At 38.2% G+C, this 72,089-nt stretch overlaps 1 protein-coding gene, 4 pseudogenes and 4 gene segments (V, D, J or C); 3 read left to right on the forward strand and 6 right to left on the reverse strand.

The window, feature by feature from the left end:
• Positions 1 to 7,849: 7,849 nt before the first annotated feature.
• Positions 7,850 to 8,599, forward strand: LOC120593513 (nucleophosmin-like; annotated as a pseudogene).
• A 66-nt stretch (positions 8,600 to 8,665) lies between these two features.
• On the forward strand, positions 8,666 to 9,072 carry LOC120593515 (cytochrome c oxidase subunit 6A1, mitochondrial-like; annotated as a pseudogene).
• A 3,736-nt stretch (positions 9,073 to 12,808) lies between these two features.
• On the reverse strand, positions 12,809 to 13,820 carry LOC120593514 (T cell receptor alpha variable 9-1-like). The segment is given in 2 exon segments: positions 12,809 to 13,409; positions 13,546 to 13,820. Coding segments are annotated over 2 exon segments (381 nt in total).
• A 4,966-nt stretch (positions 13,821 to 18,786) lies between these two features.
• On the reverse strand, positions 18,787 to 20,485 carry LOC120593517 (40S ribosomal protein SA-like; annotated as a pseudogene).
• An 816-nt stretch (positions 20,486 to 21,301) lies between these two features.
• LOC120593519 (T cell receptor alpha variable 8-3-like) lies at positions 21,302 to 21,691 on the reverse strand. The segment is given in 1 exon segment: positions 21,302 to 21,691. A coding segment is annotated over 1 exon segment (390 nt).
• A 2,696-nt stretch (positions 21,692 to 24,387) lies between these two features.
• On the reverse strand, positions 24,388 to 25,095 carry LOC120593509 (T cell receptor alpha variable 6-like). The segment is given in 2 exon segments: positions 24,388 to 24,788; positions 24,973 to 25,095. Coding segments are annotated over 2 exon segments (453 nt in total).
• A 15,098-nt stretch (positions 25,096 to 40,193) lies between these two features.
• LOC120593511 (T cell receptor alpha variable 3-like) lies at positions 40,194 to 42,864 on the reverse strand. The segment is given in 3 exon segments: positions 40,194 to 41,066; positions 41,158 to 41,412; positions 42,696 to 42,864. Coding segments are annotated over 2 exon segments (465 nt in total).
• Positions 42,865 to 46,692: 3,828 nt separating this feature from the next.
• Positions 46,693 to 46,811, reverse strand: LOC120593521 (uncharacterized; annotated as a pseudogene).
• Positions 46,812 to 67,195: 20,384 nt separating this feature from the next.
• On the forward strand, positions 67,196 to 68,143 carry OR4E1 (olfactory receptor family 4 subfamily E member 1). Its single transcript, XM_039851360.1, has one exon. It carries the CDS (start codon positions 67,196 to 67,198, stop codon positions 68,141 to 68,143), a length of 948 nt encoding a protein of 315 aa, XP_039707294.1.
• The last annotated feature ends 3,946 nt before the right edge of the window (positions 68,144 to 72,089 follow it).

Raw genomic sequence — 72,089 nt, forward strand, 5'->3', positions numbered from 1 at the left:
TGGTGTATTAGTTCTACAGTCCATTAGAAATGAATACCATATAAAAGTAGACTAACGAGTTACCTTGCTGAAAAATAATTTTTTAAAAGTGTATCAGACGAGAAATTCAAGTCTGTGAGAGTCTTCAGAATCATACCACTTGCCTCAGACTGAGTTTTGGATGGCCCAGTGCTGACATGTGATGATGGAAGAGGAAAGAGGTATTTCCCTTGGCTGATGCTCATGCACCCACATGAGTCTTGAGAAACCTTTTAGAGGAGTTTCAGGACCCATAAAATGAGAGTAGTGCTCTGTGGAAGGGAGAAAGTGGATTGCCCAAGGGCTGAAGGACATAACAACCACACTAATAAAGCAATCTCTGAACACCTCAGAATAGACAAATTCTCTGCTTTCTCTGTGGACAATAAGCTCTTTGACAAAAATCTGAATATTTCTTCTCTGTGATTCCAGGAGTCTGAGCCCAGGCTTCTCCTTGGGTTCTTCAGTCATTTGTTCATTTCAATCGAGATTTCTTTCTACAAAGATTTACTAATGCTATTCATTTGTGAATTGTTAGTCTATTGAGTGTGGACCTCTGATTCCTGGGGCTTTTTACTTACTCTCATCTCTTCTGAAAGTCCTTCTAACTAAAAGCATAGAAATATGAAAGAGAATAAACCAAACCCCACAGAAGTACAAACAATAATGATCATGTAGAGATAAGAGAGTTATAGTTTTTTCCACAATACAGAAAGTAAGTGGGATCATATTGAGCATTAAAGTCAACACAGAAAAAATGGTAAAAAAAATGCTATGAGGAGCAATTTCTGCTAGCTTTCAGGCTGATGGCCATGTTAACTCCTTTTGAAGTAGCCCAGTGTCAGCAAACCCCAGCATCTACAAAATCAAAGGCCACCAGATTGACATAAGCCTTGAAACAGTGCTCTTTTCCTTTGTACTGGAAGGACGCGCAGGAATTCTCCAGTTGTCTCTGGTAGTGAAAGCAACATCTCATAGTTGAAGAAGTTCAGAAATAGAATATTCTCCTTTAAGAAAGTCGAGAGGATTCTAAGAAATATACTGATTGCCAGAAAGGTTAAATAATCTCCCCAGAGAGCATAGAATACAATAAAAAATGATCCTGAAAGACAAGCAAAAATTAAGAAATTTAAAAATTAAAGAGTGGAAGAGAAAATTGAAAACACAACAGCTCATTTAGGTACAAAAAAGACATAGTCTTTGATACATTATACCATGCCTTAACATGCTTTTGGAAATTGATGCAGAATTCAAAAATGCTTGAATTTTAGAAAAAAAATTTGTAGTACTTAAAGGATGGATAAAAACAAGTAATCATTCTCATTTTCCCCAAAACTCTTGAAAATTATATAAAAGCAGGCAAATTCTGCAGGGTAGTCAAAACTTGGAAAAGCAACCAGTACAAGGATCTATGTTATATTTTATTTTTTCTTTTAGCTTTGCTCTGGTGGCAAGCCTCTGACGGCAGGGTGGCAAGAACACAGGAAGCTAAAACTGAAAGAAACATGATCTTTCTGGCCCTATGAGCTGGCTGCTATGGAGAGACTCTAAAATAAAGACATGGAGAACAGCATAAGTTCCAGGCTAAACCGAAAACTGGACATGCATGGGACAGACCCAAACCAGAATAACCAATATGAGACGTGAACCACTGCCTCAGTCTCAGACTAACCCCTGAGTGAACACATGCAGTACAGACTCAAACCAATGTAATACCAATTTCAGGTACTAACCAGAGATCTGACCCACCCAAACAAGTTTCAAATTAATCCCTGAGATACACATGACAAAGAAAAACCCATAGCAACATAACATATGATTAAAGTACTAAACTGAGACTTCAGCCACAAAAAGAGACAAAACTTACAGTCTAAAACAAAGTTGATTTCCTTCTAAAACAAAAACATCAACATTCACCAGAGGATTATTATAAAAATATAAAAGAGTTTATCCAACAGAATATTTAAAATGTTTAAGATGCATTCCAAAATTATTTAACAGACAAATGTTAAAAAACAAAATTCAGTTGAGTAAAAGTGAAGATTTAATTGACCTTACTGAATGATTCATGAATCGGGCAACATCCCGCCTATCGAACAGAGAAGCACTGCAAGAAATTATACAATGTGGAAAGTTTTTACAGTCAGAAATTGGGCAGGACAAAGAAGTTATTAGCAAAAGGAAATGAACGGTCCTTTCAGGCAGGGTCACCTTTCTTTGTGGAGAAGGATGACAGGAGTTTTATCAGTCAAGGTACACACTAGTGTTAATCAGAAAATTCCAGACTGATTGGTTTAAGGTCACACTCTTGGGAGGGACTGAAACTGCAATTTAGCCTTGGGTTTTTGTCCTGGGGTCAAAAGGTTTCACCTTGGGCCTGTCGTTTCTTTTAACACAAGGAATCAGAGAAATCGACTAATATGTATCTTAGTAAAAGATAATCAACAAGTACCAACGTCAAAATGACTAAGATATTGCCGTTAATAAAAATAAAAATGTAGTTAAAAGGAAGCACACTTGAAATTGTCAAAGTAATATAAATGGAGACACTTTAAAATAGAGCTGAAGCTGCCATTCCAGAGGTACTGCCTTGCACATCTTATGCCACAAATCAAAAAGTCCAAAATATATGTAATTAGAGTCCCAAAAAGAATAAAGGAAAGAGATTGGAACATAAAACATATTTGAAGAAAGAACGGCCGAACACTTGACAAATTTGATGAAAGACAGAAATTAACAAATTCAGAATCTTAGCAAACCCTAAACAGAAAAAAAAAAAAAATCAGAGAAAATTACACCTAAAAACATCATAATTAAACTTCTGACAGCCAAAGATTAGACAACAATGTAATATAAGGCTTATATGTATAAATTTATTTAATGTGAAAAATTTGTATATCTATGTGTGCAGTATATATATACACACACACACACACACACACACACACTATATATATATATATACATATATATATATATACATATATAGAGAGAGAGAGAGAGAGAGAGAGAGAGAGAGAGAAAGAGATTAGAAAGAGAGAAAGAGAGGCTAATAAAACAATATATTACACTGGGGGGCAATATTTTAATGTCAATTGATTTCTCATCACAAAACATGGAGACAGTGAAACAACATCTTTAAGTGCAAAAATGTTGGCGGAATTGTAAATTGGTGCAGCCACTGGAAAACAGTATGGAGATTCCTCAAAAATTAAGACTAGAACTACCATACGATCCAGCTATTCAACTTCTTAGTATTTATCCAAAGAATGCGAAAGCACTAATTTGAAAAACCATATGCATTTATATGTTTATTGCAACATTATTTACAATAGCCAAGATATGGAAACAACCTAATTGTCCATTGAACAATGACAGGGTAAAATATGTGATATATATATATGTGTGTGTATATATTTGTACACACACACACACATACACACACACACACACACACACATATACAAACACATATACACACACACACACACAGTGCAATATTAGTCCTCCATAGAAAAGATCAAATATTGCCATTAGCGACAACATAGATGGGCCTTCAAGGTATTATGTTGAATGAAGTAAGTTAATCAAAAAGAAAATAAATTGTATGATTTCGCTCACTTATAGAGTATAAGAAAAGAAACAAATGAAAAAATAAAACAAAAACAAACTCGTAGATATGGAAACAGATGAGTGGTTACCAGAGAGAAAGGGGAGTGTCAGCAGGGCAAAATGTGTAAAGCGGGTAAAATGTATACTGACTCATGGAAACTAGACTTTTGGTGGTGAGCACATTATGGGGTATATAGATGTCAAATTATAATATCGTACACCTAAAATTTATATAATGGTATTAACTGTTAGTTTCTCCAAAGGAAGAACACCCAAGGCCAAAGTGGTTAAGCAAGGTTTATTGTAGTAGAGTGACAGCTGGGCTGAGCCGAAGATGGCGTCAGCCTCAAATACAAAGGGACCTGAAACTTATATGGAGCTTTAGGTGGGCTTTGTCGGTGGGAATATTTCGGGTGGGTAAATTGTCAGGGAAGGGAGGAGAGCCCAGTGAAACCGGAGATGAGCATGTAGCATTGCCCACCAGCTGCCATGTCCCATTCCCACACAAAGGTAAGGGAGGAGACTGGTTCCCACACTAAGGGGATAGGGCCCTCCTGGACCTAACATTAACTAAAGTAACCTCAATTACAAATATAATTAATTAAAATAAAACAAAGTGTGCCTTGGTGCAATTTCATCCTGTGCGCTGTTCTGCTAAATGGTAGTCATTTATATCCTTCTGCTTTCTCTCCCACCCAAGTGCATGTGTTGTAGCCACAACCCCTGATAGACACACGGACCACCAGAAATCAGTGAGTTATAGGAAACACACTCTTTATTCAGCCAGCTGGGTCTGCCAGAACTATGCAGACCCCAAATTAAGCAGCCCCGAAATGGAAAGGTACAGGGTTTTTAAGCCCTAAACCCCTATTCTTCATCCTGTTTGAACATACAAGTCTAATTTTCTTCTTTTTACTAACTGTCAACTCACAGGTCAGTTGTGCAAGCGGAGGGTACAGAAGCAGAAAGTTTATTGTTAGAGCGTTATGTTCCCATGGGCGATAGTCAAACAGTAATTTTCCAGCCAGTACATTCCCCACTGGCCTTAGCGGAAAATCAAATCCTTGATTTTTCACGCGGACTTTGCGCATAGCCTCTATTTTGTATTGCTAAAAGTTTAATAGATTTAATTCTCTTCCTTATATATGCACACAAGAAATTGAGGAAACATGGGCCAAAAGTTAACAAGAGGAGGAGGAGGATTAAAGGTCCAGCTACAGCAGATAGGAGAGTTGTTAGCCATGGCGACCAATTGAACATCCTATGAAACCAGTTATCTGATTTTAGTCTTCGTTTTTCCCTGGCATCTAAATTTCTCTGTACTAGTGGTAAGCTTTCTCTAATTATTCCAGAGTTATTGGCATAGAAGCAACAGGATTCACCTAGAGCCATACATAATCTGTCTAAGAATAATAAAACTAAACCTCTTCTATTTTGGAGGACTACTTCTGCTAGTGAATCGACTTGAAGTTCTAGCCTGCTGATGTGTCTTCTAAAGTCTTGATATCCTATCTATCTGTATTCCAATTTCACGTAATTCATTTTCTCCCTTGATGAGAGCAGTAGTACCTACAGCTGCAGAGCCTGCTATTCCGAGTCCTTCAAGAAGGGGTATTAAGACTGGTACGGCCCGTTTCTGTGACCTGTCCTGGTGGAAGAAGTGGACACTTGGGGGAGTACAAAGACTAGGATACAAATATGAGTCTCACCTGAGTTGAAAAGATCGGATGCAGCACAGTGAGTGAGCCCACGATCACATGCTAGCCAAGTATTATTTGGAGCCTTTTAGTATTTACCCCCTGAGGTAGATAATTTGATAGTACGATTACAGTTATCGAAGTAAGGTGACTGCGCCAACAGCTTGGAATAGTTCTTTGAAATTAGGTAGGTTCTTTTTTCTTGTATGTCTCCTAAGGTGACTCGAGGAGTTTCCCACTCACAGCCTCGTGCGCTGCTGAGCTCAGTTAAGTTTAGGGGAGTTTCTACACTGACATAATAAGAGAGTTGTGGGTTTAGGCACAACCAGCAATCTAGTCCTAAGTCTGGGGTGGTCTTATTTAAGACCTTGTGTATTATCGTTAGCATAGTTATTAATGCTCCTTCTGGTTCTGGTTGTGACCGGTCAGAAGACACCATCTCCAGAGGGGAGTCTTTGAGGTCTGGCTGCGAGGAACACACAGCGTCAGTGAAATCTATGCAGTCATGAACGGGGGTCTCGGGGTCTGGGTCTGGCAACAGATTGGCTGGGTTGATGACAGTAGCTTTGGATTTTAGCCATATGTTTGGGGTCATCCAGTGCCTCCCTGTTGTTGAACACCTTCTGGGCTATCTCGACAAGTTGGGACAGGTTCATCCCTGCAAAACCTTCTAATTTTTGCCATTTACGCTGGATATTACGGGCTGCCTGAGTAGCAAAGGCTATATTAATTGCCCTCTGGTTCTCAGGGGTCTCAGGACCAATGGGGGTGTATACCCGGTATGCCTTGTTCAAGTAACGCTGCAGGGGATTCCTGAGGTCCCTGTATAACTTCAGTTACCTTAGAAAGGTTAGTTGGCTGATGAGCAGCCATCCTAATTCCCCCAATTAGAATCTGGTGGTACCAATCCAATGCTGTTCTCTCTGCCTGAGAATTGTGTCCCCAGTCTGGGCAGGTGGAGGGAAATTCCTCCTCAATCTGTTCCTGTGCTTCCTCAACTTTCCTCCCTCCTGCAGCTAACTTTTGTGCTTCCGCCTGAATGCGTCCACATTCTTCTGAGGTGAAGAGGGTAACTAAAAGCCGTTGACAATCATCGCAAGTGGGGCGGTGAGTCTGAAAGTCACTCTCTAAGAGTCCCATTCATGCCTGGGGTTTCTCAGAGAAAGGCGGATTTTGTGCCTTCTAGTTGTACAGGTCACTAGTCGAGAAAGGCACGTAAACTATAAAGGGCCTGTCTGTGCGATGCCCCTGGGGTGGTGCTTCTCGCAAGGGGAGGGTGTCCGGGATGGTGGTATGGCTGGTGCCCCGCCCGGAGTGGGAGCAGGAGGCCCATAGGGGTTACCTGCCCACGTCCGAGGAGTAAGGCGGTGCTATTTGGCCTCTGTTGTCCTGGATTATAGGGTGGGGGAAGGTCACTGTCCCCCGCTGGAGATTGGAGGACTGAGTGATTGGGCTGTCTTGGAGAGCAGTTGCTGTATGTTTCGGGGTACCCACAACTAAGACTCACGCCCCTAGAGAAAGGGCACACCGGTGGAGCCAAGGAGGGTGGTTCTGAACAAGGTTTAACCATTGATCGATGTAGGGAAATAGATCGGGATGTGTCGGGGCTCCCGTGACAATCTTCCAAACATTCCTCACTAAACTCCTGTCAAAAGAACCCTCCAGAGGCCAGTTTCCACCAAAAGACGGCCACTCAACTTCATACGATGTCCTTAGTCTACCTGGAGAAAACTTTATGCCATAGTCAGCTTCCTCTACAAACCCTTCTTTGAAATGTCACAGGAGACACCCCAAGGCTGTCTTCTGTGAACTCAGGCCTCCCCCCATCGCTTGCGCAGAAAACACAAGACAGACACTGAGACGAGAACAATTACTGGGTTGTAGGTGGACCTGGAGAGGTCCGCCAACCTACAACCTAGACAAGACCAAAGACAATAGACCGAACCCGATTACAGGGCACAGGAGGCGGCATCCCATGGCCTGCCCAGGGTCTGGGAGATATGACTGCGTCCAGTCTCTCCACGGAACCCCAGTGACCAGTCAACAGGAACAGAAAGGTACCTTTTTCATCCAGACGTTGAGGCCTCGGAGATTCCCGTCGAGATCAGGAACGAAGAGTGCATCCTAAAGGTTGCATCCTTGATGATTGCATTGATCCCGTCACGGCATTCAAGGGCCCTGGAACGTCTCAGGGTGGCCACCCCTTTGAGTCTGTAACAGGGACGGCAACCGCTTCGGAGGCCTGTCTGGTCTTAGATCTCAGGGCCACTCCCTGAGATCTCACTGGGGCCTCCAAATGATGTAGCCGCCAGCCCCTGATAGACACACGGACCACCAGAAATCAGTGAGTTATAGGAAATGCACTCTTTATTCAGCCAGCTGGGTCTGCCAGGAGTACGCAGACCCCAAATTAAGCAGCCCTGAAATGTAGAGGTACAGGGATTTTAAGCCCTAAACCCCTATTCTTCATCCTATTTGAACACACAAGTCTATTTTTCTTCTTTTTACTAACTGTCAACCCACAGGTCGGTTGTGCAAGTGGGGGGTACAGAAGCAGAAAGCTTATTGTTAGAGCATTATGTTCCCATGGGCAATAGCCAAACAGTAATTTTCCAGCCAGCACACACACGACCACCCCATGGTAGATTTGATGGACTTGGACATGAGCCCCTTGAGGCTCCAGAACTATCTTTTCAGTTGTGAACCAAAGGCTGACAAAGATTATCACTTTAAGGTGGCTAATGATGAAAATAAGCACCGATTATCTTTAAGAACGGTCAATTTAGGGACTGGTGCAAAGGATGAATTGCACATTGTTGAAGCTGGGGCAATGAATTATGAAGGTAGTCCAATTAAATTAACACTGGCAACTTTGAAAATGTCTGTACAGCCAACGGTTTCCCTTAGGGGCTTTAAAGTAACACCCCGGTGGTCTTACTTGTGGTTCAGGACCTGTGCATATTAGCCAGCAGCATTTAGTAGCTGTGGAGGAAGATGCAGAGTCAGATGATGAAGAGGAGGAGGATGCCAAACTCCTTATATCTGGAAATTCTGCCCCTGGAAGTGGTAGCAAGTGTCCACAGAAGAAAAGTGAAACTTGCTGCTGATGAAGATGCCAATGACAGTGATGATGAAGATGATGATGATGATTTTAATGATGAAGAAGCTGAAAAAAAGCTCCAGTAAAGAAATCGGTACAAAATATTCTAGCCAAAAACGCACAAAAATCAAACCAGAATTAAAGAAGAAAGAAAAATAAAACCCTCAAAATCAACAACACCAAGATTAAAAGATCAAGAACCCTTTTAAAAAGGGGAGATGTGGGGTCCTGGTAAAAAATGGCAGCGGCGATGGCGGGGACCCGGGTTTCTGGGCTGCTAGATCGGTTCCGGCCACGGCTGGCACAGCCCATATCGAGTGGCGCCCATGGCGAGAAGGGCCCAGCTCACGTGTGGAAGACCCTCACCTACTTCGTCACGTTCCCCGGGGTGGGAATGAGCATGCTGAAGTCTTCCTGAAGTCGCATCATGGGGAGCACAAGAGACCCGAGTTCATCACCTACCCCCATCTCCACATCAGGTTCCAAGCACTTTCCCTGGGGAGATGGTGACCATACTCTATTCCATAACTCTCAAGTGAATCCACTTCCGACTGGCTATGAAGATGAATGAAGAGAATCTGGACCACTACCCAGTGGAGACCATAGCACTGGTTTAGACCATTACTCTGCACACGGACCAGAAAAGTATATGGGACCTTAAGCTGACCTTTCCCTGTAGCAAATAATGACCAGTATACTTATCTTCCATCCTTTTGCTTCTGGCAAGAGATGGCTTAAATAAATAACTTAGATTAGTCATGGGAAAAAAAACCTCTTAAAATACTGAAAGGACATAGTTCTGTAAAGCAAAAATGCAAGCAAGTATAGGAAAAGCTGCTTTTCTTCCCTTAATGGAAACCAAGTTCATCAATTCTGTGAAGAATAGCTTCTGGATGACTGAACAGGCGGCTTCAAGGTCTCTGGCAGAGGATGAAGTCTCTTTAAGAAAATAGTTTAAACAGTTTGTTAAAATTTTCCGTCTTTTTAAATTTAGATAACAGTTGATATCTGGCTGTCCTTTTTATAATGCAAAGTGAGAACTTTCCCTACCATAATTGATAAGTGGTGTCCAGGTTCCATTGCCAAGAATATGTTGTTTAATTTTTAAAAGTGGAACTCCACCCTTTGCTTGGTTTTAAGTATGTACGGAATGTTACAATAGGACATAAGAAAAGCAATGGTCAGACAAGTGGAAATGGGGGGGAGACAAAAATATGCATATGAAATAAACTCAGTATTTAATAAAGTAAAAAGTAATTTTTAAATTAAAAATAAAACAAAGTGCAAAAATAATACCGTCAACACAAAATTGCAGATCCAGTGGAAATCTTTCCTAAATAATGGTGAAATAAAGACATTTTCAGTTCAAAGACAACTAAAAACATAGTTGCCAACAGACCTGTGCCGGAGGAAATGCTAAAAGAAATTTTTCAAGGCAGAAGAGAAATACATCATTTCAGACACATCCCCTGGTATCAGAGGAAAACTTGAATCTTCAGGAATGAAGGAAGAATGGCAGAAATGATAAAGACCTGATAAATAGAAAAGACTTCTTATTCTTCTTTTAAGTTTCAAAATGCATACAACTATGTTTTCAATGTATGTAGATGTAATATGTATAAACAACTATAACAAAGCTTCAGTACTGATGGATAAAGAGACATACTGTACAAAATTTCAACATTTTACGTATACTAGAACAGTATTAACTCTCAGTAGCCTCTGAATAGTAGGCATGTATGTTACAATCTCTAGAAAAACCACTCAAAAAAGTTCAAAAAGATATAACAAAAAGTCAACAGATAAAATGGAATATTAAAAAGTATTTAAGTAATCCAAAATAGTCAGGTAAAAAAGAGAGGACAAAAAAATAAAGACAGGTCAAATAGAAAAAATAATAAAATCCTATACCTACACTCATGCAATGTAATCTACAGCAACATATAGAAGACGATTTTCTGAGGTCCAAAGTGGAAAGACAGATGAACTCTGAAGGCCAAAAGGATGCTTTGGTGGTGGTAGAAATGTTTATTACCTTGACTGTGACATATACATATGTTAAAACTAACCATATTGTACACTTAAATATGTGCAGTTTGTAGCACTTTAATTACAAATTAATAAAAGGCAAATGCCACACCTAAGAGATTAGTCACCCAGTGTTTACGATCACCAATTGTGTCTCGTCTACATTTCTCAGTATGAATCCTCGATGGACTGAATAATAACTTTCTTTGCTCCGTGCTTCCTATTCCAATGTCCCACATCCTAAGGAAAATGTATCTTAGCTATTGTTGTATTAACCTCACTAAAACTCTCTTCTATCTCACAACAAAAATGAAGCCAGAAAACACCTAGGCGGCTTTCAGACACATCTCCATACTTTACCAAGTACACTGCCCAGGGCGGCATCCAAGTCCAGCTTCTCTCTCCTATATTCTTTTCTGCCACATGAAAGGGAGACTCAAGTTTACTACCAGCTCACCAGCCAGCGGGGATGGCTCTGCTGCATACATTTATATCTATTCAGAGTCGTGTGGTATGTGTGAGGAGAAAAGCCAGCAAGACCATCTTACAGTCAGAACTACAGTTGCCCAAAACTTCTGATTTACTTCTTGTCCAGTCTTCTCCTTACCACCGGCAATGTGATCTATATATACATTTATATAAGTACTCTAGATTAATACTTAAGTCACGTGCATTGAGAACCTTCCTTTGAGTCCTGCCTCTGCTACTACCCACCTACATGATCATGAATAAGTGACTTACACTCTTTGTGCCTCAGTATCCTCAGATACACAATGGACATAATAATAGATAATTTTTTGAGAGAATTACATAATCTGATGCACATTGAACACTTAGAATAGCAGTAACATGGAGTGAGCCCTCTATTAGGATATAAGATCTATTAGGGCAGCAAATTTTGTTTGTTCTGTGTACTGTCTCTTTGGTTATGATCTGGCACAGAGTAGGTGCAAATAATTCTTTGTTGAATAAATTTGTTCAATGAATATTGGTAGCTTTCATGTGGTAGCAGCAATAAGCTTTCCTACTCATTTATTAATTTAACAATTACTTGAGGGCATTTTACTTTGATGCAGGCACTATTCTAATGCAGAGATTATAACAGTTTTGCTTTAATGTGCATGGGAACACCAGTCTAGGCCTGACATGTAATTTCCCCAATGGGAAAATGTAAGAAATATTCCATCATTTCTTTCCATATATGTGGTCATAGGTAAGAATCTCTCCTCCTCCTCCTTCCTTTCTTGTATTTCTTCCTTTAAGAATCTATTGTTTCTTCAAACGATCCAGTCAAAAAACGATCAGAGTACTTGAACAGACTTCTCTCTAGAGGACTTACAAAATGTCAACAAATATATGAAAAGATGCTCGACATTGCTAGCTATTAGGGAAATGCAAATCAAAACTACAATGAGATACCATCTCACACCTGTTAGAATAGCCATAATCAACAGGACAAATAACAAATGTTAGAGAGGACGCGGAGAAAAAGGAACCCTCATACACTGCTGGTGGGACTGCAAATTGGTACAGCCACTATGGAAAACAGTATGAAGTTTCCTCAAAAAACTGAGAATTGATCTACCATATGATCCAGCAGTCCCTCTACTGGGCATTTACCGCAAAGACTTGAAAACCGTATCCGGAAAGATATTTGCACACCGACGTTCATAACAGCATTATACACGGTGGTCAGGACATGGAAGCAACCGAAGTGTCCTACGATAGATGATTGGCTAAAGAAGCAGTGGTACGTATATACAATGGAATATTACTCAGATATAAGAAGAAATGAAATATTGCCATTTGTGACAACATGGATGGACCTAGAGACAATCATGATAAGCGAAATAAGCCAGACAGAAAAAGTTGAAATTCACATGATATTGCTTATATGTGGGATATAAACCTAAAAGCAACAAAGGAACAGGATAAATAAACAGAGACTCATGGACATAGACAATAGACTAGTGATTACCGGAGGGTGGGGGGAGAAGTGAGGGGGGAGTCTAATACATGGTGACAGAAAGAAATCTAACTATGGGAGGTGAACACACAATGTAAATATATACATGCCTTACTGTTAAAAGGTACATCTGAAACTTACCACATTTCATTAACCAATGTTACCACACACAAAAAAAAATTAATTCATGATGAAAAAAGAATCTATTGTTTCATGAGCAAACGTTTCCCTAGAAATCTTCCCTTTTTATCCTAGTTTGTCAGGGAGACATGAAGCATTTGCAACCTCACGTGTCACAGGTGTGTCTCCTCATACAATATGTCCCCGGAAGACCTGGACATAAGGTCAGGGGGCTAGAATTTTAAGCGAAGATGAACACATAGACCATTTCATTCATCCTGAGGCTTTATACTTTGAAAATCATGCATTTCAGCTGTAATTAAGGACTCTGTTTTCACGTTCGCCATTATCGTGCTTTGCATGAGGCATGTTTACTTCTTGCTCCTCTGCTGCGTTCTTGGAGTTGATTTAAATGACTTTCATACCAATCAGTGTGTCTAGAGAGTGATTGATGGGTGACAACAATAGTAGACTAGCTCTTGGTTTCTAAATCATTGCATCAGACACTCAGCATCCAGGCTCCTTGTTGTTGCTCAGAGTTTGTGCTCAGCTCCCCCTGCAGTTTCTGTCATTGTGTCACTCAGAGCACAGTAGTACATAGCTGAATCTGACTCTCGGACTGAGGCTTTCTCCAAGTGGAAAGAATTTGGTTCTTTGCGGTATGCGGCTTTAAAATCTTTGTTGCTTGCCTTGTCACTGGACGTCGTGGCTTTCAGGAGGAGCTGTGGACCTTCCCCAGGATACTGAACATACCAGAAAAGAGTGGGATACCCTGAGGTTGAGTAAGTACAGCTCACATTCAGGGAAACCCCTTCTGTAAGGGTCAGCTGGCCTTGTGTCTGGGTCACTGAGTCTCCACTGCTTCTTCCTGAGAAAAAAAATAACAATAATGGTTCTGGTTACACTGGGCCTGATCTGGAGCTTTACCACTTGAAGAAAATCATGGGCAAACATTTCCAATATAATGAAACGAAAGACAATAAGCTTCTGTGCATTTGGCTTACCAAACATTAAGAAGAGCACAATCACTGATCCTGGACAAGAGTTCATTCTTAGGGCCTCTGGTGTCCTTGGCTCTTGACTTCTTAGTGTGAGCAAAGTTTAAGGTCACAGGGAAAGAATGAACATGAGCTGAGAATTTAAGCAGGAAATGTGCATGTGTTAGAAAAATGCACCCCCTTGTGGACAAGATACTAAACTCATAGGAATGTTAACATGTTCTCCCTTCAACTGTCAGTCAATATATATGTAATACAGAATTTCCATTTTTTCTTTGGAAGACTTTGATTAAATTGTATTTCTTTCAATTGTATTTGCAATGTGGTATTTTAAGTAGCTGGCCTCTTTTTTTTTTTTTTAACGACACCTGTTAACTGTCAATATGATCCATTTTAAATCAAAAGACTATTTCATATTTTCATAAGCCTATTTTTTCCCCCAGCACACTGCATGACTTGGAAGATCCATACCATGACATTTCTGAGAAGAATTAAATTCTACTTTTTCTAGCTTAGTCATTTTTAGTCTCCTTGTGATTCATGGAAATATTATGTAAGAAATTTGTAAGATAAAATCAGAGGAATCTCAACAATACATGTTTAATCATTAGCAGATGATGTGAGATGACACAAACTTTTTTTACCACTCTATTCCCACACTCACAACAATGTTGGACACTTATCAGCAGGTGGTGAAAAACTATTTATGTGCATAAATAAATGCACAAATGAATGGTCTTTGAGAAATCTCTGCTACTTGAAATACCACATTGCAAATACAATTGAAAGAAACACAAATTAATCAAAGTTTTCCAAAGAAAAAATGGAAATTCTATCTTACATATATATTGATAAAAATGATTAAATGTAACACTTAGCATTGAACAAATATAGAATCAAAGTTATTAAATCCCTACAACATTTTCTGGCATCACTCTCTTCTCCCTTAGGATTTTAATGATTCTCAGATTACTCGATTGACCCATGTGCATCAGACAAAATATTCTAATGCTAAACTTTTAATGAAATTTTGCCTCAAGTATGTGCTCTACATATATCCAACTGCCCAACTGACAAATACAGTTCAAAAAAATTATTTTCATGACAGGATAGGATATTCAGATATTGTGGATTTGCCTCAAAAACAAGAATGAGTTCAATATCAGCTTCTAGTATTGGTGGAGACATGTCTGCTGATGTACAGAAGCATTTTATAGCAAGGATGAAATTTATTTTTTATATAATTGTTAGTCAGTGATCACCTTTAAAGTACAATCTGGAGATCTCTCCATTTTACAAAATCATAATCTCCAGAATTAAGACCTGGGAAAATAAAAATCTAAGGTGGTTTATGATATAGCCAGTGTTTTATCGATTGATAAAATAACCTTCAGGAACCCTGAACTAAGAGGACAGTTGAGATCTCACTGAACTACTTCTGGGTCAGCATGGGAAAATGCCTCCAATCCTCACAGATTTTTAAAGTCATTCTTTTTTCATTGTACTACTGAAGTCAGTAGCAAAAACAAATACTGCTTACTCTCAGTATTTTTCCCATTCACCTTATAACAAAAAAATTCTGACTGTTCATGGGACAAATATGGAAAAGTATGCCTTTTCTCTATTGAGCTCTACTATTATGTATATTTGAACATGGAAGAATTTTTCAGTGTGCATTGTGGAAATCCTACTCTCCACGACATCGGAAAAGGCAGCAGCTACATGGTCCTGCATCAAGGTATAAATAGTAACGAGCTTCAGATTTGGATACAAAAATTTCGATCTAGATATTATTTCGATTCACAATCTCTTCTCTCTCTTCCTTTTCCCTTCTACTTGTGTCGACTCTCTGTGAGCAAGGAGTGTCTTCCTCCTTTTTTCCTGGTTCTTTTGGCCCATGCCTCTAACCTACTCTAGCTGAAGTCAAAGCAGAAATAAACAGAGTGAGCACTCATTCTCCATGATTTTCTTTATTTTTTCAAGTCAATTTTATTTCTTGCGTACAGCACTCTCCATTCCTCTGAGGGAATCTACTAACCACATTATGAGCTCATAAGTATATGAATGTCATTTGAGTAATTGTAGCAGTAGGTTTAAGTAGAATATATTAGAACTATGTGACCAATAGCAAAAAATTGCTTAAGCTAATTACTAGCCAATAATAAATTTTATTCAGATGTCGTGACTTCAGGAGCTCAAGAAGCTGTGCTTAAAGGATTTAGATTTACCCAGGTGTATTAGTCGAAAGTCAGAAAAAGTAGAAACAAGTTCAAATATTTTAAGTAGAAGGAAATTTAATACAAGAAATTAGACATACAGATATTGTAAGAGATGACAAAGAAAAAATGAGAAAGATTAATTACAAGAAATTCTGAAGTATAATGAATCCAGCTGCTGGCAATAGCAAAATGTGTGATTCTCAGGAAGAAACCCAGGACACCAACAAAGCCACTGCTGGTAACCTCAGCTGTCTGCCCACAGCCAATACAGAAGAATAATGGCTTCCCTTTCTCTTCCACTTTTCTACTATCACAGAATTTAAGTTAGATAATGAAAGAAAGGATTGTGCAAAACGTAGTTTTGGTTATCCTCAGGAAAACAAAGTAGTATATTAAAGGAGATGAGGAAGATGTCCAGTTGACAATATTCAGTGCAGCATACCAGTAAACTAAGTCCTTATCTATACTTTATTAATTGCAGTTTATTTATTTATTTGTTTGTTTTAATGCCTACAGCAACTGGTATTCCTAGGTGGTCTCCCATCCAAGTACTAACCAGGCCCAACCTAATTGCAGTTTAAACTTACAGAAACTAGTAGCACTGTTGTGTAATCAGAAGACTTCTATAATCTTTAATACAGATAATAACTGAAAATAGATTATGACAACTATAGTATTTCATAAATTGTCATTCAGAACTTTTGTTGAGTTTTTTTCCAGAATAATGAGACTGAACGTGAAAAGAACCACCACAAAAAGAGCAAGGATTAAGCTAATGACAAATATATTGTTTTCTATTATTACATGAAAGTTTTAAGCCTTTATTAAAACCTCACTGTGAGCTCTTCAGATGTGTCATATGCCCTTCATAAATTGTTTAATAAATGCTTTTGAATATGTGTGCAATAAATGACACAAGATATTTGCTTTATCACTGAGAAGGGACCCTGCTAATGTGTATCTGTGGCTACTGTTTCACTATTCATACAGTTTTTTTTTTTTTAAATTCTGAATTCCATGCTTGCTGATCCTATCCCCACTTCTCTCATCTAAGGTCTCTTGTTTATAATAATGACAGTTCTCTACCACTTAGAGCTGGAGCTATAACCATTCCATCTGTTTAGATATATAATGATTTCCGAGTAATTCCCACTGAATGTAATAAAAGAAGATTTGAGGGAATCTCAGGATTAAAAGAGTGTGATATGCATGAGGTTAAGATATTCCTGTTGTTCATAGTGGTTCTTAGTTTTCTATATTGTCAACTTGGTTCCATAGAAAACTACAAATCTCTTTCTGTGTACAAAAGTGGATTTTTACGAGATTTGAGAGGCAGGCAGGAAGCAGCAGCCATTATCTTCCTCAGATCCCTGTTGGTTAATGATGGTAAAAGACAAGCATAGTGCTGTTGGCTGGTTCCATTTTGTTCTTGTTCTTCCTTGCTGGAAACTAACTACTAACCAACTCCACAGCACCTAAATTTACCATGATCACAATACCTCTCAAATGCTAAAGTTATCACATAAGCTACGGCAGCAGCTTATACCCGAATCCCATGACAATTCACCGCATGTAATTACTACCTGTCAGGACTTATCATCAACCACTTATCTCTAATTGTGCGATCTTCGTTGTCATAGGACCATGAATAACTTAATTCCAGAGACTCATTCTGTCAGTTCACTTGCTAGGACCACTCTACACCAAAAGAAATCTTAGATTGAATTTCTCCAGAAGTCAATCTCAAAAAAGGAATTTGAGTACAAAGAGTTTATTTGGGAAATGAAAGAAGCACAAGTAGGGTAGAGGGGATGTGTGATACAGGGAATATCAAGTACACAATGTGAGGAAATGAGGTTCTTTCATGCTCCTGATTAAAGTGAAAACTGGTAAGAACATTTTGAAGAGCGATTTGGCAATAGCAGTAAGTTGTTAAAAGTGTAAATCTTATAACCCAGTAATGCCCCTTCTGTGTATATGACATAGAACATTCTGTACCTATATATGAGGAATTACATATAATTATATTCCTTGTAAAATTTTATAATACTAAAAAATTTAAAACACCCCTTGAGTAAAGGATTAGCAAAACTCTCCTACATGAAAAAATTTCTACCTGTGTTCAACCTGTGTTCACCTGGAAATCTGATAAAAGTGTAATGTCAGCTGTATTACTATGGAATATTGCTGTGGTCAAAAGATCTCTTGTTGGTAAATTGCATCTAGACTGTAAATGAACTGTGAATATTTGGTAGGACACCGTAGCTTTGGGGCAGTGATTTTGTAATTGTTGCAGGAAATATAGGATAAGGGGCTTTCGAGTGGCCTATTTGGTTCTGTTCCCTCACGCCTGAGCACTTGATGTGGGTGAAGGGACAGGAGAGTTGAAAAAAGAATAGTCCCTGAGCTCCTATGTAAACAGCTGATGGGACTCCACTTAAAAACACTTCTGGCATGAGGAAAGCTAAAACTTATGTGACTTTGAGATTTGTAAATGATTATCTAGTTGACCTTAAGACCATCGCTGATGACATTGCATGATACATCAAAAAGGGATATGTGATATATTCCTAAGATGGGATACTACATAGCAGTTAAAGTAATAAAATTTATCTATATGTATAAATTTTTCTATATCTCAAAAATATTTTTTGTTTAAAAAAGCAAGTTTCAGAATTACATATACAGTAAGATAACTTTTGGATAAATTTAAAAAATACGTCACCACACATTCTTTAGAGATAAACATATGCATCAACAGTATAAAAACACGCACTTGAGAAACAAAGTTCATAAGTTTGTCTTGGGAAAGACAAAGAGAGACTGAGGAGAAAAATAAAGGAGTTGGCAATTTTATCTGTAATATTTTATTTTTTAAAAATCGAAATCTCATATTGAGGTATAACTATATTTATTTGGAAAAATATAGATAATATAATACTCTAATATATTTTATGTATTTTAAAAATATTTTTAATATTACATATAACAAACATATTTATGTTAAAATAATTGGGAATTTCTTCTTTCCCCTTAATATATTATGTATTATGTAAAATTTTTCACAATTACAAAATAATTATGCAAATAAAACAAACTATGATTGCTCAGGCAGCGTTGCTAGTGTGAGGATGAAAAATGTTTTCCCAGGTGCTTGGTGCCAGGAGTTATACCGCCTCAGTACTCAGCTTCAGTTTGGATTTGAAAGAAATTGGCATTTCTTCTTCGCATACATACAAAGAAAACACACTTTTGTGGTCATCGTGGGTCATGGATCTAAGATGGTGACCACAATTCTTATAATCAGCCTCTCAAAACAAAGCAGGTTAATTCAGCATTCTCATGAATAATTTTATGTCTTTTACTCCATTTTTAGAAATCCTTCAAATGCATATAAGTAGACATATCAATATGACTTGAAAAATAATGCTGATTCCTACGGATGTCCCCTCTGGCTAAGGTAAATCACTGAACACAATCCACTATTATTCTCTATATCTTTGAATTTCTAAAATCTTCATCTCTTATCCATCACAGCATCAGGACATACACAACTAAAAAGTCAAAACTTCCTCCACGTCCTTCCCTTTACTTTCCTTCAAAGTCATTAACTTTCAAGACTTCAGATGCTTAAGAATACCATCTTCTCATAGAGATTTTCATTCTAGCCAAGAGTGTCATGTTTTTCACATGCCCTTTGATCTTTTAATTCCCACTGGAATTCTTTTCTTTTTTTTTTTTTAACTTTTAGAAACTGTTCATTTTCCGGCAACCTTATTCCATTTTAAGAGTTTGCAGAAGAACAGCTTAAGACCAATCAGTGGTTGTTCCTACCCATTCAGTGGCCTGAGCAGTGGGAGCTGCAGACACATCTTCAGTGGCAGGCTGAGCACTCCAGTCTTCAGTAGGAAACTGCTGAATAGGGCACAGAGGGCACCTGAACACCTTCAGACCAGTCTGTGACTTTAGGTTGAGCAGCAGTGAACTCGGGAGCCGGAGCAATCTATTCACCCTGAAAATCCTCCTTGGTCACAACCTTTTCAGCAGCAGCCTGCTCTTCCTTCCTTTTCAAGGTCTTCAGGATCTCTGTAGAAGCAGAGATCAAGCATGACCTCCCACAGGAGATGGTGCCACACATGCACGGGACTTCCCGGGCCAGCATCCACCACATCAGACCTACTGAGTAAGTTCCCTTGTTGTTGCAAGGGTTAGCAGTGTCCACATAGTGCAGAACAAAGTCTGTGTTACACAGGGAGATGGTAGGCAGGTTAACATATGATGCATCTCTGAGGGGCTGGTGGTCGGCCCTGAGATTGGTAACCACCAGAATTCTCAGCTCCTGGAAGGCTGCCTGGATCTAGTTAGTGAAGTTTCCAGGAGTGAAGCAACCAGCAATAGGAGTGGCTTCAGTGGCAATGGCAAACTTCAGCACAGCTCACTGGCCAGTATTTCTGGACGACATGATAGGGACATCAGCTGGATTTTCAATGGCATGAGCTGCCAGCAGAAACTTCTCCCAGGTTCTCTTCAAATTTATGATGTAGATGCCATCACTTTTCCTTGGGAAGATGTACTGTTTCATTTCGAAGTCAAGGTTGGTGCCACCTAAGTGAGTTCCTGCTGCAAGGAATTTGAGGACCCTCTCTTCCTTCATTTGCAGGACACCAAGGGCTCTGGACATTGTGAAAGTTTCCCTTCAGTTACATGGAAACCGAGAACAACGCCGTACGGGCCTCTCTCTGGGTAGCACGGGAAGGTCCCATTGAAATTCTTAATCAGTGCACTTTCAAGGGCGAGACATTGCTAAACTTTATACATCATAATTGCAATGTGAAACAGATGGGAAACAACTTCAAAAATTCCAACAGTAATGTCATATGAAAACAGAATAAGAGTAGAAAACAATGACGGCACGTGTAATAAATTGGCAAAAATTATTGTCCCGTCAATTTTGAAGATTTCTGGTATGAATTTGCAGAATTTCAGATATTAAAAAATTGAAATCTATTGTTATAACTGGGAAAAAATAAAACAAACCTACTTTAAAACAAATGGATTTTGTTTTTAGTATTTAGTATTTAGATTTAGTATTTCCTTTCTCTTCAACAGTCTTTGAAGAAATACTGAAAATTTTGAGTTATTCACCCTTCTTTCTACAATATGTCTAATAATTTACTAAAATTTGCACGAGCATGCCATATTCTTAGCTATTCACCATGCCAATCATGTCCTCCTTCATAGATGGGTACCTAATAAGGAGGGGAAAAAACCAACACAGAATGGAGCCAGAAAGAAAAATTTCAGAAAAACTCTTAAAATTAGCAATTTGAGAAAGCAAGTAAATTTGTAAGAAGGAGATGTCATCAAAAGGAATCCATCTTTTGTTTCAGATTATTGCAAGGTAAAATGATGAATGGAAAGTAAAACATTCTGGTGCCACGTCTCAACTTTCATATCCAACCACTAAAGTAGTATATGCACCCCTCACTGGCTCAGCAAGTCCCCGAGCACCTCTACACTGTGTAATAAGAGGACCATGGCTTCTACAATGTCAGGATCCAAAATCCTTCATATGCAATTATCTTCCCTAGTGTCTCACAGAGTTTGTGTTCAGCTCCCAGTGCAGTCCCCAGCTCTGTGGCACTCACAGCACAGAAGTATTCAGCTGAGTCACTCCAATGAGCAAAGCGTTTCTGCAGGTTGAAGGAAGATTCATCTTTCCTAAATTCAGCCACAAAATCTTTGATGCCTTTAACCATGGTGTTCCCTAAAGAGTACTTGAGGAGAAGCTGGAGGCCTTCACTGGGGTACTGGACGTACCAGAAGAGATAAGGAGTTGCGTCATACTCATACTTGCACCTCAGCTCCAGCGAGGCTCCTTCGGAGACAGCGATGTGGCTGACAGATGAAACCGAGTAGACTGCGGGAGTCATTGCACGATAAGAAACAAGTAATACTTGAAGAAATTAAGGACACAGCAAAAATATATCTGCATTAACCCTAGAATCATAGGAATGCCACCAGCATATCAGAGCTAAGAAATATCTCTGAGAAAAACAAGATGTGAGAGCTGTTTGATACTGAAATCTGACAGAGATAGAGAACCAGCAGTTTTATAAGGGTGACAGTCAGATCTTGTAGAATGAGGGTACTATTGGAATGTGGCCAAATAGCAAAGTGTAAGTTTTTAAAAAGAGGCTTTTCCTCCCCCACTCACTTCAGCTTGTAGACTCCTGGAGCTAAAAGAGTAACCATCACACCAGGAGATCAATTTCAGAGAAAATGAGCATGGGGGAGGAAAAATAACTTTCTTCTTCCCTTCTAGGTTCTTGGCTGAGACCAACTCCCTCTCTCTGCAATAATAAAAGACAGATTAACAGGAAAAACAAACAAGTTTAATAGTATGTATACTTCCTTATACATGGAAGAGACCCAGGAAAACTGAGTAACTTCCCAGAAATGGCCCATGTTATTACTTTAAATACCATCTTCAGCTTAAAAAAAAAAAAAAAAGATGTAAATGTTGATTGGAGGGAAGCCAGTTGTGGGAGGTTTTGAGGCAAAGGACAGTAAATAAGATTACAGTTGTTATGCAGATTTAAGTCAAGGCCTTCTCCTTTCATAAGTTTACAGAGATTTAGAGTGATCCTCCTCTTCCAAGTACATTTACCAATGAAGATTTCCTTATAAATGTAAGTAAATGTTCCTTACAAAAGGGTAGCTTCTGCTCAGCTTTCAGAGCTGCTTCAGGTCTATTGATCATAGAAACAGTTAAAGTCAAACTAAAGATAACATCTTGACCTCAGTTGTGTTTCAGCTCCAGACCCATGAAGGCTGAATGACCCAACTAGCATCCCCTTGAATCCAGACAGCATGATGCCATGACTGACATCCAGATTTGGTGCAATGCTCAACTGCCTCCTAACTTAACCCCGACCAATCAGTAGAGCCCATAATCCCAACTCCCTTAGCTATCATCGCTAATGAGTTTTCCTCTATATAATCTATCCCCTAGGGTCCATCGAGGAGCCAGGTCTTTAAGTGCTAGCTCTCCTGTGTCTCCGAGTTTGGTAACATTTTTGTAAATAAACCTTTACTTTTTTTGCTGCAAACCCCTGCTCATGTCTCATTTGGCATTAAAGTGTGCAGGCAATACAAATCCCCTTATTTTGGTAGCATCATCATCATCATCATCATTATTTTTGGTGCTCAGTTTAGAAGGTTCTTAAAAATGTTTGCTATGGGAAGTGAACACACAATGTAAATATATATATGCCTTACTGGTAAAATGTAAAGATGAAGCTTATTGGATTTCATTAACCAATGTCACCACAGAAATCAATCAATTAATTAATTAATTAATTTTAAAAAATTTATCTAGAGGAATATATTTTTTATGTTTAAGAGGAATGTGTTTAACCCTGTATATATCTCATGCTATTTTGGCCTACTCACAAAAACTGAACAGAATGAACTGTCTTAAAAATAAGAATAATAAAGCAAATTCTCTTTCCTTGTCTCAGACATTCTTCAGAGCGTTTTGTTTTACTTTGTCGTTGAAAAACAAAATTTTGTTTGAATTTCAGAGCTGACCAAAGCTTAAGAATCACGTTTAAACCCATCATTTTTAGATGAAGAAACTGAGACCTGCAAATCTCAGGAGCTGCTCAAAGTCATACAGTCGGTATCAGCAGTACTGCAAATATAAGATGTGTCCCTGCTCCCAGTCAATCCAGTGCTGTCTCACACTGAAACCAGAGGGGAACCGAGTCCAGGACTCACACTGCCTGCGCCACTCAGCCAACAGACCAACACAGGAGTTGGGATATTTAGAATAAGAGTTTATTGTCAGAGCACCAGTGATCTGAGAAGGCAGCAGGTTAACACCTTCAAAACTACCTTCCCTTCTCAGTCCAGCTTAGGGTGTTTAAGTGAAAATCTGGGCATTATTCTGGGGGCTACATGGTGGTTCCAAGTGTCTGTTGTGCTTCGCGGGACCATTCCTCTGGCAAAATGGTCCTCTGGTGGTGTTAGCAACCCAGAAACAAAAATGGAAGCTGTTTGGAAAGAATGCTAGACCAGAAGAATTGTGATCAGTAAGCATAAGGGCATTAATCATAAGTTTGAGGGCAATTTTTTACAGCAGGGGACATTCCAAGATCTGGGTCAAACCACTGGGAACAATCTATTGTTAAGTTATATGGCAAGGAAAAGTGAAGCCGGGGCGCTGTGATGCTTCTACTGTGCTGGCTGAAAAATTACTGCTTGGCTGTCACCCATGGGAACATAACGTTCTAACAATAAACTTTCTGCTTCTGTACCCCTGCTTGCACAACCTACCTGTGAGTTGACAGTTAGTAAATAGAAGAAAAATAGACTTTTGTGTTCAGACAGAATGAGGAATGGGGTTTAGGGCTTAAAAACCCTGTACCTCTACATTTCGAGTCTGCTTAATTTGGGGTCTGTGTACTCCTGGCAGACCCAGCTGGCTGAATAAAGAGTGTGTTTCCTATAACTCACTGGTTTCTGGTGGTCCGTGTGTCTATCGGGGGCTGGCGGCTACAACTACTACAGGGGTCCCAACTGGGCTCTTCTTCCACACCTTTACCCCTTTCAAATAACTCTCAGTTTATTTTCCAAGAGCTGTGGTAAGCCTTTGGGGGATAGCACAGCCAGCAGCTCTGTTGACTGAATGGTTAGCAGAGTTTTGGAGCAGGAAGCGAGTGGCAGGGCCTTGCTGTGTGTCTGCAGCACAGAAATAGGTGGCTGAGTCTGCAGACTGGGAGGCTGTGATATGAAAGGAACTCTGTTTGATGGCGGTATCAAAGGTAGCCCTCAGTCTTTCCATCTCTCTCTTGCGCTCGTTTTCACGAACTAGTAGCAAGAAGACGAGGCCTCTTCCCGGATCTTGTCGGTACCATTGTAATAACACTGGAGAAATATTTGTATAGTTACAGGTCAGAATGGCCTCTTCGCCTTCCTGGATGCTCAGGGAATGAGGATTCTGTTCCACCTTTTGGCTGCTCACCCCTAGGCAGAAACACAATACCAGAAACATGAAGTTTAGTCACTACACTGACACTCTCAAGAGTCATATTTTCTTCCCACAACCCCAGATATAACCAAAGATGCAGCAGAATGGATCCCGGCCCTTTCCCCTCCAATCACTGGGCTAGATTCCTGGATCACTTTATCCTCATAGCCTCCAACTCACAATCTACCGGAAGCCACAAAATCACCAAAACAACTCCCAGGAACAACTCCATTCTTCTTCCCAATTAGGACCTGAAATGCTGACTCAGTTTCTCAGTCCAACAGCCATCCTCTTTAGTCTGGTGGGTGTTACTGGGGTTCTTCTATCAGAGGAAATCTCTACTCCCTACCTAGCCAATCAGTGACAAGCCTGCTCAGACCTTAACACATAAACACTGGCTCAATCTAATTTTAAAGTGAACTTTGTTTCAAATCTGAGAAAGGAACTGAAGGGGTAGGAAACACTGCCATCTTGTGTTCAGATTTTTATAATTGCATTAATAGAATGCCCTGTAGAAGAGTGCTTCTCAGACTCGATGTGCATACAATCACCGAGGGATTTTGCTAAAATGCACAGATTCTTTTTCATTAGGTAGAGCTAGATAGCTTATATTTCTAACAAGCTTGCTGGTGATGTTGGAGCTGCTGGCTCTCAGATCGCACTTTAAGTAGCAATTGCAGAAGAATGTTTGTTGAGTCTCAGTAGTACATGGAAACAGAATTGGCAGTATTAAAGTTTGATACAGGACAAATGATCAAGTATCCCAAGGTCGCCATTCCAATGCCCAGTCCAACTATTCTGTTGTTTCCACAATTGCCTCAGGATGTTGTGAGCTCTAGATAATGTAAAGCACAAGAGAATACGTGGTTGAATTCTAGGCATCTTCTCAGATCCAAGGAGCAAACCTCCTGTCTTCATCCCTACCGGCCTCCCCACAAGTAGGAAAATTGTACTTCAAAAGGTCTTTCTTGATTTTGTTGGGTTAGCATAAGTAAATACTCTGTTTAAATCCAGCAAGGACTCAAATCATTGAAGTTTCCCACTTGGTAAAGAATATTCTCTGAGATTCCTTGTAAATTGTTTTCAAAATACAACATTTCTCTGATTGAATATATCAGAATTTCTTTCTTTTTTATTTTTTTAATGCCAAGATGGATATACTGTAGTCATTTCCTCAAATACTTTTAGGCAGTTCTGTGGCCTAAAGGATAGATGAATGGATTAGATACATGGGCAAATGGGCGGACAGATGAATAAATGCATGGAAGAAAGAATGGGCTAGAATGAGAAATAAAGCTGGAAGGAGATTTTGGGTCTATAAAGCAGGTTTCGAATGCCTGAATTCTTTCATAAGTTATTTATTAACAAAGAACTACTGAAGCTTTTGAGCAGGTAATATTATGAAAATGGAATTCTATACATTAAATTGGGTCTCTTGTCCACAAGAGTAATTCGCAGAAGTAGGGTGATAGGGATTGTGGAGTAAACTAAAAGATAGTGTTCTCATCTCAAGTTGATCTGGCTTTGAACCCCAGCTCTTCCATTTAATCTCTGTGAGCACGGGCAAGGTAGTTAATGTCTTCAAGTATCTATTTCCTTGTCTACAAAATAGAAGTAACATCAGGATATTACTAGGAAGACTAAATGGGCTAATTATATAAAATACTTTGTAGGTAGATCATACACAATAAGGACTCAATAAATGTGAACAACTAAAATAAGAACGGGAATACAGTGGAGACTGCACAACCAGTCAGGAGCCTTCTCATTGGGAGTTACAGGTGACTGAACCAGAATCACTGAACTTCACGGCGAGAAGGAATTTTAGAGAGTTTACGGAAAATGATGGATTAGAGAGATTTTAAATCAAATGGAAAATATAGAAAGTAGAATAAAAAGAGAAAAATCACTATTTATCCTATCAAGCAAAGATATACACTATTGTAGAGGTAGAAAATATTCCCCTTATTCCATTCTAGGTTCTTTTGCTGGCCAAATAATTAAATTGACATGAGACATTAAAAAGGTGGGGATGTGGGGCTTCAAAAAGGAAGAAAAATATTCACAGGAAGATGAGAAGAGCAAATGTTTGATAAACAAATGTTTGCCATGACATGCAGATAAGTCTTTCTGAGATAAAAAGTTGCCTCTGGTAATAGCTCTCTTCTTTGTACAGATCTGCTGTCTAAATTCTTTTAGGCAGTTAAGGGGGAGGTAAAAAGCTCTACCTGAGTTTGTTGAACCCTGATTGTCTCAAAAAAATCCACATGCCAAACTCTTTCTGGGATTTTTCTGGGGTGGCTTATTCTGCTCCCCCACATTATCAGCATCTTGATGTATTACTTTCCAACATTTACTCTTTTCATATTTTTACTAAGTAGGAATCACATCATTTATTGACCATTTTTAAATAATCACTATAGATTCTCTTTATAAATACCATTAATTTGCTATATAATATTCCATTTGGGTTATTAAGTCTTTCCCTTTAAGATTAGACATTTTGGTTTTCATACAAATAACTTTTCAAATATCTTTGTAAATAATTACTTTTTATGTATTGAGGGCTTTCCTGAAGCCGGATTCCCTAGAGAAAATGACAACAAAGAAAATTAATGTTTTTAGATTACTGTTGTTAAGGGTGGAAAATTTTCAAGTGAGCAAACTAGCTAAGTCAGCTACAGGGAAGAAATATCTTTAGATATCAGAAGTTGTCCTACTTGCTTGTGTGTGGTTTAGGAAGTGTATTGTATAAAATATGTAGATGGCCAATGTCTGCTTCTGTAATCCATTTACTTGTTAATTAAGGGTGTTGTTCTGGGCAAAGATATGCTAAAAGCCAACTCCCACTTCTGTAATCTGCTGGCTTGTTCAGGAGACCACCAGGATATGGCCTTAAGCTTTATCAGCTGCCTGCTCCGAAAACTCGGGGCTGATCTCCTCTAGCCCTGCATGGTAGAGAGTCAGTCGCCGGCCGGCTAATAAAGGCTCATAATTAATCTCCGTGGGTCTCAGAATCGTTCGCGCCATAACACTGTCATGTTTTTTCATTACTTTTCAAAATAGCTTATAAATTTACTCTCCCACCAGAGTGTCTCTATTTTGCTGCATCCTGTCCAAGTTCTTTTTTATAACTGTATTAAATTATTTCTAAAATTCCCTATTGGAGTTTTTTAAGTTGTTTACATTTTTATGACTTCCAGTAAGTTTAAACGTTTTCCACGTGTTTGTGAACCATGCTGTTTTTTTCTTGTGTAAATTGCCTCATCGAAACGTCTATATATTTAGTTATTCGGATATTAATGTTTTTCTTTTCATGCATATAAAAATAATTTAGAAAAATTGTTAATCTGTTGTCAAATTAGCAGCAAATTAACAATAAACTGTGATTTGAATGTAATTTCGGTCATTCTTCATAGATTGAATTAGTTTTTAATATTTCTGTAATCAAATCTGTTTTTCCCTTGATTTCTTCAATTATTTTTAAGTTTAGAATGATCTTCTCCAGTTACTCAATTAATATACATTTATATGTATTTACTAAAAACTTTGTGCTTTAATTCCTTTAATCTCTCTAAAATTTATTTCATCATGTAAGGTACTTCATTTATTTATTCATCTAATATTTATTGATTGATGATTTTGAAACACTTTTTTTTTTTTTTTTACAAATATTCAACTTTGTGCTTCTCAAATTGGAGTACTCCTGCCCTTAAGACAAAACATGAAATAAACATATACATCATCTGGGAGCACTATCATTACTGAAATATTGGAGAATGGGTCAACTGGTTAATTATTTTAAAAATATGCTGCACCAAAATTAACATGGAGATATTATACGGTAAAATTAAAACGTTTCCTCAATTTTTTAAAAGTAAACATGAGACTGTTTATGCTTGCAGCAGACTACTGTAGACTACTATGCTCTCATCATCAAGATTTCAGGAAGGAAAGGGAAGGAGAGGGTTGTGTTCATTCTCCCTGTACAGTGGGGATGCTCAGGAGAAAGACTGAGAATCTCTGAACTAAACAATTGATACAGCACAATTTAAGGAATAAGCCTGTTTCTCCTATTAATTTAGAGCTCCTCTTTTGTTTAATTCAATTTCTTTCTTATTTGAGTCCACTCCTTGCTTTTTCACTGTTTTTGTACTATTATTATTATTACTATTATTGGCCACCACATTTTTTAAACTATCTATTTAAAAATTAACATCTGTTGGTGAGTAGGAAGAATTCCCCCACTCTACCCTTCTTATGGATGGACTAGTTATAATAAAATTGACACAAGACTAGATTAACAGGAGGAAAAAAATAATTTAATATGTACACATGGTGATCACAACATGATGCTCAGATCATAAAATAAGACTCAAAGAAGTGACCAAACTAGGCACCTTTTTCTTCTTTTTAGACAAAGGAACAATAAATTTGTGAGAAATTGACAGGACAAAGAAAGTCAGTGCTCATTAGAAAGGAATCTAAGCAGATTTGGGTATTCGTTAGAGAGAAATCTAAAAGTTTGGGCTTGGGTAGTAAATTAGTGAAGGCATTACAAGGACATTTTATACACACTTTTTCTACTCTGGACTTTATAACTCTTGCAATAAGTTTGTCTCTCAGTCCCTCCGGAGTGGGAAGGGCATCTATCATGGAGATTGATTTCCTGCTTTTACTGGGACAAAGGAGAGTCAGAGGGCTCCTCCTGTTCTTGCTGCTTTTCAGGTGATTTTAATTCAAAATAATCAATATTCCACTGGGATGGCCTGCGCTGGGTCCCAACACATCTGAGTTCACAAAAATATTGAGGGATTCAGGGGGAGCAGAATATGAGCTAATGCTTTATAATTATTCGTTTTTCAATAATACTATTTCCCCACCAAAACCTTAAGATGACTAGAGGGAAACACTCTCCCATCCCATGGTCTAGCCATATCAGTGTCAATAGAATATATCATCAAATATTGCTTTCCCTGTTGCCAAAATCGGAGACAATCTCAACATCATCATCATCATCTTCATCATCATCATAATATCCTTATGGCTCTGATGAAGTCACAGGAACTCTATAAGATTCCCAGAAATTTTGCCATTATTTCTGTCTTTCTTTGCCCCCTCTCAAAAAAATCCAACTTTGAAAAGTGATAATGACCTAGAATTTATGTTTCTGCTTCAGATATTGCAAAAAAATAGTCTATCGTACCAATCAGAAACAAAAACCTTTCCCCCACCCCCTCCTCTATTATCATCTCCATTCTCCTCGCTACGCCATCCACGACAGGGGAATGGGAAAAAAGAAAAGAGAAAGAAGATCAACAAAGAGAGCGAAAGATCTAAACTCAGAAGAGCCTTAGAAACCATCTCTTGGATTCTTAAATGGCCAAAGAAATGTTCGACATTTGTGTGACAATAAATAATAATCTGACACAGCTAAATTTTTCAAAAGCTGAGAAGCAAGTTGTCCACATTGACTGTGTGCAGTGCACATGTAAGGGTGTGTAGTGTGTGTGTGTGTGTGTGTGTGTGTGTGTGTACATGAACGGAGGAGCACCAGTGAGCGAAGCAGCAATACTATAACTACCATAGATTGCCTCATTTTGTATAATGAGCAGCTCAGAGACGATGGTGGCATGAAGACGTTGCACTGTATTCCCTTTTGTACTGTTTGAATTTCAGAGCATGTAATGGAATATCTATTTTTAAAATAAATAAGATCGAAAACTTTTTAATAGTAAAATAAAACATGGATTTGCTAATACCTTCTGAAAATAATAAAATAAAATAAACATTTTAGAAAGCACTACTTTGGGGCTTCTTCCTGGGCTTGACTCCCACCCCACAGGGGGATACTGCACAGGTGCAGCCTTGTCTGTATCACTGTGTGACAGTCACGATGCAGTAGTACACAGCAGTGTCACTCAGGGAAGCCCAGGGAAGGCTCAGTGTGCTAGACTTCCTGTCATGAGGGATAAACAGAGATACCAATTCATTTGCTGTGTTTGTTTTATATCCTTGAATAAGGAATTGTGGTCCCTGGTTGGGAAACTGTCGGTACCACAAGATAAACTCATTTGTAACAATGTTGGTGTGGTCACAGGATATGTTCACTTCTTGTCCTTCATATGAGTCAATAAAGATGGGCTGGGTGGTCTTAGCAAGGCTCAAAGTACCTGTGGGAATAAAAACACAGTGCTAGCTTCTATCCTGAAACTAAGGTGAATTGAAGAACCCTTCAGGTTCTCTCAAGGTCAAACCCACCCCCACCTTTACTTCCCCAACATACACAGACACAATGGAATATCTATTTTTAAAATAAATAAGATCGAAAATATATACAGAAGCGGCAGGTCTAATATATCTGTCCCATGTCTCTGGCTCAATAATCCAGAACATCTTTATCGCCCAAAGATACCCTTTGCAATGAAATGCTGAGGAACTCCTGGAGAAAGTTGGATTTTACACTCTCCCATGGCCTCAACATCTGGATAAACAGCAATGGTAGCAGGTAGGTTTATAGATCGCTGTTCAGACCTAGATCCCAATGCCTCTTAATCCCAAAACAACTCACCCAGGGTCAGGAGCACAGTCACTCTTGCCACCTGCCTCATATTCTAGGTGTCAACTAGGACAGGTCTAGGCTTTGCTGCTGAGTCTGAGCCTAGACTGGGATATGAACCAGGAAATAGACACAGCAGCAACAGGCAGAGCACACACCAGCAGCTCTCACAAAGAGCAAGCCAATAGCAAGATGACAGCTCCTCAGAATGTGCTCCCTCTCAAGAGTCAACTGAGCACTCAGGAAGAATAGTGGGTAAAAAACTTCTAGCACAACAGCATAGGAGACTGGATTTCCTTTTAGATCTTTGCTAAGGTCTAACCCCTTACAGATGTGGTCTGAATGAAGCAAATGCATCAAGGGGTAGATTCCATCAAATTCCTATTCCCCATCACTTTTCCACAGGCCCAGAAGGTGGCCATCCAGTCTGACACTCATGGAGCTCTGAGACTAACCCCTCTGACCCGGTACTTTACACCCAGAAATCTCCCATTGATCCCTATTCAACCAGATAAAACAGGAATATTAATCTTATTTGACAAAAGAGCAAATGAGGTAGTTTGAATTGGACCTTTTATCTCCTGACACCCTGGTGTCCTCATATAATCTCAGTAAGTCTACATCTAACATCTGCATCTAAGATCTCACTTAACGAATGTTAAACAGGACAGCAGACCCCTCTCTAGTCCCTACTGACCAGCTAGGATGAGACATTTGATGTGGAATCATTCACCTAACCAGAAAGGAAGTGAGGTGAAGAAGAAGAAAAGGCACAAGTTCAGAGTCAGACAGACCTAAGTCCAAGTTCCAGCTCTGCCACCTTGTGACCTTGGGCAACTCACAGCTCTGAACCTCAGTTTCTTTATCTATAAAACTGGAACAATAATACCTACTTCAGAGTCTGCCTATGGCATATAGTTAAATGTAAATTGTAATTCCTTCCCATTCCCTTCCTTACCTGAATGACATGCAAAGCACCATCCATGGCCAGTAGAAAACATTGTGTAGGATTATCTAAGTGGCTTTTATTTTAAGTATGTATATAATAAATATATATTTCACTTTTCCTTTAAGAAATATCCAATATAAAATCAATAACAGTAACACAAGATTTTTTTTAAATGGCCATTCAAATCCAAAAGATATCATAGCATTAATTGAATCAGCCACTTGCAGTAATCAAAACATGTGAGATACATTAATATAGAAAAGACAATAGTGTGTTGAGTTCTTTGCTCATATAATATGGGAAAGGAAAATCACTAGAAAATATGTGGGAGATGCCTCTTCTAGGTCTAGAATTACCCAACGTATTCTGAGTGAGCATTTTTTACCATGTTCCTGTGCAAAAGATGAGTGAGTGCTGATGACATCTAGCAACATTTTGACAAAGTAGATAGGACAAGGGATGGAATAATTAACCAGCTTACCTTTAGGATCAAGTAGAGGAGCAAGGAAGTATTTATGAGGGTGCTAAAGAGGGTAGGACACCTTGTAAAGAAATAAAATATTAGTTATAGGTTACAGTTTAGAATCAATTCATTGCAACAGCGACCCGGTGTGGTAAATAGAAGGAATGTTTCACAAAAGTCTCAGACTCATGCAATTTATGGAGCTTCATATTCCTTTGTTAAGTGCTGTAGCTGGTAGCTTGGCTTGATCAAGTGGATCAAGGAGTCTATTTTTTTTTTTTGCAATGAAAGAAACACTGAATGAAGAGTTAGACTAACTGGATTGTAAGCAATTCTCTGGAGTTCTTAGTTGTGCAAATTTGTGCAAATCATTTATCCTTTGAGAGGTACAGTTTCTTCATCTTTATAAGAAAGATTATAGGGATCAATTAAATGAGCATAAGAAAGTTCTTTCTAAATTATAGTGTTCCACACAAATACAAACTAGGTTTTACATATGTTTGAAATAACCAGCTTTTCATCACGAGACAAAAATGATCTTACCTTTCCAGGCCAATGTTTCAAACTTAATATTTCCGTGTTGCCATCTATAATCTCACTTAGGAAAATATTACTGGGTATCAAGCAACTAAAGGAAGAAACACTAGAAGTGTTTCTATGTCACAGCCTTTGGAATGAAAATAATCATTAATGGTTCTGTTGTGTTATGGGTTGAATTTTGTCCCTTCCCCTCTACCAAAAAAATAATATATATATATATATGATTATATATATTAAATAAAAGATGTAGAAGTCCTAATTCCTAGTGCCTCAGAATGTGAGATAAGTCTTTACAGAAGTAATCAAATTAAAATGAGGTTGTTTGGGTAGACTCTAGTCCAAAAAGACTGCTGTCCTTATTTTTCAAAAGGAGAGGGAAGAATTTGGACACAGAAACAGACAAGAATAAAAGGGAAACAATGTTTAGACGGGCAGAAAGTGCATGGCCATCTACAAGCCAAGGAGAAATGGCTGGAAAAACAGATCTTTCCCTCACTGCCCTCAGAAGGAACCAGCCCTGTTGACACCTTGATCTTGGACTTCAAGACTCCAGAACTGCGAGACAATAAATTTGGTGTTTAAGACATACAATTTGTAGTACTTTGTTTATGAATAAATAATTTTAACAAAATTGGATTGCATGGGCCTGTACACACACACACACACACACACACACACACACACACACACTTGGGTACCCTGGAGTTTTTTAACTTATTTCCCAAATATTTTTGCCTGTTAATAAACCTACATAAAATTTCGATTACGATGGCCCCAAAATATTCCATGATAGAGATATACTATAATTTATTTACCAATTGTCCTAATAAAAATAATGTGATAATTACCTTTGTACATAGATCTTTGTCTAAACTTCCTATTATTTCCCTAGACTAGCTTCTGCGAAAGGGATTTCCAGGATTAAAGAGTAAGACTATTTTAAGATTCTTGGTAAGTATTAATTTACTCAGTCAAACAATATTTATGGAGTCCCTACTTGGACTGAAACCAAGCAGGCACCCCTCTGCAAGCTGCCCCCCACGCCAGCTCCTCAACAATGGAAGCATGACTTAAGTCCTTAAGTCAGGCAACAAGCTCAGCAGGTACTAATTAAAAAATCAGGACGTGTAGAAGCATAACAAAGGAATCAATTAAGCAGTAAGTAAGGAAAGGTTAAACATTAATAGAAAACAAGAGACAGGGTGGCAGGACTAGCAGTTCTTCCTTAACAGCTATGAATGATCTCTTAACAATCTCCAGTTGTTTTTCAGAAACTAAGACCTCCATCAAAGGGAAGCTGCAGACAACAAAGCAAGAAACATTTTTATTAACAGATTCAGATGTATCTTTTAGTTTTTCTGTAATAAGTCAAAAGTAGATACACTTAGATTTATATAACAATGTGTCACTTTTATCTTGTGTGGTAATGGTTTAGATACTAAATGAATTTCATTAAAAGACTAGCTACTCGAATTTAGCTTTGAGTTAAACTTGTTAAATTAGCCCTCTCCAGACTCATAGCTCCCCAGTGAAGGGAAGAAGAGTTTGCCACCCTTAAATATGCCTTTTGGGATATTGATTTTAAGTTAGTCATTAAGGAACAAAAGACTCAGGAAAAGCCTTTGACTTCCCTCCCTTATCTGCCTAAAAGGAATTTAGATGGAGGACTTGCTCCAGAACGAAGATATCATCACAGATAACCGCAGTTTAATGTAAGCCAGTGTGTGATAGCAAGGCCCCCTTGTTCCAAGTCCTCTCTGTATCTCGTTTTACAGATGTCCCAGCAAACATTTATTTACTAAGCATTTGCTTTTCCATCTCCATGCGAATGGCCTTCCTGCTCTTTGAAGTTCCAAACCATAACTCCCTTTGGCTCCTTAGCTTCAGAATGGCTTATAAACCTTAACTGCCCAATACTTCTTTGGGTCTCTATTCTTATGGCACCCCAGAATGTGCACTTGTATAATAAACTTTATACATTTTCTCCTATTAATCTCTCTTTTAATTTGATTGTTAGTCCAACTAGAAGAACTTAAAAAGTGGAAGGAAATGATTTTTTTTTTTAGCTGGCTGTCATTATTTCTGGTTAAAGACTAGGAAAGAACGTAACCAGGTCTGGGAAACTTAAGACCTGTTTGTAAAACTGATTTCAGGGAATATGTTGTTTGAGATAATAAAAGAATGTAGCCTGTTAAGCACAAGATGAATAGATCTCTTCTTCTGCTCTTAAGGTAACATCACTGACTCACAATCCCCAATATATGCTGCAGAACTTTGGTTTATTTGCAAGCAAGAAGCTCTCTCCACCCTAGTAACAAAGACCCTGGACAGGATGACGGCAAGGAATAAACAAATTAGATTAAGAAAATCACTAAATCGTCTACAAAGCCTGACCAATCAACACAGCCCATAACTCTGAACTCCTTATTTATGATTTTTAGCTTTAAAAGACCCCGATAGTAAGCCACCAAGGAGTTCGAGTCTTTCAGCATTAACTGCCCATCCTCCTTCACTGGTGCCTTTGAAATAAATGCCTCTTTTCTTTCACTGCATCCAGGCAGGGACAAGTTCATGCGTGGAGCAGGTGTCAGTACAATTGGCTTGTCTGCGAGTTGGGAAAAGTAACCTCACTTCCAGTTCAACAGGCGCTGAGCTAGACACTAGACATTCAATAATGAGAAAGACCCAGTGATCTAGTGAAAAGGAAGAGAATTTTAAAAGAAGAGATAGTCCTCATGATAACTGTTGTGATAGGGAAAGTACAGAGTACTATAGGAACATAGCGGAAGTGAAACTGCTTTGGCTGTGAGTTTCCAGGAGGACTTCCCAGTAGGAGTGACACTTGAACTCAAACCTAAGGGAAGAGGAAGAATGAACCTGATAAAGACGAGGCCAAGTAGGAAGAGGCAGAAGGAACAACATCTGGACAGATCTGGAAGCAAGAAATGATGACATTTGGGTAGATGGTAGTGCTATTATTTGACATAGAAAACAAAAAAATAAGGAGGAAGTTTGTCTTGCTTTGTTTCATTTTGTTTTTGAAAGGGGAGAAGATGAAGAATTAAGCTTTAATTTGAGATGCTTCTGGATTATTGCGGAGAACTCAGTATATGAAACTCACTATACAACCGGAAAAAAAGATCAGAATAGGGAGGACTGATGTACCACAGAAGGTTCTGTGGAGGGTGGTTCCTCTTGGGGAGAGGGATCCCCCAGCATCCAGGCAGGAGCAAGTCCTCTCGTGCACAAAGCGGGTGGCTATCCACATCTAGTGTTCTCAGGAAAACCAGGATATTTCTGACCCCCAACTTATTTCTCTATCCCTATTTTCTCTGAAATGCTTAAAATTGTATTTCTGGGACAAAAACTGTGATTCCACAAGTAATAAAAAAAATGTTTTTGCTTAAATGCAATTTAACTACAGTGTAAATAGATAATATTAATTCTTCTTAAAAGCATGTTTTCAGACATAAGAGATAGTATTAGAATACAGGTCCAACTGATGTGACAATGGCCAAAATAGCTTAAACTAGATAAAAGTGTATTTCCTTCTCCTATTACAATCCAAAATAAACAGCTCTGGGCTGATATAGGAGCCCCACAGTATTGGTGACTGTCATAGTCCGCTCAAGCTGCTATAACAAAAATACCATAGACAGGGTGACTTTAACAACAAACATTTATTTTTCACAGGTCTGGAGGTGGGAAAAGTCCAAGAGCAAGGTTCCTCTAGACTCAGTGTCTAGTGAGGACCCACTCTCTGTTCACAGACCGCTGTCTTCACTTTGTAATCTCACCTGGAGGGAGGGGAAAGGGACCGCTCTGAAGTCCCTTCTATTAGGAAACTAATCCCTTTCATGATGGCTCCACCCTCATGACCTAATCACCTCCTAAAGGCCCCACCTCCAAGCACCAACACACTGGGGATTAGGTTTCCAGATATATATTAGCAAGGTGGAGTGCGGGGGACACAAACATTCAGTCTATTACAGTGACCTAAGTATCTGATTGCTGTGCCTCCCTCAACACCCACTTTTATTTGGGGTCTAAGACATATTTTTCTTACACAACAATTCTTCCAATTATCTCACTTTTATGAATTAGGCGATGAGGTACTTAGAATATCAAATGGTTTATCCAATAATAGTTACCTAGAAGAAGAATCAGAAAATAACCCACGCTTCCTTATTCTTAATTTAGTCCTCTTTCCACAAAGTCCTTGAAGTGAGAAAACAGGGGACATAAAAATGGATATTATGAAGAAAAATTGTATTGAATTTCTAATTTTGCCTAAAAGTTATCTGGTTATAAGGAACATTTTCCAATAAGCATAGGGAAAAAAGAATACTAGGCTAACTTACCTCCTCAAAGTAAAACAGGCCAATCACGAGGACCAGTTGACAAAACAGAACTTTAAGGAAACATAATTGCTCCCTCCCAGCCACCTCAAAAAATGGGGAAAATATAGATTCCCATTTCCCTACATGACTCCCCTCCCATTAATGTAGAGAGGAGGCAAGAGAATTAAAAATGTTAATTAAGCTAATTTAGAGACTACAATATGCTGATCAGCCCTGCAGTCAGGCCAGGAGGACATCTGCAGAACAAAGGAAGATTTCTACTGGGATTGCTACAACCCATTCCTCACACCTGTGAAGGGGAAACAGGAACCAAGAGTCATTCCCTCTGGCTAAAACCATGGGGAACCTGTGGATTAAAAACTGGGAGCTGCCAGCAGCCCTTTCACTCTACATATTCTTACCTTTTCACGCTACTACTCCTTCCCTTCCTCATTGTGTCCATATGAAAGGAAATGGGTTAACGAAGTCCTTGAAACTATAACCCAAGGAAACTAAAGAATGATATATAAACGGAATTCCCCAAACAGTCAGGGTCCCTTTCACTGTCCCTCTCACTGTTTCTCTCTGCTTTTGAGAGGAGAATCACACTCTGTCTGTGGAGTGTTTCCCCTTTTCTAATAAACTTTCCTTTTGATCCTAACTTTGGCGCGTGTGTTGAAGTCTTTCTACACTCTCCGCCAAAGGACCTTCTTCTCTCGGTGCAGGGTTTGGTCTCCGTCTGCCCAACTAGGAGAAACTTGCTCTGTCCTACATCAACAACAACACCACCAATCACCACCACATGATGAAAACAATTTTCAGAGGGCTAGTCTGACACTGGAGTGTCTTCCTGAGAAGATGACATTCTTGAGAGTGATGTATCTTTGACTAAGAAACACTTGCATTTGTGTAAGGAAATGCTACCAGTACTTTTCAAGTCTGGGCTATGACTAGATGGGAAGCTTGTATTCACCATTGTATTCCCAATGACTAGAACGACGCCTGGTGCATAGTGGGAATGCTACAAATAAGCACTGAATGAATAGGTAAATAAATGAATGAGTTATAATTGTGTAAACATCCTTCCTTCTTTTATAGGACTTGCATACAACCTGCTTTAAAGTATCAAAAGCAGAAACAGACCACAGAGCCAGGTTGATGATGTAGTGTGCTGAGAGTATCCTTCTGGGTATGAATTTCCTTTGGAGCAAAAGAGTGATGGAGCTGAGGGCTTACCTAATGATATGGCAACTATATATTTAAGTCTAAAATAAGGACTAGAGTATTATGAACACAAATGTATTTGGAGCAATGATGATACACAACACTGCCACTCTTAGAGATGTGCAGCAATGTCCCTGCTCTAGTTCTCTCTGGACAGCCCAAGTTTCCTCCTCTTTAGAGTATTTAGGAATTGGCAGAGGACAGGAGATAGGTACAAGGTTTCCCTGTTACCGTCGGAGCGATAGGAGTTCCGTTAACAGTTCTGCACCTTAAGGCTCCACCCAGACCATCCTCCAGCTGCTCCCACCCTTCTCCCTATGAGAAGTCTACAGCACCAAGCGGATATGGCCCTCTGGACTCTAAATGCCTCTTCTAGATTCTGGGTATGCAGGATCCCAGAATTCCCTGCACACATATCCCCACATCCACTTTTAAGGTCTACATGGGCTTCTTCCAAGGACCATCTTCCCAGAAACAGTCATCCCACCAGGTATACAACCCTAGGCCTAAGGGGTGGTCAAGTGATGGCTTTTTGCAGGGATTGTAGACATATGGACTAAGGTGTCCACATCCCTGTGTGTAAATCCCCTCAAGGTATATGACAGAATTAAGGATCAGAAAAGAAGGAGAATAGATCATAAGGTGTGAGTCGGAGTCTAGAGGGTGACTCTCCCTGAAGCAACACATTCTAGCACAAAACTATAAGAATAGAGTTCAAAAATAGATCTGGGTATATAGGGGAATTTATTAGACAATAAATGTAGTACTCTAAATCTATGGGGCAAGAGTAAATTTTCCCATTTTCCAATTCCTACTATTGGCTATCCATGTGAAAAAAATAAACAAATATGAGTACCTATCTAAAAATTTATGTCTTTGGGGACATACTCCTTTAAACCAAATAGAGCTGCTAACTTTTTGCAGAATCATCCCCTGGCCATCAATAATTGGCCAAATGTGCAAGCCAATCTGGGCAGCCCACAACCACAGCCACCAATGGTTAGTCCAGGGACGAGCACCTGACTCACATTGAGTCACCAGAACCCTTTCCAGGATATTTTAAATTGGAGAGAGAGAGAGAGAGAGAGAGAGAGAGAGACATTAAGTCCAGTCGCTCTCAAGTGTATATATAAGAAGATGTGAGCATAAAAGCTTTAAGCAGCCTACATGTTTAAATCCTCTTTGTGCAAAATTCTCTTCATGTGCTCGCTCGAGCGCGCTCTCTCTCTCTCTCTCTCTCTCTCTCTCTCCATCCTTATCTCCCTCCCACTCCTTCCTTCACAGTTGTTACTTTCACTCCCTGATTTCACATAGCATTTTGTGCAATTCTCTGTCTTAACGCTCACCAAACTATTTTGAGTTGTGAGTTTACTGCTTATTTCTACAACCAATACTTTTTTTGCCAGTGACTGTTTGGGACATTAGGGCCACACCATCACTGAAATCACAGTCTCAAGCCTCAAGGAGCCTACAGACTGGCAGAGAAGTAGAGTGGTGAGACCATGTACCCCAGAGACAGACTGCCTGGATTTCAGTTTGCCGTTTAATAGTTTTGTGACTTGAGTGAGATACTTCAATTCTCAGTGCCTTCATTCCTTCATCTGTAAAGTGAAGCTCATGGTAATAGTTGTGAGAATTACATGGGTTCTTAAATGTGCGAGATCACATCTGGCACATAGGGATTAAGGATAACTTTTTCAGTGCTTAGCACAGTAGCTGGCACGTAAGACTTCAAAAAATATTTCTTGAACAAACAAATTCTGCGGCTTTACATTGTAATTTAGTTATAATAACTGACATAACCTGGAACCACACCACCCTCTTGTGGAGGGACATGAAGGAAAATTGTTTTTACTGTACTCAGGGGTTTGTGTTCGACTCTCCCTGCAGCCCTCACCACTGTGTCACTCCCAACACAGAAATACACAGCAGAATCAGTCGCAAGTGCAGACAGTTTCTTCAGGTGGAAAGAGGTTTGCTTCTTATCAAATTCAGCCTCAAAACCGAAGTTGCCTTTAACCAGTTTGTCCCCTGTGATGTATTTCAGAAGGAATTGGAGACCTCGGTTGGGATATTGGACATACCAAAAGAGGTAAGGGCTCCCAGAAAGTGAATAGGTACAGTTCACAGTCAGTGGATCCCCTTCGGTGACAGTGACCTGATAATCCGGCTGAGTCACTGATTGAGCTCTCAATCCACCTGTAAATTAATCCACACAGCATCAGTAAAACTGCTGAAAAGAATGTAAGTGGATGATACAAGTGGAAAATGGGAAGGAAATATTACTCACTCAGTGTGAAGAGAATTGCAAGTGTTGAGATCCATGCAGAAGCCATGGCGTAAACTGGGCTGCTGGAGGCTCCTTTCCAGCCCACCTCAGCAGGAGATGTGACCTCACATCAGGGACTGGGCTATCAATGAGCAACCAGCATCTCTGTGTCCCCACAGCATTTTTAGAAGTGGCCCTTCTTCGGGGAACCTGGTACTTCCTGGCACCTGTGTCTTGTCTCTGTTGAGCAAGCTCTTGATCAGGCTCCTCAGAGCTCTGTGGAGAGAAGGACTGTTGATCATCGTGAACCCAGAGCAAGCCTCACGCTGCAGCACTTCCTAGAGCCAACCTACAGAACCCAGAGGTGACTACTGTCAAGGAGCCAGAGCTTCCGGGTCTTATCTCAAGACCAGACTTCTGGACATTTACATTGTTCATGAGAAACACAAGGAGGAATTTGATATTCTAGGAGAAGAAACAGGAGTTTGTGCATCAAAGTGTAAAAAATGCATGCTGAGAGGAAGCAGCTTTAAATGGTTTAGGCTCCGTTAAGATAATATAGAGATAGAAAGAAGGGAAAGAAAATAATCGTAATAGGATGGGGAAATAAACAGAAAAAAAGGGGAAAGTGTAGATTTGGGTGAAGAGGAAAAGAAAAATAAAAATAAAAGATAAGTCAAAATAGGAGAAACGAGTAAGACAAGAGAAGGGAAATGATAAGAAAAAATAAGACCCTCGTTATGCTTTTAACAAATAATTTAGAGATGACTCCTGTATAAACCTCTCTGACCAAAAGATAACTCAGATTTTTCTCCAGGTTGGACCTATGGGGCCCCTCTCCATAATGATCTTTAGTTAAAGACTCATAGAAAAAGAACTTGAGGCTTCTCTTGAAACATTTTTAGAGAGAGAAAAGAAAGGGATGGTGTTAAGAACACTTCTTGGAATTCAAGTAAAATAAAGTGCATATAAAGTAAAAATTGATGGTTAACTAAGCTCGAGTTATTATGACAACAATAAAGGGCTCATTTTAAGGGGAGGACAGGCTAAAGTTTTGTACTAAAAAATGTCACAATAGCAGCAGAGTGATTGTTCAATAGATTTGAAATAAAGGAAACGAGTATCACTATAAAGACTTTGTTCCTCTGATTTACCTTATTTTTCCTTTAAATAATGTCCAAATAAACCATATATTTTGGAAAGAGAATAGAAAATCTCTTGGCTTGGAATCTGACAAAGAAGTGGAACACAGCTGTTTCTGAAAGCTTTGCTAAGGATCTCATAATTAAATTGTTGAAACCTTGACTCTATCATAATGTCTTTCTTTGGAATATGTAAATTAACTTTAAATACTAATCTTCAGGACCCAAAGAGGCCTGTTGTGAATGGGAACATAAAATAAATTTCTCTCTGCTTAGAGCCTAAGATGAATGTTCATGCCGTATTTTTGAGCGTCCTGACAATCGCCTCAAGAGAATGCTTGAAAAAAGCTTAATGAAAGGAATATTTTTAGATGTATGAGCAGAATCAAGGAAAACCTACAAGAGAAGGTGACTCACCCTGGGGCTAGCAACATCCAGAAGGCTTCATCAATCCTAGGCCTAAAGAAACAGAGGAGGAAGAAATTATCCTAGCCTGAGGAGACCTGTAACTGAGGGAGAATAACACCGGACAGGATGGGTGGACTTTAGTCCACGAAAGCAAGGATCTTACAGTGTAAATAGCCTGACCACTCTCTCCTGCCGACGCCTCCCAAACCCAATCAGAAGCAAGAGGACGAGGAAAACCACTTGATGTAGTGCATAGAAGTCAATCTCCAAGGCATAGAACAGGACAGAGAAAAGACCTGAAGAGGAAAACAGAGCATCCAGCCCCCTGATACTGGGGTTTACTGCTGCCCTATCACTCAGGCGAAGACGTATGTGTGTTCTAAGTGGGTGTATGGGCATATCTATACTGCATTTTGATCGATGTAGAAAGACAAGTAAGTCAAATTAAAACAATAGTCCAATATAGATTTTAGTGCCTTAATTAAATTTTCCAGGTAATTGCCCAATCTCTACTTCTTCTATTCTCTCTGAATACAGTACATACCACAGGCAAAATTCTGCCTAGAAGTACAAGTGACTCAGATATTGTTTGCCTTCAGCCATTTAATAATTAATCCCAAGAACCGCAAATGAACCAAATCTTTAGGAGGCTTGTATTTTTAATTTTGCACTAGAAATATGACTGATTGTCTAGCAGTTCCCCTCAAAGGGTGGTTATAGGAGGAACTGATGATATTTATTAATTAAGTGTGCTCAGTTTTAGAAGGAGAAAAGTTTTCCTCTGTATTTATGCTGTGGTTTGAACCTATGGGCATCCATTAGCAATTGCCAGACTGATGTAGAACCCTTATTCTTCTCCTTCTTGAAAAGTAGAAAGTTTAGTCTTCATGTTAGCTTCTAGTTAAGGAACTGCTCCTTAACTACTAAGGAGGCAGGAAAGGATTCAGGGACCTCCACATAATATCCTGCACACCCAGAGGATTCCTCGGGCATCGAATGAGCTTTTAGAATTGAACAACACAGCCTCCATAGCTTCTCAGCTTATGCGCTTTGAGTTATGACATTGATGAAATTATTCATCAGTTGCCTACTGTGAGTGTAATGTTAAGGCCTTTACATTCCTTGTCAGGTTTATTCTTTCTAACATTCTACATTTTAAAGATAAGGACACTGAAGTTTAGGAAATTTGGGTAATTTACTCAAGTCACCCCTAAGGAAATAAAAAAAGATTTTAACCCATGCTGTTCTGACATCAAAGGTATTCTTTCCACTAAATTACACTGAAAGAATACCTTTTGATCATTTGCTTTTTAAACGCCTTACAATATTGAAAAGTAGCTCCATTATCATAGTAAAATTATATAATCACAAACTTGAATGGGCCATGTAGAACTTTAGAGATCGCTTTATTACTTGAGTATATACCAAATGCTGACCCCACATGTATGTGCCACTTAACCAAAACAGCCCCTAGATAAATGCTTCTAAACCACCTCTAACAGGCAATGATCATCCTCCTTCTCTAGCATCTCTTGCTCGTTTCTATGCCATTAGAGATTTATGTGCAGATAACCTGATGAAAACTTGGCTTTTTCTCTTATTAATTTACCATACGCACCCTGTCTGGACCACATTCTGATTATCTGGCCGACCCAAGTCTCCAATTTCTATTAAAAGAACCTTCAAGTTCACAGAAAACGGACATGAACTTTTGCCCCAAACACTGTAAATTTGGTGCAGTGTTGTCTATTTGGAGATCTGCCAGATGTGAGATATGAGAGCCAATAGAGAATGTTACTAAAATGCGGGCGGAGGTCTCGGCTCTCCTCCAGGATTCCTGCCCTCCAAGAGGAACCTCTCTTTCCTCCTTCTTATTTGACTACCATTGAGACATGCACATCACAACACAAGAACACCAAAGGAGCTTCAATCTGCCACTCCAGGTACTTCTCTAAGACTGCCTGCTGCTTTTCCCAAGAAACCCTTTACAAACATGAGAACTCTGTAAATGTTACTGACTTCCCAGGAGACAACAAGGAATGACTTATGTAAATTAATGAGAAAGCCCTTTGAAATTTCAGACTCCGAAATGTAGATGATATCCATTTTAGAAGTATCAGAGAAAAATCAGCACAAATAAATTTGTTGAAGCAGGAAGGAAAATCAGTGTTTTGTTTTGTTTTGTTTTTACGTAAAACTATAACAAAAAATACAATCCAACTAAGAAAAATCAGATTTTTTTTTCACATAACTTAGGGAACTCTCAGAAAAATGGGGAATTCTGTGATTGACCTTCTGCTCTCCCAACTCTAAATAAAAGAGACCCTCCTATCTCAGTCAACTGAAGAAAATTTTTAGTTTCTCAAGGTCTAATACCTTCCCTCCCCAGACCTAGTTTTCTCTAGGTTTCCTTGTAACTTAATGACAGGTCAAGCTATATCTGAGGTGTGTTGTTATGTTCTAGGAATTATATTTTTAAAGAAATATAAGCCAGTTGGGAACTGTTCAAAGTGTACAGTAGAGAGGGGAATATCTATATACATACAAACTCCCAGGATTTGAGAGTGAAGGGACTTTACTCTCCTGTGGATTCTTCTCTACTGGTCACCACTGAACCGAGAGCTTCATGATATATAGTGTGTCTGGACTCAAAATTTTTTTTGTGATAGCAGTGCCAAGCGGAAAAGTTTGGGAACCCTGAATTAGAGGGGAAAGCAGTTATTGCTCTTCTCTTGTCCGCCTCTTGCAAAGGCTATGATCATTCCCATTTCTGTTCTGCTTTTCGTGGGTTCCCTGCCTCTGTGTCCCCTAGAGAATAGTAGTAAATGGCAGTATCTGCCCTCTGAACCTGGAGGATGAGCAGTGAAGAGGAGAATCGTTTATACGTCATGTTGTAGCGTCCCTGCCGAGAAGGCCTTGAGCCTTTTACAAGGACTCAAGCACTGTCCTGGGAAGGGAAGGTACCAGAAGAAGTTGTAAGCATTGGATATAGAGTGATTACAGATTTGCATCATGGCTCCCTCCGAAGATACCACAGATGAACGCTAAAATACTCCGTACTTGTTCTCTGCAACTGCAGGAAAACAAAAAAGGCTTTGAGTTTTATGCTGCTATTTGCTTACTGATGGCCTTTTAGGTGCAGTAAGTATTAATAAATCTGGAATTTGGAGATTTTTTTAATTATTCCAAATTTTAAAACAACAACATACGCTTTTGCAAGACCCGAAGGTGCAGGAGCCTACTCACCCTTCCAGAGACAGCCGAGAAGGAGCCCCAATCCCAGGCCTCCAGCCATAGCCAAAACACAGAGCTGGTCTCAGGCCTCAGCCGGAAGTGTGACACTCACCAGGAAGCTGACTTAAGACCCCTCATTTTGCATTTTCTCCTTTGTGTCAATGACATCATCAGCCAGAATCTGTGAACTATAGAAGAGAGACTACAGTCCTGAGGCTGCTTTATGGCAGCTTCAACTGTGTTTTCTTCTGGGAAGGCTATCTTAAAAGGGAATGTAGCCTTTCTGAGGTCACCACAGTCATGCAAATTTAATCACTGGAGCAGCTTGCTTTCTTCTCTACAGGTGTCATAAGTCACATAATTGAAGGTCGACTGCTTCATCATTCATATAAAAGTGATGTATTCACACAAAAAGCATACTGAACTTATCACATGTGATATGATGACATTCTAACGTGTTAAATATAATGATCATGAACTCTTAGTAACTGCGGTAGATGAGAGATGGGCTTTTTTAAGGCATGAAAATTATTATGTAAACATATTCATCAAAACTCCTGGCATCCAAAGTTGTTTCTGGAACAAGTATAGAAAAAAATCTCAGTTGTATTTTTCCGTAACCAAAAGAACCAGGGTCAAGAAAGACACAGAAGCTGCATTTGGAGATGATCTTTTCTAAATGGTGCCGTGCCTACCTTCATTTCATAGCCTGAGACCGTCCCCTATTAACGCAGGGCTTAATAGTTCTCCCTCTGGCTTTTTTTTTTTTTAACACCTACAGCACCTGGTATTCCTAGGTGGTCTCCCATCCAAGTACTAACCAGGCCTGGCTCTGCTTAGCTTCTGAGATCAGATGAGATAGGGCATGTTCAGGGTAGCATGGCCATAGACTTCCCTCTGGCTTTTATTGTTTTATACAGCTTTTCTTGGGATTTTCTTTGAAAAAGAAAAGTAAACATGATTTGTGGCAATTCTAAGTTTATACAGTAGAGTTTTTGATGTGCCCCACCACCTAGAAGACTACATGGGAACAGATACAAAATCACTTCCCTGAGCCGCCTCTGAGACAATCCTCACAGATTCGCACAGCTTGAGATTTCATGCCCTTTGCTTTTGTTCAAATTCCTGATTCTGATTCTGTTTCCATAGGGATATGAAGACTATCCAGAGGAAATAACTGCCTACTTGGAAAGCTTTCTGGTTACCAAAAGATGTTCTTCATCCCAGTGAGTGGTATTTAAACACTTTCATGGAGTGAAATATTTCTCTTTCTCATTCAAAGATGGTTGCTTGATTCATTTCCTTTTATTTTTTTTTTTTTACCTTTGCTTCAGTATTCTATTCTAAAGCAACATGTACAGATTCTACCAAGATCTTCTAATCATCAGTCATTTCATGTTTTGTGTTTCTGCAATCAAAGCAGTAATTCTCAGGCTTCATTTTTCTCTCAGAATTCACCCTTAAATACTAAACAGTTCTCCAGAGTGTGACTAGACTTTGTGATTCTCTGCCTCCTGGATATGTTCTGTGTGTATAGCTCAGTTCATTGGCCACATTCATCATTTACATAAGTTAATCACCCCGTAACCACAACAATTTTAACAAGGTCCACTGGGGAACCCAACTCCCTTTGCTAACTGCTATTCTTCCACAGAGAAGCATTTAGAGAGCAGACAGAGAGTAATCAGTGAGAATGAGAGTTATAATAAATCGCTAGAAGAATCCTCTGCTTATCTGTGGTGTTAGCATGAGCCAGAGGAACACAGGAGATTAATTAAAAAGTTTAATTTTCCTCTGGGTCATCTTAATAAGCAGTCCCTATTGGCCTGTAATTTGTCAAAAGTAACCAAACTCTGGGCTTCTTCCTTCCCTGAACTTTATGTGTGTTTCAGTTACAAACAGCTAACCTCTTGAGTGCCATTTGACCCAGCAGAGCAGAAGCAAATTAGTACCCTACGACTCTATTCCTTTGTGCACAGCTCCCTTCATCATTAAGAGAAAGTGTAAAGAGAGGATTTTTAATCTAGAGTATAGTTAACTACTTGACTAGGGCCCTGTGTGGATAGTTAGTCCACACAATCCACTTAGTATTTTCATTTCCAGCTGAATTGGTCTGTCATCATAGCCCCAACTAGGTATGAAGTTCAAGAGAATAAATATATTATCTAAGAAATTTGGAGCTGGAAGAAGTCTTAGAGTCTATCTGCTGTAGCCCATTCATTTTACAGGAGAGAAAGCAGATGCTTTAGGAGGTTATTTGCCTAAGGTCACACAGAATGTTTGTGATTGAACCAGATCCAGAACTCTAGTCTCCTGTTTGGTGTTCTCCTGGCAAAAATATAAGAATGTCTGCCACCTGAAGACAAGTTTGGAAAAAAATTAAGAAATCACTTTAATTAAATATTGGTTAAGGAAACATAGCGCCCAATTATTTCCTCCTTTGAAAATTTGAAATCTGTCTCATATTTTCCATTTTCTCACCATTCTCATTGCCATTGTTCTAATTAATTCACGCTCCTAATGCTGCCATAGCCTCCTTGCTTTGGCTTTCATATTCCAGTCATTCCTATTTCTAATCTACCTTGTATATCACTGCCAAATAATCTTCCTAAAAGATCATGTCTCAATCTACTTAATAAAATAAACTGTATAATCTTAATATCACTGCTCTGCTTAATTACCCAAGTCGTATCGAGTGAAGGGGGATCTAATTATATTTTTTGCTTCAAGTTCCTGTTCGATGACTCCAAATAATTTGTTTAAATTTGTCGAATTCATTGGCTTATGCTTTCCACTTTAATCACATATTAGATTTTTAGATATAGCAACATTTATTTCTGGGCTTTTTATTGTAGATGTTCCATGCATCTTTCAGTTTATTATATATGTTCCACCCTTTTTTTGATAAACATATCTATATAAATTGGGAAAACAAACTGATATATCTATGCAATCAAAATATCACTCAGCACTAAAAAGGAGTGAATCACTGATACAAGAAATGACATATATGGATCTCCAAATAATTATGTTAAATGAAAGAAGCCAAACCAAAACAGTGCATACTGTCCATTTACATAAAATTCTAGCAATTCTGAAAAAGGCAACTAATCAACAGTGACAGTAAGCACATCAGTGGTTGCCTAGGAAAGGGAGATTGGGTACAAGAAGGAGCAAAAGGGGGAATTACAAAGGAACACAAGAAAATGTGGGAGAATGATGGTTATAATCACTAATTTTATTATGGTGATGGTTTCATGGGTGTATACATATGTCAATATTCATCAAACCGTAAGCTTTACATATGTTCCGTTTATTACATGATAGTTATACCTCAACGAGTCTGTTATGAACAAAAGAATAGACATTCTGAACTAACCATTATGACGTCACTGGTGACCTTCATGGGGATGGGTTCCATAGATAGTAGGTGTTATGGAATGAATGTTTATGTCCTCCTAAAATTCATGTGATGAAATCTTAACCCCCAGTGTGATAGTATTTGAAGGAGAGGTCTTTGGGACGTAATCAGGGTTAGATTAGAACATGAGAGTGGGACCCTCATGATGAGATTAATGCCCTTATAAGAAGTGGAGGAGACACAGGATCTCTCTATCTCTCTGCTCTCCTCCATATGAAGACACAATAAGGTGACCATCTTCAAAGCAGGAAGAGAGCTCTCACCAGACACAAAACTGGCCTGCACCTTGATCTTGGACTTCTCGGCCTCTAGAACTGTGAGAAATAAATGTTTCTTGTTTAAATCACCCAGCCTATGGTACTTTTATTATGAGCCCAAACAAAGACAGATATAAAAACTCAACTACAAGAAGTAAAGAGTGAGTGGATAGTCAGGTATTAGAAACAAATAATTTGTTGAAGAAATAACAGAAATAGAACAGTAACCCAATCGGACAACAGGCTCAAGATTAGAAATTTTTTAATTATAGGAAAGTTCTAAGTATGTTTGTAGGCTACAGAAATTGAATCAGTAGAATAAAATTGAAGACATCAATGAGTGAGGCAGTAAATGATGGAATAAAGTCCCAACAGAGAATGAAAATATTTACCGCAAAAATTCAGAAGCTTCCCCCAAAGAATTTGGGAGACGACCCCAGGAATGCAAGATGCAAGTATATCTCTAAAACTCTCTTAGCAACTTTGAAATCTACATGCATTTGCCCAGTTATCTTTAACACCAATTCTACCTCTGGGATATTTTCCAAAATTATCTTCACTTTTTACAAAGTCTTTAAACATCTTACTAAAGTCTTTGAACATACACTGTTTTAGATCACAAATTCAATTTAAAACCTTGTAAATTTCTTTCAGGTATAAGTCCTGCTTTGCTAACTTCACTCTACCCTTGCTGTGTACTCTCAAGCAAAGGGTTTTAGTGTATCTTGTTCTCTTTTCACAGTATCTGTTACAGCACAGAAATATGTGCCACTGTGACTCTATTCTACCCCTCCTAAGAGAGATTACAGGCAACATTCTAGTTTTGATGAGAAATATTCCCACTACTAGAGATTCAACAGTTGAATTCCTCAGAAAATGCAGCCCTGTTCCCCAACTTCCCTTGGACTGTTGTTATTAAAACATGGTGTCATACATGATGGAGCTGGGGCTGCAAGAGGTCTACACTTTTTCCCTTTCCTGAAGTATCATCAGGGAGAGCCATAGAACTTGAAAGACAGCAGGTATGTATATCGCTGAAGAAGGAGAAAAGTAAGATTTTATGAAATAATGAAAAGATTGGCATGTGATTTTCATTCAAAAGAATGCTTATGAGTTGAAAAATAGCCAAATTAAATGTGAAAAATTTTTAGCATATTTAATTCTGAATGTCTAACAACTAAACTCATTTAGCACCAATACCTGCACAGAAAGTAGCTCCCTCACGTTGTCGCCTCCCAAACCTGGCTCTCATCTGTCTCATTCTGGAGTGAGGGAGGCAGGCTCATTCATCACAGGAAACCAGCTAGGGACAGTGATTCTACACAGACACAAGGCTTTTTTATTTATACTAGAAAAAGAGAAAAATGATTCCTCCCTCAGGCTCATTGGTTCACATTATCTGTCAGTTGCTAAAAAAAAATTCTAAATTGAACCAGTTCCTTCATAGCTAGCACAAGTTCTCTTTAAGTGTGTAGTAAATCTGTGGTTTTGGAACTGGTCACAGTTTCACGTTATAAAGGCTATTCTATTTTACTGCTGTGAAAAAAAAAAAGGAAGAAAAGAGAGCTATATTTAAGCACATTTTCATTGCTTCTGAAGCCTGTTTTTTCAAAGCTTATACCAGAATGTAATTCCTACAACCAGTCACAACTTAAAATCAGAGGATATTGTTAAAAGTTAAAAGAATAATACATTCTTTTTCTTCCTCATCCTTCTCCTACAGCATTTTATAGAAAATGAAAGCCAGATTTAATCAGGTACATTTTTAGAGTAATATTTGTTGTGTGGTGTGGTGTGTGTGTGTCAGTATGTGTTTGTGTGTGTAAGTGTGTGTGTAAGAGAGAGAATGAGAAAGAAGATAAAGGAAAGAGAGCTAGAAAAACTACACCTATGAATGGGAGGAATAGCTTGTATATAATTAACCTAAAACTTGTGATTCCTTAAAGAATAAATCCTCATTTTTATCACAATGGATGAGATGAGTGATTTAGTCTCTTAACTATAGGTAGGTAAGGCAACAACATCCTATCACTAATAAAAAATATGAAGTTTAGCTTTTTTATAACATCTGACATGCTGCTTATATCTTATCTTATTATTCTACAGAATATCAGGCAATAGCATATTAAGCTTTCAATAATAATATTCATTAAGATTTGAATATATGCAAACTAAATTAGAAAAAAAGTAATACAAGAATATTTTTAATTATCCATATCATAACATTAAACATCAAGTTTTTAAAATCAGCATCGGTGTAGATGTGAACACAGGTCAAAGAACTGAAACAAGCGTATAGTATGAACTGTCTATGTGGATGATGACAACTGCCAAAATCTTCAAGGAAAGGGAGAAGACGGTTAAAGATACAAGACAGGGTTGCAGTGGAAATTTGATAGAATTTTCTTCAAAGGTTAGGGAATTTTTACGAGGGAGGGAAAAAAAAAGGACTCCTTCTAAACTTGAGTCCTAGCTTGGGAGAAAAATGCCTGCACTATTTAAGAGGGTTGCAAGAGACAGACACATAGAGCAGGAATGTAAAGGCAATGTGCAGAAATGAGGCCGAGGATTCTACTTGCAAAATGCTCACTAAGAGGGCATAATAAAGGGTTTCCATGGTCAGAGAAGAATAAGAGCTTGACTAGGGAAAGTACCAAGATTTAAGGAGATAAGAATCAATGGGGGCGAATGGAAGGTTCAAAAATATGAAGACTGAGATAACAGGCAGACAGGGCTTGATGAAATTAAAATGGCTGATCTCTTTTGAGAGGGTAGGTGATGAAATCTAATTGTGGCCTCTTCTTGGGGTCGGACACCTGCATAGTTTGTATTGAGGGGCAGAATGATGGTCTCACTAGAAGCCTGCAAGCTCTGTTGGTTCCCTTCCCTCCTGCTGTGAGAGATGTGAAGGCTGAGACAGAAGGTCACATCGCACGGTTAATTCCTATTGCATTTACTGATAACATGACTCTAAAGCCTTTTCAAAGCGTTTCCTTAAATTCCTAAATAAAAGTCATCTTCATTCACTATATTGTAAATGCCTCATAGGAAAGAATCATTACTTTTATGGACATTTTTATCTTCTACTACACTATAAAACTGTACAAACCCTAGATGATTGTGCTGACAATTGTTTTCAGCAGGGAGTCAGTTACCTTTTAGAAGTGAGGACCATATCTTTTTTATCTTTTGGAATGGAAAGAATAGAATGGGAAGAAAGAAACTCAATCAATAAGGTCAAAAAAGCCCCAAAGGTTTATTTCTCCCCTATACCAATAAAAATTTCTGTATGATTTAACAAGCAATTACAGTTGATATTCAATATTATAATAGTTCCAGGTATACAGCATAGTGGCTAGATATTTATATAATTTATGAAGTGATCCCCTTGATAAGTCTAGTACTCACCTGGCACTACATATAGTTATTACAATATTATTGACTATATTCCTTATGTTGTACTCTACATCCCTGTGACTATTTTTTAACTGCCAATTGGTATTTTTTTAATCCCTTCACCTTTTTCAGCCAATTCCCCAACCTCCTTCCATCTAGCAACCATCAGTTTGTTCTCCGTATCTATAAATCTGTTTCTATTTTGTTTGTTGATTTTGTTTTTTTAGAATCCATATATAAGTGAAACCATACAGTATTTGTCTTTCTCTGTCTGACTTATTTCACTTAGCATAATACCCTCTAGGTCTATCCATATCGTAGCAAATGATAAGGTTTCATTCTTTATTATGGCCAAGTAATATTCCATTGTATATATGTATCACCTCTTCTTTTTTTTTCTTTTTTCAATAAATAAGGAGAAGCTATTCCATACCAAACCATAGGGTAATAAGTATGTGGCTGCATCTAATAACAATTGTAGACTTAAGCTGATAAAACTGTCTGTAAACAGGCCAAAAGTAGCAGAAAAGATTAGGGACTATTCTGATGCTGCCTCCCCTGGCCTTGGTCATGGGTTGTTAGTTACACACAGATCAATATCTGCATCCTGTTAGGAAACCATTCTAAATCACTACTATTTTAAAAACTTCTTTCAGTATTTGCATTATCTTTTTAAATTTTTCCTTTATTCTTTTTTAAACTTTATTATTAGTTTCAAGTATACAGTACATTGGTTAGACATTTATATAGTTTATAAAACAATCCCCATAATTGCTCTCTCTCCTCTAGCTGCCCACCTAACCATTGCATTAATGCTAACTACATTCCCTATGTCGTGCTCCCCATTCCTATGACCATCTATCAACTAATAATTTGTACTACTTTAACCTTTCACCCTATTCTCCCAGCCCCCCAACTTCCTTCCCTCTGGCTGTCACCAGATTGTCCTCTATATTTGTGAGTCTGTTTTTGATTAGTTTGTTCTTTCTATCCTGTAGATTCCACAAATAAGTGAAATCACATGGTATTTATCTTTCTCAGTCTAACTTATTTCACTCAGCATAATAACCTCTAGGTCCATCCATGTCATTGCAAATGGTAAAATTTTATTTTTTATGGCTGAGTAATATTCCATTGTATATATAAACCATAACTTCTTTATCCAATCGTCTGCTGATGGTCATTTAGGTTGTTTCCATATCTTGGCTTTTGTAAATTGTGCTGCCATGAACATAGGGGTGCATAGATCTTTATGAATTATTATTTTGGTTTTCTTTGGATAAATTACCCAGAAGTACAATTACTGTGTCAAACGGTATACCCACTTCCAATTTTTTGAGAAACCTCCAGACTGTTTTCCATAGTGACTGTACCAATTTGCATTCCCACCAACAGTGTATGAGAGTTCCCTTTTCTCCATATCCTCACCAACACTTGTTCTTTGATTTATTGATGATAGCCATTCTGACAGGTGTGAGGTGATATCTCATTGTGGTTTTATTTTGCATTTCTCTGATGATTGGTGACTTCAAGCATATTTTCATATGTCTATTGGCCATCTATATTTCCTCTTTGGAGAAATATCTGTTCAGATCTTCTGCCCATTTTTTCATTGGATTGTTTGGGTTTTTTTGCTGTTGAATTGTATGAGTTCTTTACATATTTTGGATATTAACCTCTTATCAGAGGTATCATAAGTGAATACTTTCCCCCATTCAGTTGATTGTCTTTTTGTTTTATTGATAGTTTCCTTTGCTGTGCAAAAACTTTTTAGTTTGATGTTCTTGCTTTATTATTTATTACTACTGTTGTCATCATAGTAATAGAAGAAGAATTCTCTATTTCCATAAAATATTTTATGGTTATAAAGCACCTTCACAATAATGTTACCATTTTATCTTTAAACTCTGCTTAGGTAGATTGGGCAGAGAATAATATCTTCACTCTACAAATGAAAAATTTGAAGCAGGTACCTGACATGCTTATTATTTCAGTTCTGAAAAGTAGAGGAATCTCTTCACTGTATACTACTGAAAGGCAAAATGTCTTACATTTATTTTATTTCTTATAACACCCAGTTCTGTGTCCAGCACCTGTCGTTGACTGAATAAAGGAAGTAATTATTGTAACTTGATGTTTGCCTGAATTACTGATTTTGACATTATACCGTGTCCTCTGTGCCCCCATTCTCAAACTTTCTACTTTCCATCAACTGTTAGTTGAAGGAAACAATCTGATATGGCTCAGGTTGAAGACTGTCTCATCCTGCAATTTTATTTCCACACAGCATATTCCTCAAAAATCTTCTATCATTAGAGTTTCATTTCTATTCTCTCTAACATTTGCTTCCATTCGCATCTGGGATCTATCTATTGTATGTGATACTCTATTATTCATTACACAATCCTCATTTCACTGTGGACCTATTCCAGCTTGATGACTCCTCTTCAACTGAGTAATCTTCCAGTATGTAAAAAGATCAGATCTTTGGCCAACTTCAGTAACTCGTGGCATTCTCAGAGTTAGTGCTTAGATCTTACAGTATTCATCCAGGGTTAAGATTCTTCTGGTTGGATTCATTAGGTTTAGAGAGAGCCCTCTCTTATGCTAGCAGTGTTGCTACACAGAACTAAGTTACCAACCTCTTTGCTATGAAACATATGTCACAAAACACATTTATTCCAAAAGCAATAAAAATTCAATTCTGAAATTAAATGTCTATTCATAGGTTCATTTACACACACACACACACAAAAATGTTTTTAAGCACTGCATTATGCTTACCACTGTGTTAGGTGCTAGGAATTTAATAAATGAATAAGATAGTCTTATCCATCATAAACCCTTGCTTATTCATTGTGATTCTAACTCATCCTCTAACACCAGAGTTTAGAAGTTTGTGACAGAGAAAAGAGACCTAGTTCATTTCATGTTTTCTGTTTCTTGGGAGCATGTACAAGTGGCTAGATGCTGTCCTTCACAAATATTCCAGAAATTTGATATTAAACACAGACACACACAAAGCCTGATTTTTATTATAAACACTTCCTAGCACTAAGACCCAGTTGTAGAAAAAAAAATACAGATTTATTTTTTAATGCTTCAAAGGCATCTGACCAGCCAGCCAGAATACTAGAAGTAGACATGTCAAAAAATCTTGGACACTGTGGATACATTTCTGGTGACTTTTGCATTCAAAATCTCACTCATTTTCTTTTGTATATAAAGTATTCAGTTATTCCTATATTAATAAAAAATTTCAATTAAATACCTATTTCATGATAGGTATTTTGTTAGGAGCTGCAAGAAGATAGAGAAAGGTACATAGTTTTTGTTCTCAAGAAACTTGCTATTCACAAGAAGAAACAAGGCTTGTCTTTAAAAACTCTAGAATGAACCATATCAGTTGGCTCTTTTAAACCCATTATTAACCTAAAAAGCAAACGGTACCACCTCTTCTTTATCCAATCTTCTATTGATGGGCACTTAGGTTACTTCCAATCTGGCTATTGTAAATAACACTGCAATGAACATAGGGGTGCATACATCTTTTTGAATTAGTATTTTGGATTTTCTCTGATAAATATCCAGAAGTTGAATTGCTGGGTCATAAGGTAGTTCTATTTTTAATTTTTTGAGGAACTTCCCCACTGTTTTCCATAGTAGCTACACCAATTTGCAATCCCACCAAAAGTGCATAAGAGTTCCCTTTTCTCCAACAGAAATTGAGGGTTTCTTTCCTCACCAACACTTGTCATTTATTGATTTGTTGATTATAACCATCATGACAAGTGTGAGGTGATATCATTGGGGTTTTAATTTGCACTTGAGCGTGTTTTCATATATCTTTGGCCACCTGTATGTCCTCTTTGGAGAAATGGCTCTTCAGGTCATCAGCTCATTTTTAAATTGGTTTATTTTTTGGTGTTGAATTGTATGAATTCTTTATATATTTTGTATATTAGCCCTTATTGGATGTATCATTGATGAATATCTTCTCCCATTGGGTAGGTTGTCTTTTTGCTTTGTTGATGCTTTCTTTTGCTATGCGAAAACGTTTTAGTTTAATGCAGTCCCATTTGTTTATTTTTTCTTTTGTTTCCCTTGCCTGAGGAAATATATCCAAAAAATATTAGTAAGAGTAATGCCAAAGACTGTACTACCTATGTTTTCATCTAGGAGTTTTATGGTTTGGGGTCTTTGATCTGTTGTGGGTTTATTCTTATATGTTTAATAAAGTGGTCTAGTTTCATTTTCTTTTCTTTTCTTTTTTGCATGTTTCTGTCCAATTTTCCAAAACCTTTATTGAAGAGACTGTCTTTACCCACTGTATATTTTTGCCTCCTTTGTCATACATTCATTGACCATATAGGTGTGAGTTTATTTCTGGACTCTCTATTCTGTTCTATTGATCTATGTGTGGGTTTTTATGCCACTACCATGCTGTTTTGATCACTATTGCCTTGCAGTATAGTTTGATATCAGGGAGCATGATTTCTCCACTTTCGTTCTTCTTTCTCTAGATTGCTGTGGTTCTTTAGGGTCTTTTGTGCTTCCACATAAATTTTAGAATTATTTGTTCTAGTTCTGTAGAAAATGCCATTGGTATTTACATATGGATTGCATTAAATCTATAGATTGCTTTGGGTAGTATAGACATTTTAATGATATTAATTATTCCTATCCATGAGCAGAGTATATGCTTCCATTTATTTATATCTTCTTCAATTTCTTTCTTCAATGTCTTATAACTTTCTGAATACAGGTCTTTTACCTCCTTGGTTAAATTTATTCCTAGATATTTTACTTTTTTAATGCAATTGTAAATGGGATTGTTTTCTTAAATTCTCTTTTGATGATTCATTATTAGTTCATAAAAATGCAACCAATTCTGAATATTAATTTTGTATCCTACTACTTTACTAAACTTATCAGTTCTAATAGTTTGTTGGTGGAATCTTCAGGGATCTCTATATATAATATCATGTCATCTGCATATAATGACTATTTTACTTCTTCCTTTCCAATTCAGATGCCTTTTATTTCTTTCCCTTGCTTTATTGTTGTGGCTAGAACTTCCAATACTATGTTGAATAAAAGTGGTGAAAATGAACACCCTTGTCTTGTTCCTGACCTTTTGATTATGATGTTAGCTGTGGGTTCATCATATACAGCTTTTATTATGTTGAGGTATGTTAACTCTATTCCCACCTACCTGAGAGTTTTCCTTCTAAATGAATACTGGATTGTGTCAAACGCTTTTCCTGCATTTATTGATAGGATCATATGATTTTTATTTTTCATTTGTTTTTGTGGTATATCACATTAATTTATTTGTGGATATTGAACCACACTTGCCTCCCAGGAATAAATTGCACTTGATCATGGTATGTGCTCTTTTTAATGTATTGCTGAATTAAGTTTGCTAATATTTTGTTGAGGATATTTGCATCTATGTTTACCAGAGATAATGGCCTATAATTTTCCTTTTTGTAATGTCTTTGTCTGTTTTTGGAATTAAGGTAATGCTGGAATAGTTTGAGAAAGATAGGTGTATATATTTTTTGGAATGTTTAATAAAATTAACCTGTGAAGCCATCCCGTCCAGGACTTTTATTTGTTGGGAATTTTTTAATTACTGGTTTAATTTTGTCAGTGGTTATTAATCTGTTCAGATTTTCTGTTTCTTCTTGATTTGGTCTTGGAAGATTGTACATTTCTAAGGGTTTATCTATTTCTTCCAGGTTGTCCAATTTGTTGGCATATAATTGTTCATAGTATTTTTGTATAATCATTAGTGCCTGTGTGAAAGCAACTCTTTTTTATTGAGATATAATTAACATATAACATTGTATTAGTTTCAGGTGTACAACATGATTCAATATTTGTATATATTTTGAAATGATCACCACAATAAGTCTAGTTAACATCTATCATCATACCTAATTAAAATTTTTTTTCTTGTGATAAGAACTTTCAAGATGTACTCTCTTGGCAACTTTCAAATATACAATACAGTATTACTAACTATAGTTGTCATGCTGTACATTGCATCCCCATGACTCATTTATTTTATAACTAAAAGTTTATACCTTCATGGACTTTGGACTTAAAGAAGATTTTATGAATTTGACCTCAAAGGCAAGGGAAGTAAAATAAAATAAATGAATGGGACTATATTAAACTAAAAAGCTTCTGCACAGCAAAAGAAACAGTCAATAAGGTAAAGAGACAACCACCCAAATGGAAAAAAATATTTGCAAGCAATGCCTCTGATAAGGGCTTAATATCTAAAATATACAAAGAATTCATACAAGTCAATAACAACAAAAAACAAACAATCCAATCAAAAAACATGGGCAAAGGACCTGAACAGATACTTCTCCCAAGAAGACATAAAAATGGCCAACAAACATGAAAAGATGTTGAACCTCACTAGCTATTAGCAAATCAAAATCATAATAAAATACAATCTCACACCTTTCAGAATAGCTATAATCAACAGGACAAGTAATAACAAGTGTTGGAGAGAATACAGAGAAAAAGAAACTCTCATACATTGCTGCCGGGACTGCAAATTGCTACAGCCTCTATGGAAAACAATATGGAGTTTCCTCAAAAAACTGAGAATTGATCTACTATATGATTAAGCAATCCTTCTACTGGGTATTTATCCCCAAAGACTTGAAAACTCATGTCCTAAAGATATTTACACAATCACGTTCATAGAAGAATTATTCACGGTGGCCAGGACATGGAAGTAACCAAAGTGTCCTACGAAAGATGATTGGATAAAAAAGCTGTGATACAGGGGAAGGTCGGGAAATGGTCTGCTGCAGAGGCAGGAGAGGGCTTCCCTGGGCAACCGTGGAGTAGACAGGGCTCAGCGTGCAGCCTCATCTGTAGTCTGAATCAGAACTTGGACGTCAGCCCTTCCTGAGGATGCCGAAGCACTTTCTTTGGACTCTTGAGTTCTTCTCAAGTGGAACCAAAAAGAAGATTAATAAATATGTTGAATTCTAAAATAAGAATGGCCCGGGAGAAAAAAAAAAATGGTGTAGACGATAGAGGCTCTGTTCATCCCTCTGGCAACCAAATCAAAGTTGAGAAGGAAACAAGAAGAAGCAGCCAGGAAAAATCGCCTGGAATCTTGATGAACAAGCCATGCAAATTGGGAGAAATCCAAGAATTCACTCTGTAATGGCAGAAGGTAGGACGGGGCGAGGACGTGGGACTGCTGGGTCTCCAGTGGATGAGTGAGACGGAGGCTGCAGCAGCGGCAGATGCCTCTTAAAGGGGCCGCGACCGCAAGCAGAGTTTCGCTGTGGTCGCTCTGCCCAGAGATTCTCTGAAACCCCACCTCCCCCAACTTGCTGGCCCCGCTGAAGCCACATCCAGGTTTATGCTCAGTGAATCAGGAGCTTCTTGCTGAGATTCACACTGGAGGAGGCAGCTGGCCTCTGTTTCTGGTGTGGCCTTTTGAGGCAACTATAAGCACGGCATTTGTGTATTGCTTGCTGAATCTTAACAGGTGGCTCTGGAGGGGCAAAGGCTTGGGCTAAATTTGACCTGTAGCTGAACCCCTCTCAGGACTGTGCAACTAGACACCTACTTCACAAATCCACACTAATAAGACTGGAGACTTAGCATCTTTGCTTAATACATAGAAACAGACACAGAAGGGCAGCCAAAATGAGAAGACAAAGAAGCAGAAACCATATGAGAGAACAGAACAGAGATCCAGATATAATGGAGTCAAGTAATCTAACAGATTCAGAGGTCAAAACACTGGTTATAAAGATGCTCAATGAACTTTTGGGAAGTGTAAAGAACTCCAACAAGGAGATAAAAAACATAAAAATGGAAATGGCAATTATAAAAGGGAACCAGTCTGAAATGAAGAACATGTTATCTGAGATGAGAAGTATATTAAATGGAATAAACAAAGGAATAAACAAAGTGAATTTAAAAAAAGATCAAATGCCTTATCTAAAGGATAGGAAAACCAAGGACATGCAATCAGAATGGCAAGAGATAAGATGACAAGACTTTAAAAATAATTTAAGGAGAATATGGAACACTATTAAGGGTCCAAATTCTGTCTGATTGGCATAACTGAAGAAAATCAAGATGTTGAACAACTGTTTGAAGAAATAATGATGGAAAACTTCCCTAACCTGGTGAAGGAAATGGACATAAAACCCCAGGAAGCTCAGAGAATTCCAAAAAAAGGGATCCAGAGAGGGCCACACCAAGACTCATCATAATTAAAGTGCCAAAGGTTAAATACAAAGAAAGAATATTAAAAACAACAAGAGAAAAACAGATAGTTACTTATAAAGGAAAACCTATAACATAAAACTGGCAGCTGATTTCTCAAAAGAAACTGTGCAGGACGGAAGGGCTTGGCAAAAAATATTCGACAGGACGAAGACCCAGGATCTCAACCAAGAATACTTTATCCAGCAACACTATCATTTAGAATTGAAGGACAGATAAAGAGCTTCCCAGACAAAAATAAGCTGAAGGAATTTATCACCTCCAAGCCAGTATTACAGGAAATGTTGGAGGGACTTCTTTAAGAAGAAAAACAGGAATATCTTGTATCAAAAACAGGAATAAAAAATGGTAACAACTACATTCCTATCAAGAAGTATCTGAAATGGAAAAGAATTAAGTGTTCCAACCAAAAGATAAGACTGGCTGAAAGGACAAGAAAACAAGACTCCTACATATGGAAAGGAAGGGGATGGAAAAAGATATTGCTTTGATGGACCTAGAAGGTGTTTAAGTCAGACAGAGAAAGATAAACACTATATGATTTCACTTATATGCGGAATCTAAGGAATAAAAAGAACAAAGTAATCAAAAACAGACTCACAAATATAGAGGACAATTTGGTGATGGACAGAAGGGAGGGAGTTTGGGGGGGCTGGGAGAATAGGGTGAAGGGTTAAAGAAGTACAAATTAGTAACTGATGGATGGTCACAGGTATGGAGAGCATGGCATAGGGAATGCAGTTAGCATTAGTACGTTGGCTAGGTGGAGGGTCAGCGGAGGGAGGGAGCAATTGGGGGGGTCATTTTATGAACTATATAGATGTCTAACCAATGTACTATATACTTGAAACTAATTAAAATATAAATAAATAAATAATAAATTTTTAAAAAAAGAAACTGTGGTACATATATCAATGTAATATTACTCAGCCGTAAAAAGAGATGAAATATTGCCATTTTCAACAACACTGATGGACCTTGGGCTAATCATTCTAAGCAAAATAAGCCAGATAGAAAAAGTTGAAAACCACATAATTTATATGTGAGATATAAACCTAAAAGCAACAGACAAACAGGACATACAAGCAGAGACTCATAGACAATAGACTAGCAGTTATCAGAGGTCAAGGGGAGGGAGAAGGGGAGAGGTAGATGGGATTAAAGGGGACAAACAGGTGGTGACAGAAAGAAATCTAACTATGGGTGGCGAACACACAATGCCAATGTATATATATGCCTTACTGTTGAATTGTACACCTGAAACTTACTGGATTTCATTAACCAATGTCACCACAATAAAAAAGAATGATAATAAACTAGAAGTTTATATCTTTTGACCACCTTCACCCTTTTGTCCACCCCCATATCTATGTGCTCATTTTTTTTCTTTTCTAGATTCCACATACAAGTGATCGAGCAACTCTTCAAGTGTGCACATTCCATAGGTGATGAAATCAACCAATCATGTATACCTTGATGCTATTTCTCTTTTATGAAACACAGCTTCCAAGTGAAGTGATAGAATAAGTACTGGATTTAGCAACAGAAGACCTGAACTCGAGCTCTGCTTCAGATGCTATCTGACATGTAAATTTGGTGAAAATCACTAAACACTAAGTCCAATTTTTCTATAATGCTCTCTATCTTACAGGGATGTTGTGAAGATCAACTAAAATAATGAGTATGAAAGAGCTTTGCAAACTCTAAAGTATTCTGCAAGTATAAACAACTGTTCTCATTTTTTCTGTGGAGGAAGTAGGAACACACAATTTTGGAGTACGAAGAACTGCCAGGGAAGAAAAGCCTGAGTAGGACACCTAGGTTGCAGTCTGTGAACAGTCAGAGGAAAGTGGTGGGGCTACCAAAAGGAAGTACAGAAATAGTAATACAAAGAAGTCAAAGAGTAATTTCTCAACTTTGCATTTGCCAATGACAACAGTCATAGAAATGGCCCTGTAATCAATTGAAAGTCATTTTCTGTATTGCCCTTGGTATATTATGCTTATGATAAAGGATTTAAATTCCAAGTGTACAGAGAATTAGTATGGCCAGCATATCCTTCTTTCTCATGTGTTCTCTGACTGTCAAAGTAACAATACAATACAAGCCCCACAGTGGCCAAGTAGCAATATCTGTAAGTTCTAGAAGCTCCAGTTTTTTCAGTACAGTCAAGTCTGGCCTCTGATCAATGATAATGAATCCAACAAGAAAACTGGGGGAAAGAAGCCTAAGCCAAAGTCCTTGGGAGTAAGAGTTTCCAGTAACTTCTGACATTTTCCTCTATTAGCATTTTCTCTCTACACACTGCTGTATGGAGAGTCAGCTGTGAGGCTTACCCTCTAGCCCCAAACCCTCTGTTTAGGATATCATGACCATCCCACAAAACTGTTCAATCTTGAAATTCAAACTCAGAGTATAATCTTCATCTCTCTCCTTTGAATCCTTTCACCAACTTAAACCACCAAGCTCATACATCCAAACAGAGAAAGAGAAAGGGGCATTTAAGCAAGAGGTTCTACATTTTCACTATTATCCAAAATAATGAAGCGATGCCCAAATAGGGATGCTGGTAGCTGGTGGTGGCTGTTTTGTTTATTTTTTGAATTGCATATTACAGAATTATATTAATATAGTTAACACATTTAGGGCCACATGCTTTACCAAGAGTTCTAAAAATTTTTACCATTGTATTCATGTTTTTTAACTAGAAAACTGAGGCTCAGAATGTGAAATACCTTGCCCAAATTTACACTTCTAAGACACTGGAATTTTTACTTGGACAATCTGACTCAAGAGTCCAAACATTTGACCTCTCTGGCAGGGAGCCGATTAAATCTTAACTCCATTGCCCTTCCCTCATCTCCATGTTTTCATATGAATTAAATAAGAATACATAAAAGCCCCTCACCTAATAGTCATATATAAATATAAATACATCCTAAAGACTCATGTTGAAGTCTTGTTTTCTCATTACATTCCCTTAGTGACAATTGCAAGTCTGTAACTTTAATCCCCACAGAATCACAGAATTAACTTTTTCTAACTAGTGACTAGGGCAAGCTGATGTCACTGCTTTAAAGTTCCCAAGGACACAAAGCCTATATAATTCAGTAGAAAAACACCAACGCGGAAGCTGCCAGTCCCAGCTGCTTTCTTTCTCTACAGATTTCCTTCAGTATTTGAAGGTGGAATAATCCATTTGAAATTAGCGATGCAAAACTTCTACGTAAAGAGTATGCTGCGAAGTAACAGGATGCTTCAGTCACACTGATTCTGAATAATTCCATCAAGTGTTGTGTTTGAAGTGTCCTGGTAAACTAGCATGGCCTGCAAAAGTGGTTGGTAGCACTTTTCATCCTTTCTACTTATCACTGCAGTCTGACAAAGTGCGAAAAACATACCATTCCTATATCACACCTTCAGTTGACTAGAAAACAATTCTAGAAAATCTTAGTGCAGAGTTACATGCTATACATATTGAAAAAATATGACAAAAATATAGGTACAAAGGTGTGCTTTTTGCAGAAATCCTGAAGCGCCTCTGGTCAAATATCACCAAATATATCTACTGTGACTTATTATCAAAAACTGTGAACAAGACCCAAAGGAACTTCAAAGGTTTTGACTTTCTTTACAGAAAAATCAAATCAAGGTAAGTGGGGTTATTTGATTTGTCCAATTGCAAAAAAATTATTTCTACTGGAAAATAATATCAGTATTGAAACTATAAGACTGAGATAATGCCATTCCCTTTGGAGGTGCTGAGAGCATCAGGAACAACCCAAGGTGAGTTTTATAGACATTTTAATTATATCCTACTTTTCTTTTAATTGCTTTCCCCCACTTTTCTGAAATATATGCAATAGACGCTAGGTTTTTATTTTGTGTACCATATTTTTGACATAAACTAACACCAAATTTCTACTACAGTTGGACACATCTCTGTTTTTTAAAGCATTTTTTCCTATGGCTCCACTGAAATAGAAAAAAATGATGATGATGGAACAGAAATCTTCACTTCGGATCCATTTCTCAGTCTGCATACCTTTCCTATCTGTATAGGTGATATTTCTCACATTGAACTTAAAATAAACTCCTGGCTCTATTCTTGATCAGTTCTTCAACTTTCAATTTTGCAATCATCCCCTTCAAACTTACTAAATTACAAAGATAACAGATGTAGATAATTAAACATTTGAAATTGTTTTCTGGAGCAAAAGTTTTAAATGAACAATCTAAGAAAAACTTGTAAATAGTAAAATTCATCCATAGCTACATTAACATGTTGCTATAAACATGAATCTAAACAACACCATGAGTTTAATTTAAATGTTAACTGAAAGACTTCTCCTGCCCTAAAACTTTTTGCTTTGCCACAGATTTCCTTCGCTAGTTTCTTGATTTGACACGACTATTAGTCTTTCCTCTGATATAGACAAAAAGGGCCATTGTCTGCAGAAGTCCAGTGTGATGAGGTATAGGAAAAAATTGAGAAGCAAAGGAAAACGAGGAGCACAAAAGTTTTGTTTAGTCTTTTTTCATAAGCAATGTGGAGTTAACTCATCTGGCAGAGAGCTTGATCTCAAGAGATGACATAAAGCATGCGTTATGATCAGTGATGGGACGAAGGTAGCATAAGATGTTGGGGCTCAAGGAACCAAGAGGGGCAGCCTGTTTGGGTGGGCCACCTCTGGAAGGCTGTGCATCAAGGTAGCAGCATGAAGGAGGCAAGCTAGAGGAGAAAGACTTCTCACAGATGCCCACCCAATCTGACCCCAAACACCTAGGAGAGAAGGAAGGAGGCAACTGAGACACATTCTACTTAATGCCTCGGTTATATCAATTACCACCAAAAGTCAGGTCAGAGTGGTGATAAAGAAAACTTGGACCAGCAGTCAGGAGACCTAAGCTCTGGACCCAGCTATCACTCCAAGTCTCTGTGAACTTGGGCCAGATGCTTTACCTTTCTGTGCCTCATTTTTTTCTATTTGTAAAATGAAAACAAGCTAGACTAGGTAAACTCTTAGGTCTTTTTAAGAGCAAAGATCTTATGATTCTATCATATACACATTTCTTATTAAAAATAGTGAGACTTGGGTTGAAAGTAGACTAGTTTAAAAGAAAGTAAAACAACTACTTTTGATTTACTTGTGGGCAAGATGACAGATTTGGACTTTTTAAAGCACTGAGGATAATTTAGTCAAGACAATGAGGCTATTAAGCCTGAACCTTGACCTCTCGCTTACGAATGAGCAAGTGGAGTGGAGGAGAAGCAAGCCTCCCTCACCCTCTCCAGATGTTCTAAGGTTTCCAGGGTTTTATCCAGCCTCCTCTAAAGAATTGTTCAAAAAATGCCACAGCCACATTGCCAATTGTCCAGCAGTTTGGCAAAAAGCCTCTACCTTCTGAAAACTAGATAATTGAAATTACAGTGTCAAGGCATCACGACAGAGCCAACAGGGGAGCAAATCGTTTGGGTTAGTGAAAAATGCAATAACAAGACAATAAAGAAAGCTGTGTTCAAGGCCAGGATTTGTGTGACGTTGGACAAATTACATATTTGGAGTCAGGAGAAGTTTAATTTCTTCTGTAAAAATCTGTAACCTAAATCCGAGCACTGATATCTTACCACAATAAGGGAGAAACACTTTATTTGGTCTCTCCCTATCTAAAGTTGTTTTATATCTCTTAGTAAATCAAGATTCTCTATTCTGTTATTCCAAAAGTGTGCATTTAGCACCTACTATGTGTCCAGCATGATTTAAGATGCCGAATAGGGAATTTAAAATAAGATATTTGATCAGATATTCTAGGTAGAGGGGAAAGTCATGAGCACAGAAGAAATTAAGTGACCAAATAATCGATGCCAATACTGGTTTGTTTGTTTTTCTAATTCTTGACAGGAGTGTCCAACAAAGAGAATGGAAGAGGCTGGCCTACTCAATCAAACTAATTTAGTGACATATTTTCAGCTTCGAGGTTTATTTGTAAATCAGAAGGTACAGGTGGCTGTGTTTGCCATGTTCCTCGTTTTCTATGCCCTGACTCTGATTGGGAACATCCTCATTGTCATAACTATTATCTATGACCACCGGCTTCATACCCCCATGTATTTCTTCCTCAGCAACCTGTCCTTTATCGATGTCTGCCACTCCACAGTCACTGTCCCCAAGATGCTGATAGATACCTGGTCAGAAAAGAAGCTCATCTCCTTTGATGCCTGTGTTACTCAGATGTTCTTCCTGCACCTCTTTGCTTGCACAGAGATCTTTCTCCTCACTGTTATGGCCTATGATCGGTATGTGGCCATTTGCAAACCCCTGCAGTATATGACAGTGATGAACTGGAAAGTATGTGTGGGGCTGGCTGTGGCCCTCTGGATAGGGGGGATGATCCACTCTATATCCCTTACCTCCCTCACCATCAAGCTACCCTACTGTGGTCCTGATGAGATTGACAATTTCTTCTGTGATGTACCTCAAGTAATCAAACTGGCCTGCACTGATACCCACATCATTGAGATTCTCATCATCTCCAATAGTGGGCTAATCTCCGTGGTCTGTTTTGTGGTTCTCGTGGTTTCCTATGCAGTTATCCTGGTAAGTCTGAGGCAGCAGATCTCTGAAGGCAGACGGAAGGCCCTATCTACCTGTGCAGCCCACCTCACCGTAGTCACGCTGTTCCTGGGACACTGCATCTTCATCTATTCCCGTCCATCCACCAGCCTCCCCGAGGATAAAGTGGTGTCTGTGTTTTTCACCGCTGTCACCCCCCTGCTGAACCCTATCATCTATACCCTAAGGAATGAAGACATGAAGAATGCCTTGAACAAGTTAATGGGTAGGAAGGAAGGGAAAGAAAAAAAATGAAAATATCTAAGCCCATAAGATGCTTTGTGTTCCAAATCAAAGAAATACCTTGCAAAGAATAAATTACATACCACGTTTATCAGACTAGTCATGTGCCTCATAGGGATATTTAGGTCAATGATGGACCACATATACGACAGTGGTCCCATAAGATTATAATGAACCTGAATTTCCTGTAAGAAATGGAAGGATAGGTGGTTCAGAAGGAATATATTTTTCTCTGATGGGAGCAATATCTGTGGGGTAGAGTCCCTCATTCACAGCACTTTAATTTTGAGTGCACGGATTACATCCCAATCAGTCAGACACTGACTTGTTTCAGCACAGAGGAGCCTGATCCCCCAGTGCTACAGATTCAGAAGGCAATACAGCCCTCTCAGATCTAGCTCGATGGTCTTCATAGTACATTGCTGCATAAGATCCTGTACAAGGACACAAGTCCACAGGAGCTACCTTGACAAGTATTAAGTGGCGCTGTCACTTTAGTAAGTTTTCCGTGGTAGTGCGGAGCCAGCCTGTCCCTGTATTTTGGAAATATTTTTAGGTCGTAATAATGTAAAGTATAAGTAACTTTTATTTCTTCCATCAATTTAATGCCAGAGAGAGTCCTTTGTGTCAGATGGGGTCAATGGAACCTAAAACAAATTTTCAAAGTCAAAACATACCCTCTCCCTTTTATTTTATTTATTTATTTATTTTTTATTAAGTTTATTGGGGTAACGTTGGTTAATACAATTATATAAATTTCAGGTGTACATTATCATTTGCCATCTATATATTCCATTGTTACCACCCAAAGTCCAGTTTCCTTCAGCCATCATATATTTGATCCCCCTTACCCACTTCACCCTCTCCTTACCCCCCTATATTTGACCCCTTTTACCCCATCTATCTCTCCCTTCATCCCTTACCCCCTACCCTCTGGTAACCACTAGCTCATTGTCCATGTTCCTGAGTATCTGTTTGTCCTGTTACACTCTCCCTTTTAAACACCCTCTTTTTTTAATGACTATCACAAAGTTCCTTAATCAGACCACTATTTCAACATGCAATAGCCTAAACCACATTGCCATGATGATCCTTTATCTTCCTATATCTCTCCATCTTGATGTCTTTTTCTTACTGATCCTCAGGCCACTTTTCACTCCATCCTATTAGTCACTATTATGGTGATCTACACCTTATCCAGCCAATGTCTCCTTGATATTCCAATCAATCCAGCCCACATCCCTGTTCATGGAGCAGCACTGACAGCTTCGATGTTCTATTTCTAACACTTTGAAAGGAAGTGATTGGGGGTGTGGAACAGTATTTACAAAGTCCACAGTGGTGTACAGTAATGTCCTAGACCTTCTCATCCACTAACCACTCACTCACTGACTCGCCCAAGGCAACTTCCAGTCCTGCAGGCTCCATTTATGGTAAGTACCCTATTCAAGTGTACCATTTTTATCTCTTATATCATATTCTTACTTTCCTTTTCCTATGTTTAGATACACAAATACCACTGTGTTACAATTGCCTATAGTATTCAGTACAGTAACATGCTATTCAGGTTTCTAGCTTAGGAGCAATAGGCTATACCATATAGCTTAGACGTGTAAGTTGGCTACACCATATAGATTTGTGTAAGTGCACTCTATGGTGTTTGCATGATGAAATCACCTAATGATGAATATCTAAAAATGAATCCCCATTATTAAGTGACACATGACTGTACATGACTTATCAAATTATCTTCTGACCCAATATCTGACAATCATAGCAAGAGCTATGATTTCCAATATCTTCAGTACACTGGAAATTGTTCTAGTCACTTTGCCTTTACTTAATTCTCACAACAACTCATTTTACACATGAAGAAACCAAAGCTCAAAGAGAGCAAATAGCATGCTAAAGGTCACCCACTAGGAGATGATGAAGGCAGGATGTTAACCTAAGTATATCAACACAAACTCATGCTATTTTCACCGCCATGCTGTTTCTCCCTGCTTTTGTCTTAGGATCATAACTAAGGTCTAAACAAGATCAGGGAAGATCTTGCCTACATCAGTCATTCAGATGTTTTCCTAAATAGCCTAAGAAACACTGGTAAATCAGACAAAGTGAGTTTGCACATGACTTTGGTGACTTAGAAGACTTTGAACCATTAAAGTCATTGATATCCTCATGTGTCCAGAAAAAGTCTGCCATTAGAGCCATGAAAAGGGAATGTGTTATTATTCATTTATTTGACAAATATTCACTGAGCACCCATTATGTGCTAAGTACTATGTTTATAGTTATAAATAAAACAAACATATTGTTTATCCTTCATGCAGTGTAGAATCTAGTGAAAATAAGAAAAAGATACAAATAATTTTTAATTACATATTATAACAAATGTTGTGAATGAAAATAGTAGGATGCTATTAGAGGTTTAGAGAAAAGACTGTCTTTAGTTTGGGTAGTCAGGGAGAGCCTCTCTGAGGAAATGACATTTAAGCTAAAATCTGAAAGATGAAAAGGAGCCAACCATGAGAAAAGAGAGGTGATGAACATTCTAGGCAGAAGAAATGACAGGTGTGGAGACCTATGTTGGGAAAGACCTTGGCTTCTTCCAACAAGTGAAAGACCAATGTGGTCACAACTTAGACTGTGAGAGGTGACTGACAGAGAATGGTGAGAGGTAACATTGGAGAGGTAAAAATAATACTTTCATGTCCTCTCAAGGAGTATAGAATCTTCTTCAGTACAATTGGAAGCCACCAGAATGGTTTAAATATAGAAGAGGCATGATATAACTTAATGAAATTATTTTAATATTATGTAGAGAATTCATTCAACTAAGCATTTATTATTAAACGTTAATAGTCACTCAATTTTGCACTAATTGATGGGAGAAAATACCAAGGGGAATAAAACATAGTGTATAATCCAGTATGTTGAATCTAGTTTTGGGAACACACATTGTAACATTGTGATAAGTGCTCTAAGAGTGGTGTGTGCTAAATGGATTGGGAAAACAGGGAATATGAGGAAGCTGGTCCAGGCAACAGTATTTCACACAACTATACAAAAAGCATGGCGTATTGGGACCCAACAGGTCTGTCTGACTCCATTTGTGAGAAGGGCATGCTTATATGCAGCTGAGATTTCCTTGGTAATCAATGAAAGTGTAATCATTAAGCTTGTGATCAATAAACCTGTGATCTCATATTTTTTATGGTAATTTTGCCAGGAAATGTGTTGGGAAGGAAATTCAAGCCATACAAGCCATTTCAATTATACAGAGGCATGGTTATGAAGGCAACCTGTAGTGTTTCTGGGTAGCATAAGTTAACCTCCAACAGATAAATCTAATAATTAATGGAATAGTCTCTTTCCCAAAGATAACTCTCTGCATAGTATAAAACTGCATTCATTGGAAATGGTTAATGTAATAACAACTGAATTTGAGAATTAGAGAATTTGTTCTGAAATACTTTTATCACAAGCAATGGCAGACAATAAGGATATATAACCTATCAAAGAACCCAAAAAGAACCACCTTGTGCAGCAATCAGCAGCACAGAGAAACAATGTAATGTGATAGACAAGACGATGCTTCTTAGAAGTCCTTACGGTGGTAGCTGGTAAAACTAAAATAGAACAACAATGTCATGTTTCCTTTTTTTCCATAGTTGGAAGGAAATTTCTAATACTACCCATTTTCAATTGTGTTAGTCCTCACAGCTTTCTGGGAAGGTAAAATAGAACATTTATTCTCCATTTCACAGAAAAAGCTTTTTAGACTCAAGGATAAGATAAAATGTGTTTAGCTACTGAATAAATAGAAGAGTAAAGAATAAAATGAAAATATCTTGGCTCTTGGTTCTGTGGTTGACTTACTTTAAAGGGGAACAGGGATCATTATCTATATAGAAATTTGTTTAGTAACTTTGTATTCAACAGTTAAATCCCTCAC

Source organism: Pteropus medius, unplaced genomic scaffold, assembly GCF_902729225.1.
Source record: "Pteropus medius unplaced genomic scaffold, Ma_sr-lr_union100, whole genome shotgun sequence".
NCBI classification, from domain to species: Eukaryota; Metazoa; Chordata; class Mammalia; order Chiroptera; family Pteropodidae; genus Pteropus; species Pteropus medius.

Excerpts from the sequence above, each read along its gene's own strand:
- OR4E1 (XM_039851360.1), top strand. The coding sequence starts at position 67,196 with ATGGAAGAGGCTGGCCTACTCAATCAAACTAATTTAGTGACATATTTT.